Here is a 66796-nt window from a genome sequence, read left to right on the forward strand (position 1 = left end):
CAAGTGTTGCTTATCTGTAACAGGTGTTCTCACAGGACAGCAGGATGTTAGTCCTCACGAAACCCGCCCGCCGCCCCGCGGTGTTGGGTTCGTAACGTTTTGTTGTTTTATTTTTTCGGCACTACCTGTAGCTATCAAATAAGACTGAAGGGGACCCCTGCTGGCCGCAGGGTTAATGCCATGCTGGGCATGCCCATTAGGGGCCAGTCAAAGTTCTGGAAACTTTGATAGAAGTTTTCCGTGATTGGGCTCCATCCTAATGATGTCACCCATATGTGAGGACTAACATCCTGCTGTCCTGTGAGAACACCTGTTACAGGTAAGCAACACTTGCTATCCCAGCCATTGTGCTGTGTCAGAAGCACAGGTGTACTACAAAATATTTCTAACTTGCCAGAGTCATCTGAGGGAAAAGAATTGCATCAGGCAAAATTTTCCAGCAGCTGCAAAGTCTTCCTCTTTTTCCCCTGCACTCCCTGACCTGAGTAGCACTCACTTGCTGCTGCTGCTTCCACTTATTTATTTATTTATTTAAATTTCTTATATACCGGCATTCGCGATGGGAGTCGCATCATGCCGGTTTACAAATAACAAGGTGTGACAAAAGAATAAATACTTAATAACTTAAACATTAACATGTGATAGAAGAATAAGGTAGCAGTTACAATAAACAGGGATAAAATGCAACTTGGAATGTAGAGAAGGCAAAAGAGAGATTAACAATGAGATAACAAAAGAATAACCAAGGTAATAAAACCTGCCAAATTAAAAAGAAAGAACATTATTGAGTTGTCAAAGGTTGTTGATTACCCTGACGGGAGTTCTTAGTTGCTTGAGTTGAGAGTGGGTTCAGTTGGTATCTGGAAAGGCTTCACTTTCCACTTCACTTTCCACTCCACTTTCACTTTCCACTTTCCACTTTTCTCTTTTCACTTTTCCACTTTCCACTTTTCCACTTTCCACTTTTCCACTTTCCACTTTCCACTTTTTTCCACTTTCCACTTTTTTCCACTTTCCACTTTTCCACTTTCCACTTTTCCACTTTCCACTTTTCCACTTTCCACTTTCCACTTTTCCACTTTCCACTTTCACTTTCCACTCCACTTCTGGTGGAGCCACATGTTCTGACTGCAGAAAGAAGCCAACAGAAGAGGAAGCAGCAGCAGGTAAATGTGGCTTCTTTGATGTCCACTGCTGGTTGAAGGATATCATGAGGTGGGGAGCTGGAGGAAAGATGATTACTTGGGTGGGAAGGGGGGTGGGGCAGAAAAGGAAGGCAAAAGTGATTTTGCCAAGGGAATGGAGAGGAGCAGGAAAAAGTGATGGTTCTAAAAAGTGGGGAGAGAGGAAGGGAAAGCTAGTGTGTAACATGGTAAAGTGAACCCCAATACTAGGTATGCTATGACACAAAAATGTTTGGGAACCCCTATGATAGATCATGTATAAACTTATTAAAAACAGTGCTATTTGAAAGGAAGTGCCACTGTATTTTGTACCATTTGTTTAATGGTAAGGAATACTCTTTTACATATAACTTTGAGAATAGTTAACTGCTGCTGTTAGCACTTCAGTTGTCATGTTTTCCATATAGAGGTCCACATTCAGATGCTGTGCTAGTTAGCCGGTTATACATAACCGGCTAACTAGCAGGATTTATTCAGTGGTTACACTGCTGAATATACCTAGCTATCTTAAAGTTAGCTGTGTATGTATAACAGGCTAACTTTAGGGCAGCTCTATGGCCCGACCAGAGTTAGCCCATTAACTTATGCAGCTAACTCCGCTGCATAAGTCTGCTCCTTCCCAGAATGCCTCCTGCCCACCCCTTATCCAGCTAAATTCTAGATTGGTAGTTAACTCAGCTTGAATATAGCTGGGTTAGCTATTTAGATGAATAACTATTAAGTTATCAGTCTAAATGGCTTTTGAATATGAATCTCATCATTTATTTTTCTTCCAAATACATGAATTTTTAGCATTTTGAGGTTTCTTTATTTTTTTGTATTTTAGGCTGCAGGTTTGGGTCGAATGAGACCAAATACGCTTGTCATTGGTTTTAAGAAAAATTGGTTACAGTCTGATATGAAGGACGTGGAAAACTACATTAATGTATTACAGTGAGTATAACAAATGGAGCTTGACTACCTTATAGCATTTATACCTTTTATTGGTAATTAATTCTAATTTTTATTTTACCAATGTGCAGTATCCAAGCTCTCCTGCATCTTGTTGCTTCAATGCCTCAGTGCAGCAGTTTTAGTATAATATGACACAATGATTTGTGAAAAAAACGCAGATACAAAATATGAATTTCTTGGAGTACGTGAATACTGCTCAAACATTGCAATTTCTCAGTTTTCCAGAATTTAAATAGAAAATCAAAACACATGCTGTTCTTACAAACTATCGACAGGTTTTCTGTGGACAAGCAGGACAGTAATCAACTACTGAAATAGGTGACATCATCCAATGAATCAGACTGAAAAGCGATTTCTGATCTCAAAGACAGGTTTCTTTTTAATAATTTTTTCTTTATTTGATTTTCATTATATATAATATACAAATTCAAGAAAACAGTATATGCAGTAAGTAAATACAAATTCAAAGTAAAAATCAATGCAACAAATAGAACCCTGCATTACTGAACCCAATAATTTGGGGGAGAAAAGAAAGATTAAACATCCATGGAAAAAAAAACAAATCATAGTGAGGCAGAGAGGAGATTAAATACGTATTTGCCTTTTTAACCTAAGTTTAGCTAAGAAGGACCATCCCTCAAGTTTTTTATCTTCTAGAAATGTTTCTAAGTGAGAAGGGTCAGTAAAAATAAATCTCTTGGCCTGGTATGAAACAAAACACTTGCAAGGAAACTTTAAAAAAAAATTGCACCAATAGCTAAGATCCTATTTTTTAATGATAGGAAATGCCTCCGACAGCGGAGGTTTCTGATATACCTGCCATCACATGAATCTCCTCAGTGTCTTCTAATCTGGATAATGGATATGATTTTTGCTCTATCGCTAGTTTTATTATTTCTTTTTTATAGTTCTCTGTTTTTCTATTCCTTTTTCTTATGTGACTATCTCATATGAGGGGGTTATTTTCTTTATTTCATAAACTTACAAAAATGAGTTTGACTTGGCTTCAGTCTTCTTTGCTGTAGTGAATAAACAATCAGGCTTCCAGAGATGCCCCAAATTTCCATACTGGATCTTTGACCACTCCCTGCACTTTCTGAGGCCATCATATGATGTCCCTAGTTGTGCTTCCTGCATCTGAATGTCTCCAAGAACTCTAAGATTCAGAAGTTTCATGCTTAAAGAATATATATAAGCTCTCTTCAACCTTAAACAATACAAAAAAAAAAACCATCCAGTCGGGGAACCAGTGCCTAAATTAAAAAAAAATAAAGTCCTCTCATGCTAAGTACCTTGACTCTCAGAAGTCTCAATGCAGATATTATTCCTCCTTGACCAAGGAAAGAAAATATAACCCTCTGACCTGAAATAACTTAGGTGCCAAGACAGACCTGGTCTGAGCTGATGACGTCTTGGCACAGAGAATTAGGACACTTTGCTACTGGGCTCCGAAGCCTCCCTGGTTCCATCAACAAGTAAAGGTCCATGTTCTTGTCAGCATAGCTATTTCTTAGTGCAGACCAATCAGAAAGCCTTTTCCAGTTCTAAGAAATCTATGCCACCCTTTTGTAAGGAAGATGTGACTAGACAGATTAAAAAAAAAAAAAAATTTAGAATCATCATTGGCTCTCCTGCTCCTCAACTGTAATCTCCTATTTTGTAGTCGTTGATCCTACAGGCTGAATGTCTGTCTAATATTCCACCATATCTGGGAGGAGGAGGAATAGACTAGTGGTTAGAGCAGTGGGCTACAAACCAGGAGACCAGGGTTCAAGTCCCACTGTCACTCTTTGTGACCTTGGGCAAGTCATTTTACCCTCCATTGCCTCAGGTACAAAACTTAGATTGTAAGCCCTCTGGGGATAGGGAAATACCTACAGTACCTGAATGTAAACTGATGTGATATCTCAGATCGAATGTCGGTATATAAAAAAATAATAAATAAAATATCAAGCCAATATGGTATTCTGCAACTTGATCCTCCTACCAAGTCTCAAAGAATCCATTCTTCTAAAAATAGGAGCTATCAACAGTACTCTCAACTCCTAAGAAGAGTTGCAATTATCTTAAAATTCTTTGTTATACCAATGGCCTACCATCAAACTCTTCACTCATTCTGCCAGAATCATATCTTCACCTGAGGACATATCATATCCAGCTTTTCTGCAAAAAATGGCAAAAGCTATTCCATTTACAGTGCAGGAAAAAGCAGTGCCTAGAGAGGATATTTTTGGAGTACTAAAATATATCAGGTCCTTAAACAAGTACATGCTGTTCCAATACACATGGTATTACAGAACCTCCAGGCAAGAATGTGGCAGACACTACTGTGCACTTTGCTCGTAGCAAGAAAGTTAGACCTAAAGTACAAAGTGCAATCTTGTCCTGTGCTCCAGAAGGCGCAACTTCAGTGTGAATTGGTGGTGGTAGAAACAGCTCTGAAGAAAGTGATGAAGGCCATTCTGAAATCAGATGGTAAACTGAGTAATCATGTAGTAATTGAACAAATATGGAGAAAAAGGATCCATTTTCTTGTCTCCAGGGTCCACAGAAAGAACAGTTTGGTAGACAAAGCAAGTTTGAGAACCCTTGTAACTAAGACACTCAAAAAAATTCAGGGAAAAACCAAGGTTCTATGATCATCTTTTCCCTTATTAGCAGAGACCAATATAATTCCCTCTTGAGGGATTTGGACATAACTCATCAGGTTAAGAGCTTTTGCAGAACAGATCTTAGAACTGAGTCAGTTTTTCTCTGTGGACATGTATGACAGAATCATATACACAAGTGGGTAATGTTATCTGACTGCACTGGCCCTGAAAAGCTCTGAGTACAACGTAAGAACTTTGAGCATGTGCGGGAATTTTTGTGCATCAACCCTGCGCATGCATGAGTCTTTGTTCTTTCATGCGAGGTGTCATACAATTGAAGTCTTCCACCAAAGCTCCTATTGCATCATGTGACATTGGTTTGGTTCCTACTCTGACAGTGAAAGCCACTTTTGAGTTGTCCGATTCTGATTAGTCCCTTATCCTGACCTAAAATATTGTATTTTTGACAATGGTCACTTTATCCAACAGTCATTGAGCCCCAGGCCCTATTGACTATCTCACACCAACCCCATCCTTCCCCCCCCCCCCCCCCCCGCTCCCTTGCTTTTAAATTTCCTATGTGGCCCTTCCATTTTGGTTGCCCTCTGTATATTCTCCAGTACAGCTATATATATATTTATTTATTTTTTGAGAGATGGCGATCAGAATTGCACACTGTATTCAAGATGCAGCAGTCTCACCATGGAGCAGCACAGAGGCATTATGACATTATCCGTTTTATTAACTATTCCCTTCCTAATAAATCCTAATAATGTTTGCTTTTTTTTTTGACTGCTGCAGCACACTGAGCTGACGATTTTAATGTATTATCCACTATGATGCCTAGATCTTTTTCCTGGGTGGTAACTCATAACTTCTTTGTAATTAGGGATTCTCTGTGTTTATCGCATGCTTTCTTGGATTTCATTACTATGTTTGTCCCCACCACTTCCATTGGGAATATGTCCCATACACGCAACTTTAAAAGTCCTAGATGACATCACAATGTGCTCTGACCTCCATGAAATTAAATATGAAATGCTTTCCTACAGGGCACAAAGTTTTTAAAAACAAACAATTCTAAGTGTAGATTATGTAGGGAGCACATAAGTATTGTGAGCCGGGGCTCACTAGGTGCTCTATCTGTAGCAGGTATTTGAATGAAATTAGATGAATCATTCAGAAGTTATTTAGGGGAGGGTAGATGCGCACACAATTTTATAATGCCAGTTTTTTTTTATAGGAAACTAGGCTTAAAATAGTTTATATTTTAAAGTCAATATTCTATTCGGAGTATTTTGAATTCTTCTTTCAGGTTTATTAAAGAGGAAGACAAATATGCAATACATTTTAAACAGTTAAAATTATTTTGGAATAGTATTTAAATGTTTGATTTGGGTGGAAAGCAACAAATTATCTACCTCTAGTTTTTGGGCTTGCTTCATATCAAAGCGAAAGCAAATATTAGGGTTGCCCGGAAGGTCTGTAGCCATGTATCACGGGACCATATGGCTGAAATTAGTATTGGAAGACTCACAACTAGAGTTCAGATCTCATTGATTCGCCTTGTGACCTTGGGTAAGTTACTTCACCCACCATTGCCTCTGGTACAAATTTAGATTTTAAGCCCTTTGAGGACAGGGAATTACCTAGGCCACCTTGAATGTAAATTGTATTGAGCTACCAAAGAAAAGGTGTGAGCTAAAGCTTAAAACAAACAAAAAAAACCAGCAGGAATTTAATGAGGAACTTTTGCTAAATCCATTTCCCTATAGAAATACCACAAATTGCATCTACTTTATGGTACGCTGCAAGCATACATATTACCAACTTGTTTTGATTTATAGACGTTGTTGTCAGAATGATTGTTTAGTAATCTGTTTAATAGTAAATAGTATCTTATTTTCCCTTTGCAGTGATGCTTTTGACATCCAATATGGAATAGTTGTCCTCCGATTAAAAGAGGGTTTGGACATTTCTCATTTGCAAGGACAAGGTACATTTTTTTGCTTTCAAATGTTCTTTCATGTGTAAAAAGTAAAACAAAAATGCCAAATTGCTCAGAAAATTGTGAAAATTAAGAAACACAGCTATTTCCATTTCTAAATATTTGTGTGATTCAAAATAGATTTGTGACACATGTTTTTAACAGATAAAGATGATAGGAAAATAGTGAGAAAGATGGCTGACTCTGGGGAAAATGTTAATTGTTCATCAATTTCAGTATTATTTCACATACATAGCCTGTATGGGAAGGTGGTAATAAGGAATCCATTGCTGAAGATATAAGATACCTTGTTCCACAAAGCATTTGCAAAGGGACACTGCATACATGTGGAGTACGTTTTTGTAGTTTGATGAGATCAAAGTGGAAATTTCTGATCTCATTGTTAAATGATGTGTGGTATAAAATACAGCATATCACCCTGCTAACATCATCCCTAAAGAAAAGCATAGTGTTGGCAGCATTATGTTTGGGTATGTTTTGCAGCAGTGGGGATAGAAAGGATTGTTAAGATCACAAGAAAGATGGATAGTGCAAAGCACAGGCAGATCCTGGGGGGAAAACCTGTACCACTCTGCCATAGACCTGGGATAGGGGAGAAGATTCACCTTTTTGCAGGACTTTCATTCTAAGCATAAAGCAAAAGCAGAATAATTATTCTAATTACAAAGCAAAAGCAACAATGGAGTGGCTCAGCAAGAAAAAAGTGAATTTCCTTGAGTAGTGCCATTAAAGCCCAGACTTGCATCCAAAAGAGAATCTTTGGCAAGACTTGAAGATTGCAGTCCACAGTTGATCTCTAGCCAGCTTGAAAGCACTTGAGTTCTTCAGCCAAGAAGAATGGGCAAAAACTACACATACAAATTTACCACCAGCAGATGAAATTTCTATTTGTCAGTATTTCCTTAAGAGTTCTGATAGCAGAAACTTCATCTGCTGAGGTAAGTTTGGACTTGCTGGGAACAAGTGCTTAAATCTTGAGACAAAATTTTAAAAGATTAATTCTTATAGAATTTAACTGTTACTGGCTGTTTGCTAGATTTTAGGTTAGTATTTGTTTGCCAGTGCTAAAATTCTCTGTGAAGTGGGAAAATAGGCTTTTGATTCTCAGAGATAGTAAAAGATATTGTTTGCCAGGGTTAGAATTGTGAGTTTGCAAAGGTCAGTTACTTGATCTGAGAAAGTGAGATGACTGGTTCCTGGGCAACTAGTTACCAGATTGATTACCACCATCCTTGTCTCATATTTTGATATATATAAATTATCCCCACTAGGAAAGAAATCTTCAAAATAAGTCAGTTACATAAAGTAATATACGATTAGCCCTGATTTTAGTGATGGACTAATTTTAGTCCTGCTGATCATTCACTAACTTAAATTAATCACCTATTTATCAAATTTCAAATTGAAAGATTTTAAGAAAGCTAACAAAATTAAAAGCCCAAATCATTTAACAACCCTTAAATTGAGGTATACATACTCCTTAATCAGACTCCAAGACTTTATCAACTTAACAAATTGAGGCAGGCAAGCCCAGCAGCGAGATGGCGGGCTATTCAGTCTTTTCCACCAAATATCACATGTATGATTATCTACCTGTTGGCGAGAGATTGGATGTGTGCACCCAGTGCAAAGAGCTTGCTAGCTCTCTGAACAAGTCCAAGCTCTGGTAGAGCTGAGGCAGACAGGAGTCCTTGAGGGCCATAGAACAGTACCAACTCCAGTCTAGCAACCCTTGCGCTGCTTTGGAGGAGCAAGGCACCTGGCAGGAGGCGATTACCATGGTATAGCAGGTAGTGATCCTGTAGCTAGAACTTGTCTTTCAGGTGATGCTTTATCCTCTTGCACAGAGAATGTGGCCAGCAGTCCCTGACCAGGAGGGAAAGTCTAGAGCAGCTGTTCTCACAGGACAAGCAGAATGGTAGTCCTCACATATGGGTTACATCACAGGATGGAGCCCAATCATGGAACACTTTTGTCAAAGTTTCTAGAACTTTGACTGGCACCTACTAGGCATGCCCAGCATGGCATTAAACCTGCAGCCAGCAGGGGTCCCCATTCAGTTTTCTTTTTTCCACACAGCAGTAGCCAAGCGGCTTAAGGAGCTCCTCAGAGATTCCTGACAGAATTTTCCTCACGGAATTACTAAAAACTTTCATACCCCACAGGGGTCCCTCTTTCGACTGTCCGGCGGCGTCGACTTCTCGGCCTTCGACCACCTCTACTCCCCCTCAGGACAGAGGGGATCGTAGAGAGAAACATCGGCATCGACACCGGAAGTCTCGGACCATCGATGAAAGAAAATCATTGACCCCGCCATCGAAGAAACCCCGTCCAGAAAAGGCATCGACCCTTTCTGCGACCGGGTCACCGAGGCACCCCTCATCCGGACGGGTAGCGGGAGCCGCGACTCCGCCTTTAACGGTGGTCCCTCCGGCTATGTCTCTACCTCCTTCTTCCCTTCCGGAGCCGGGGCTGCTTGCTCCAGGTCTCCGTGAAGAACTGGATCACCAATCTGTGGTTGTAGAATTGCCCAAAAGAGGGCAAAACGCTCAAAACCCCATTCTTCCTTTCCCCCAGGTAAGGAGCAGAAATTCCTGGATGTCATTGGCCGGTGTGTCTTCCGGGGTTCAATGCTCATCTCTCGGATTGCCAGCTCTATATGAACCAATATAATAGGGTCTTATTCAAGCAGATACAGGACTTTGCAGAGTCCCTGCCTCAGCAATTCCAGGAACAGCTTCAAACCCTGGTACACAAGAGTTTTGAGGCAGGGAAGCATGAAATAAGATCCTCTTATGTTATCTTTGACACCACTTCCAGGGTATCTGCAGCTGCTATTTCTGCAAGAAGATGGGCCTGGGTTAAGTCTTCGGACTTGCGCCCTGAAGTACAAGACAGATTGTCTGATCTGCCCTGCATAGGAGACAATCTGTTTGGCGAACAGATTCAACGGACGGTGGCAGAACTCAAGGAGCTCTGATGTCTTCTGAGTATTCCTCCAAACAGCCATTCAGGAAGGATACTAAAAAGCCATTCTTCCGTCCAAAGAAGTCCTATCCATCACTGTCTAGAATTTGTTCCACGAGATCTTTCCAAAAGGCCCAGTCTCATCAATCTCTGAAACAAAAGCCACAAGCAGCTCCTCAGCCGGGCCTTGCTTCCTGTTTTTGACTCCTGCATAGAGAGCAGCAGCAGCCAGCTTCCACTGCCTCAGATACTAGTGGGAGGTTGATTGTGCCATTTCCACAACAGGTGGCACACAATCACCTCAGAACAGTGGGTCCTTGCCATAATCTCTCAGGGTTATTACCTGAACTTTCTCTCCATCCCACCGGACTCCCCACCTCTGCTGACGTGGGGACATCCGACAATTCACCACTCCTGGAACAGGAGGTCTCCCTCCTCCTCCAGTCTAGAGCAATAGAACCAGTGCCCTATTCCCAACAAGGCCTAGGATTCTATTCCGGTACTTTCTAATCCCCAAAGAATCAGGTGGCGTTCGTCCAATTCTGGACCTACGTGCCCTCAACCAGTACCTCCACCGAGAAAAGTTCAAGATGGTAACCTTGGGTTCCCTTCTTCCTCGTCTGCAAAGAGGAGACTGGCTCTGCTCTCTAGATCTCCAGGACGCGTACACACACACACATTGCGATAACTCCATCTCATCGCAAATTTCTGAGATTTCTGGTAGGCCCCAAGCACTATAGTACCGAGTGTTAGCATTCGGTCTGGCATCTGCACCACGAGTCTTCACCAAGTGCCTCATAGTAGTAGCAGCCTTCCTCAGGACTCAAGGTGTTCATGTCTACCCCTATCTGGACGATTGGTTGATCAGGGCTTCCACTCAGCAAACTGCTCTGTCGTCCCTACATCTTACCTTACACACTCTGATTTCGCTAGGATTTCTCGTCAACTACGAGAAATCCTGCTTAGTTCCATCTCAAACTTTGTCCTTCATAGGGGCAGACTTGGACACCCTTCAAGCAAAGGCATTGCTGCCTCGACAGCGAGCTCTCACTCTCATTTCTGTCGCACACCAGCTACAGTCTCACCACTGCTCGACTGCATGCCACTTCCTCATCTTGCTGGGACACATGGCGTCCTCAGTACAGGAGACCCCAATGGCCCACTTGGCCATGGGAGTCATGCAGTGGATGCTAATGTCACAATGGACTCAATCCGTCCAACCTCTATGGACCATTGTCCACATCACCGACCCACTTTATCAGTCTCTAGCCTGGTGGGAAAATCAGATCAATCTCCAAGGCCTACCCTTCCAGGCTCCAGACCCTCAAATAATTTTCATCACCAATGTTTCCAACCTCGACTGGGGAGCTCATGTCGCCAATTTGCAGACACAAGGAGCTTGGTCTCCAGAGGAAGCCAAACACCAAATCAATTTCCTGAAGCTGCGAGCAATCAGATATGCTCTCAGGGTATTTCAGGATCACCTTTCCAACCAGGTCATCCTGATTCAGACAGACAACCAGGTGGCCATGTGGTACATCAACAAACAGGAAGGGACAGGCTCCTACCTACTGTGTCAGGAGGTTGCGCAGATATGGGCGGAGGCCCTCTCCCATTCGATGTACCTCAGGACCACCTACTTGCTGGGAGTGGACAATGTGTTGGCAGACAAGCTGAGTCGCGCCTTTCAACCGCACGAGTGGTCCCTCAACCCCACAGTAGCAGACTCAATATTCCAACGTTGGGGTTATCCTCACATAGACCTCTTTGCGTCACCTCAAAACCGCAAAGTAGAGAACTTTTGCTCTCTCACTCGCAGCCAACACTCTCAGCCAAGAGATGCGTTCTCCCTCTCATGGGCAACCGGTCTCCTATATGTATTCCCTCCACTTCCACTTCTCTCGAAGACTCTCATGAAGTTACGTCAGGACAAGGGATGCATGATCCTGATAGCACCTCGCTGGCCTCGCCAAGTGTGGTTTCCAATACTTCAGGACCTCTCCATTCGCAGGCACATTCCCTTGGGAAAGGACCCGCTTCTGATCACTCAGAACGGGTGCCTAGGCCACTCCAATCTTCAGGCCTTGTCTCTGACGGCCTGGATGTTGAAAGGTTGATTCTTCAGCCACTTAACCTTTCGGAGCCAGTTTCCCATGTCCTGATTGCTTCATGGAAGCCTTCCACAAGACAATCTTATCTTTACAAATGGAACAGGTTTAAATCATGGTGTTCTTATCAATCCCTTGATCCCTTTACCTGTTCCACCACGAAGTATCTAGACTATCTCTGGCACTTGTCAGAATCAGGTCTAAAAACCTCTTCCATCAGAATGCATGTCAGTGCGGTAGCCGCCTTCCATAGAGGTGTTGGGGATGTTCCTATTTCAATACAACCCCTCGTAACACATTTTCTGAAGGGCTTGCTTCACCTCAAGCCTCCACAGTGCCCTCCGGCCTCTTCTTGGGACCTCAATCTGGTTTTGGGTCGGCTCATGAAACCACCATTCGAGCCTCTCCAATCCTGTGATCTTCGCTATCTCACATAGAAAGTGATTTTTCTTTTGGCAGTCAAATCTGCTTGCAGAGTTTAGTGAGTTACAAGCCCTAGTTACCTATCCGCCTTACACTAAACTTCTGCAGGACTGAGCAGTACTCCACACTCGCCCTAAGTTCTTACCTAAGGTAGTATCGGAGTTTCACATTAATCAATCCATTATACTACTTTCTTTCCCAGGCCCCACTCCAGTCCAGGAGAACAGGCTCTGCATGCCCTTGACTGTAAACGTGCTCTAGCATTCTGTCTAGACAGTACAGCTGCCCACAGGAAAAGCACTCAATTGCTTGTCTCTTTCCATTCCTTCAAATTGGGGCAGCCTGTGGGAAAGCAGACTCTCTCCTCCTGGTTAGCGGACTGCATATCCTTCTATCATCAGCAAGCAGGCATTCCACTTCAAGACCGTGTTAAAGCACACACTGTGAGGGCCATGGCGACTTCAGTAGCACACCTACACTCTGTGCCGCTTCCTGACATTTGCAGGGCTGCTACCTGGAGTTCTCTCCATACATTTACAGCCTATTATTGCTTAGACAAGGCCGGAAGACAAGATTTGATCTTCGGCCAGTCTGTCTTGCGCATCCTTTTTACAACTTGATGTACCAACACCCTTCTGCCTGCCCGTTAGGGTTCAGGATGCCCTCTACCAAATTCCACCCCAGTCCTTGTGCCTCTTGCACATCTTGGGTACATTTGGTGCATTTCTCGGACAACTTCAGCTCGGTACTCACCCATATGTGAGGACTAATTTCCTGCTTGTCCTGTGAGAAAGCAAATGTTGCTTACCTGTAACAGGTGTTTTCACAGGACAGCAGGATGTTAGTCCTCATGCAACCCGCCCGCCACCCAGCGGTGTTGGGTTCATTACGTTTTCTTATTTTAATTTTTCGGCACTTCCTGTAGCTTTAAACAAGACTGAAGGGGGACCCCTGCTGGCTGCAAGTTTAGTGCCATGCTGGGCATGCCCAGTAGGTGCCAGTCAGTTCTAGAAACTTTGATAAAAGTGTTCCGTGATTGGGCTCCATCCTATGATGTCACCCATATGTGAGGACTAACATCCTGCTGTCCTATTGAGAACACCTGTTACAGGTAAGCAACATTTGCTTTATAGTGGGTGACTTGATCATTATGAAGGTAGATATCTGGGTGGCTGGAGGGCGTCCAGATCTCATGATAACTTTCCTGCTTCATGCACCACTTAATAAGGTTTTAGAGCGTGCTAGGCAGAGAGAAGATTGTCGTGGGTGCCAATGACATAGGAAAGTGCAGGAAATTTAGGTTCTGGAAATTTAGGCTTTTGGGTAGATAATTGAAATCTAGAGCCTCCTGGGTTGCATTCTCAGAAATGCTCCCCATTCTATGCATAGGATGCCAGAAACAGGCAGAGCTCCAGAATCTCAATGTGTGGATGAAATGATGGTGCAGGGAAGAGGGTTGTAGATTTGTTAGGAGGTGTCTATTCTGATGGGATGGGCTCCTCCTTAACAAAAGTAGAACCAGGCTGCTGGTGCTAAGTTTTATAAAGAAGATAGAACAGCTTTTAAACTAGAATATGGGGAAAAACAGACAGTCGCTCAGCAGTGCATGTTTGAGGGAGGGTGACAAAACAAGTAAGTTAATGTCTCAATATGAAGATAATTGTAAAATGAAAAAACCCAGATGTATTTAAATGCAGAACATGTAGATAAAAATGACGCCAAACTGCCTGTATGATCAGATAATAAGCAGGTTGTGGATACACATAAAAATAGAAATAAAACTACTTTAAAATGTTTGTTTGCAAATGCCAGAAGTCTGAAAAATAAGACTGAAGAATTAGAATGTATGGTGCTGAAGGAAGGTATATGCATCTCGAAGACTTGGTAGAAGGAGGATGACCAATTGGACATTGTGTTACCAGGGTATAAAATTGGTGTAGGGGTGACACTCTATATGTTAAGGATGGCATAGAGCCAAGCAGGATAAGCTTTGCAGGAGACAAACTGCACTTTGGAATCCTTATGAATATAAATTCCAAGAATAAAAGGGAAGAGAACAGTAGTGGGGACATATTACCACCTGCCTGGCCAGGATGAGAAAACAGACTGCAAAATGCTAACAGAAATTAGATTGGCTACTAAAATAGCAACACAATAATCTTGGGGGACTTCAATTACCTGAATATTGATTGAGTAAATTTCATATTTATTTATTATTTTATTTATTTGAGGTTTTTTATATACCGACATTCGTTTAGTAACATCATGTCTGTTTCATATCAGGACATACAAGGGAGGTAAATTTCCTAGATGCCATCAATGACTGCTGAATGCAGCAGGTGATCATGGAGCCAACAAGAGGGGGAACTGTATGAAATCTAGTTCTCAGTGAAGTGTGGGACCTGGTACTAAAAAGATAAAGGTGGTGGATTCGCTCGGCAACAGTATCAATGTAATAAAATGTGATATAATTACTGGAGGGTGAATACAAAGTAAAACTACTGAATAGCATTTAATTCTCAAAAGGGAGACCATGATAAAATGAGGAAATTTGTTGGAAGAAAACTGAAAGAAGCAATTCAAAAATTTAAAATCTTGCAGGAGGCGTGAACGTTGTCTAAAATTATCATCCTTCAGGCCCATACAAAATAATTCCATTCATTTAAAAAAGGCTGAAGGAAAACCAAACGAATGTTGGATTGTTTAATAGTGAAGTAAAAGGCAATTAAAGCCAAAAGGGTATTTTTCACAAATGGAAAGCAGGTCAAAATGAGGAAAACATGGAAGAGTATAAGCACTGCAAGTTAGCCTGCTTCATTACTTTTTTAAATCTGAGAGAATTTGAAAACACTTGCCCTAAAGGAAAATAAAACGGAGGATGTCATAATGCCTCTGTATTGCTCCATGGTGAGACCGCACCTGGAATACTGTGTGCAGTTCTGGTCACCGCATCTTAAAAAGGATATAGCTGCACTGGGCAAAGTGCAGAGAAGGGCAACCAAAATAAGGGGCATGGAATGGCTGCCCTATGAGGAAAGGCTAAAGAAGTTAGGATTGTTCAGTTTGGAGAAGAGATGACTGAGGGGGGGCGGGGATATGATAGAAGTCTACAAAATCATGAAAGGACTTGAAAAAGGTTATTTACTCTCTCAGATAATAGAAGGACTAGGGGGCACTCCATGAAGTTAGTAAGTAGATCATTTAAAACAAATCGAAGAAAATATTTTTTCACTCAGTGCATAGTTAAGCTCTGGAATTCATTGCCAGAAGATGTGGTTACAGCAGTTACTGTAACTGGGTTTAGAAAAGGTTTGGATAAGTTCTTAGAGGATAAATCCATAAATTGCTATGATGGTAATTAATAAGCAATAGTAGCTTGTGATCTGTCTAATGTTTGGGTGCTTGTGCGTTTTTGTTGTGTGGATGCTCTGTTCGCCTTATTGCTCCTCTTTGATTCACTAGTTAAGTTTTTCAGTCGTGTTAGTTTTCTTACATTTTTCATAGACTGCTGTCTGCTTGGACAGCATTCGTCAGGTTTTGTTAAAATATCCCCATAGTGAGGAAATTAATGGAGGCTGCTAAAAGAAAGTATGAGCTATCTATAATCCAATAGGTAACAGGATCCAAGACAATCTGGTTTTACCAGAGGAAGGTCCAGTTAAACAAATCTGACTTTTTTGATTGGGTGACTACAGAATTGTATGAAGGAAGAGCGCTGAATATGGTTTACTTGGATTTCAGCAAGTGATATTTCACTTAGGTTCATAAATAAAATGTGAAGCCTGGGAGTGAGTTCCAAGGTGGTGGAATGGATTACAAATTGGCTTACTGACAGACATCAATGAGTAGAGAAGAAAGAAGAGTAATAAATGGAATCCCTCAAGGATTGATTCTGGGAACTGTTCTGTTCAATATCTTTGCAAGTGATATTGTGGAGTGATTAGAAGGTAAAATTTGTGTTTGTGCATGACACTAAGATCTGCAACAGAGAAGACTTACCTGAAGGAGTAGAGAGAATGAGAGGTGACCTAGAAAACCTCAAGAAGTAGTCTAATATTTGGCAGTTGGGATTCAGCGCCAAGAAGTGCAGAGTCATGCATTTTGGGAATGGCAATTCAAAGGAGTTGTATATGTTGAGGAGTGAAAAGCTGATAATCAAGAACTGGGAGAGAGACCTCAGCATAATAGTGTCTGAGGATCTGAAGGTGATAAAGCAATGTGACAACGTGATGGCTAAGGATGAAGGGATGCTGGGCTGCATCAAGAGGCATAACCAGCAGGAAAAAGGTGATAATGCCACTTACAGATCCTTGATGAGACCTTACCTGGAATACTGTGTCAATTCTAGAGAACTCATTTCAAAAAAAAGGTAAGGACAGAATGGAAGCAGTACAGAGAGAGGCAAACTAAAATGGTGTAGGGTCTGTGAAGAAAGCCATATGAGATGAGACTGAAGGACCTTAATATTTATACCCTGAAAGAGAGAGGGAAGATATGTTACAGACTTTTGAATACCTAAAAGGAATTTATGCTTAGAATTCAAATCTTTTTTGAAAAAAGGAAGCTGTAAAAATTAGGTGTCACGATATGAAACTCTTAACGGGGAAGACTCAGGAACAAAGTCAGGAAATATTTCTTCATGGAATGGGTTGTGGATGCATAGAATGCATTCCTGGAAGAGGTGGTGAAGACAAGAATGGTAATGGAATTCAAAAGGTCATCTTCCATTTTGGTTCTCACAAATCCCATACTTAATCCAACATTCATCTCCCTCCTCACAGGGATAAACAGAGGATCCCTGCTGACAAGACAATGGAAATAAAGAAATGGGGTAACTTTTCTATTACACCTAAAGTTTACATTTCTGCTTGGAGGTAGCCAGCATGGAGGGGCAGTTTCTACTACCCTTAACAGAAGGCTTGGGGGTAACCTGCATGGAGCAGCAGTTTCTACCCAAAAAAAACTTGCTGGGCAGACTAGATAGACCATTTTGGGCTTTATCTGCCATTTTTCAGTTATGACTTTTGCCTCCATTTTTCATCTTTTGTCCCAAATAGAGAAGAGGCACAATGACTTCAACAAGTGTTCTCAGTGCAGAGGGTGGTATGCCTTATCTTACAGATCCCCATGATAGATATGTGCACTGCCTGGAGGACAACCACAGTGTTTGGATTGTTCCATGTGTAAGAAAATGACCCTTGGAGGATGTCTTCCCTGCCTTGAGCTTGTGGAGAAGCTCTCCATAAAAAGTCTAGCCCATCGGCTTTGCAGGGCTCAGAAGCTGCACCAGATGCTGGTGGTGCATCAACATTGATGCCTCAATCTCCCTCAATACTATGCACACTAAGAGGCCAGGGAGATAGACCATTGTGTAGCTCCCCCCATTTAATGAAAAAGGATTCTGCTTTATTGTTCCAGCATTGAGTACAGATACTTTGGGGAGCGATGATCAGTATGATGCCAGGAGTGGGGGAGATTCTGGCTGTGGCCATTGATAAAGGGCAGTTCACCCTAGTATCAATCTCAGGAATTGCAGCAGCCTCCAAGGGTCCATATGCCAGCCACTGATCTTCAAGCATTGCATGAGATGTAATCACTCCTGCTTCCCATATAGTATTGGCATTGTCAGTTTTTTTTACAAGGAATTGGTGAAGTGTATCCATACAGCACTAGATTAGAGCTTCAAACATCAATGCATCAACCTCAGTATCTGTAGTATTTCAAACTGAGGTCCAGCCTCTGCTGAAAATTTTCATGGTATCTGGAAGAATGACCTCGATAGCAATTCCTGGAAAGGAACTGCTACCGAAGACAATTCTCAGTGCATCAGGGGAGGAAGCTTCCCCCAAGGCACAGAAATTGGTGGTTTAGATACCAGCAGAAAAAGGGGCCACTCACAGAGGCCTTATCTTCTAGCCGAATACACACTCACACCAAACTGCCTAACTCTGATACTGGTTCAGTCTAAGTATTCCTGGGGCCATGCTATGGCTCTGAGTACTACTCTGATCTCTGATCTTAACAAATTTCCTGTCTCATAAGAACATGGACCAAGGCTAATAGAGTACAGCATCCTTTTGGATTGTGGTCAGTCCATGTTACAAGTACCTGGCAGATCCCAAAATGTAGCTCTAGTTCTTACTAACTCCTAGGGATAGCAATGGTTTTCTCTAGTGTACTTGGCAAATGTTTTATGGACTTGTCCAAGCTTCTCTTAAACCTCACTATGATAGTTGCCTTGATTACCCTGTAAATAAATTAAATAAAAATTGTTTTTAATCTGCTAGTGGTTAGTTTTATGGTGTGTCCTCTTGTTTTAGTATTATATGGAAGGGTAAATAAGTCTCTTATTTACCTGTTCTCTCATAATTGTATAAACTTCTATCATGTATTCTCTCAGCCATCTCTTTTCCAGGTTGAAGAACCCTAACCTGTGTACCCTTGCTTCATAGGGGAACCGTTCGAACCTCTGTCATTTTTTTGCCCTTCCTTTTCTAGTTTTTCTGTATCTGTCTTGATTGTGTAACCAGAGCTGCATACAGTGCTTAAGCAGGCTGATCAATAAATCTGTGCGGAAACAGGCACTCAGTGTTGAGCACCCACTTTCTTAATGTGCGCTCAGCCACCTCTCCTGGGCACATGATCGAATATTTAAATGAGGTGATAGGGACAAATGTGCACCCCTAGTGTCTTCTTTGCAGCGAGTGCTCAGGAGAGGTGGCTGTCAATGGATTAGGAAAACAGGTGCTCAGTTTTACAAGCGTCCGTTTTCCTAACCTGTGCACAGCCACGGATTAGGAAAATGGACACTCATTAATTGAGATTCCCTTTCCCTAACCTGACCATAGCATACTTAAAAAAAATTATTTTTTTTTTACCTAATTTCTTTTTTCAGTTCCTTTCTGTAGTTCCTCCGACTTAATATCACCATGATATTAAGTCGGAGGAACTACAGAAAAGCAGTATTTTCTGCTTTTCTGTCAACTTTAGGGGCTTCTCAGAACTTAACGCCTGCTCTGGGGCAGGCATTAATTTCTGAGTGTAAAAATGTGCACATCTGGCAAGGTGGTTCTGCAATTTCTCATTCTCTGTTGCAGTTTTAACAACTGAATAATTGTCATCTCCACAGGAAAGGAGGAAATCTGTGGAAGATCTCTCCTTCCATTACTCTATAAATAGAATGGTGGAGACTATTTCATTTAATTTACAAAAGGAGGTGTCCAGGGTAAAAATGCTTGACATCCTCCATGAAAACCTGAAAGAGACAGATAATATGGGAGAACTCTCTCCCCTCCTCCTAATGTGTTCTCAGTAAGAAGACAGACACTATATCATATCTAGAAAGCACCTAGATTCAAGAAGCAACAACTGCCTCATTGGTCAGTTATAGTCAAAAAGACTCTCAAATGGACCCTTGGTCTGACCCAGCATGGCAATTTCTTATGTTCTTATGTTCTTAATGCCCCTGGGGAAGGATTCTCATACCCTTAATCTGATTGGGAGAAAAGTTTACCAGGGTGCTAAGGTCATTACCCACATAGCATCCTATTCATGTTTCATGGGCCAAAATATGCAAAACATACTGAAAGAGGTGAAGAGGGTGGCAGAGCATCTCCTCCAATCCTAGCTCCTCAATTACTTCTACCCCTTATATTCACACAACCACTCTAACCCCACCCCCTACAACTCCTAACCTCCCCCCCTCCCTCTCCCCTCACCTATTTTCCACCTCCTTTTCACCCCCTCCCTCTACTCTAAACTACCTCTTCCCCCTCACCCCCCATAAAGTGAATTTATCAGGACTACATATTGTATATAAAAAACTTATATATAAAAAATTTGTTCCCAATCACGTGTATATATACCTCCTTTAATTGTGGATACCCTCCTATATATCAGAATCTCCACCCCCCCACCCCCGTTTAGATAACCTCTTTCATGTATCACACTTTTATAATTTTACTTATATAATCTAATCTGTTATTTGTATGCTCTGAATGTTCCTTATTTAATTATCTAATTACGCAAAAATTGTAAAGCCTGTTGCTCAGTTCTGTTATATGTAAACCGACGAGATGTTCCCAACGTTCGTCGGTATATAAAAGTTACTAAATAAATAAAATAAATACCCTAGAGTAGGCGTGAATATACATGAGATTTGCATGTACACTGCTTAACTGTATGTAAATATATCATACATTCATTAGGAGTAACCTGAAAATCTGACTTGTTGGTGGCCTCAGATAACCGAAATTGCACACCTTGCCCTAGAATAACTAATGTACAGGGGTATGGCATGTGAAAAACACAGTCTGTTCAACCTACTTTGTTTTTATAATGCCATAAGGGTCTCAGCAATAGGTATTGTAGCCTGCAAACTCACATAGTTGTAGGCCTCAGACAAGATGTCCATGAATGACTGACTTGCCATTCAATAGATGAAATCTTTTAGATAATAAATTCTTGGGCGTGGTGACTCAAATTAAAAGTCACTGGGCTATACTTAGACCCTCTCTTCATGTAGGAGGTATTCAAGTGGAGTACTGAGGAAACATTTCTATCCTCCTAGGAGGTGTTACCCATTGCCCTCCTTGTCCCTTCTCAGCAGCAGGGAGTGCATTTATCCCAGACAGACCCCAAAAGCCACAACCAGTATCCCAGCCAAAACCTGGAACTGGGTGTTGACATCACTCAGGAGAGCATAGGCACAATCTCAGTATCCTTGCCCAAGAACCTTCCTGTTGGGGAAAGCTGAGGTCTAACATAAACCGCTGTCCCTGAATAATCTCGAACACTTGGGTTCTCAGCAGAATCAGAAATGAATACAGATTACTTCATTTGGAAACCCTGACAAATTGCCCTCAGCAAAGCACTTGGTCTGCTTCTCAGCATCAGTAACTGCTGCAAAGGGAACTCCTCGCTCTTGAAGATCAATGTGTTCAAACCCATTCTATTAGGGAAAGGAGGGTGGGGATTTTACTCTCAACTACTTCCTGATTACAAAGAAAACAGGGCGACTCAGTCACATCTCAGGACTTTGAAAACAATTTCTGTTAAAAGAAAAGTTCAAAATGATTTCCTTGGGCACCTTAATTCCCTTCATAGAAAAAGGGGACTGTCTGAACTCCCTTGATCCAAATTTATTTGGATTTGATTACTGCTTCAGTTGTACACTCAAAGCAGGTGCAGTTAATTGGCCCCATGCCATATCATTTTTGAGTTTTTTGTTGTTGTATAATTTTACCCATTCAATGTCTGACATGGGACAGCCCGCACATGCTTAGAGCATGGCAAAAGCATCTCACCTGTGAGGACTTATATCCTACTGTTCTCTGAGAACACCTGTTACAGGTAAGCAACTTTTTGTTTTAGTAAAACAGTATCTGAAAAGAAACATGTCATATGTCCAAGTCAGAAGACTTGAGTCTTATTGCAGTGAGTTTGTGTTTGCAGAAGAGGTGTCGTTACAAGAGAAATCTCCAAGCTCTAAAGATGTTGTAGTGAACGTTGACTACAGCAAGAAAGATGAAGACTCTTCAAAACCTTTTTCTTCATCCAGTGAAAAGAATCCTGTCATACAGAAAGGTAATTTTCCATTCAGCTTCCTTAATTCACATTGTCTCTACCTGTGAATACTTGGACGTTTTTAATTTTTAGTCTATTTGAAAATCTGACTTTCTCCACAATTAATTTTGATTCCTGAAGGTTCAAAGTAAAATAGTAAACTTATGGCCATGCTGAAGTTAGAAAAGGGAAGCATCTAATGCAAAGTGAGTTTAGAAAAGCACTGTTCTAATGCATACATTTTATTCTTTACTGTTTTTCAGAATAAAAATGTTTTGAATACATTTGTGCAAAATAGATTCAGATTTCATGTGACCTTAAATAGGAAGTCTAGGGCAGCAATTGATGAATTTATTTAGTAGATTACAGGTCTATATCTCAAGAGTTAAATTTTCTAACAAATTCAAAGGATGATAAATCAGACTAGAGTCCATAAATTACATCATGCTCATTCAAGTATGATATGTTATCCCTACAGTTCTATGGATCTTTATGGGGAGGGATTATTTCTTTTAAATGTAAAATAAAAAGCATTTTCAGTTTTAAAGTTAATTGTTACAGCAAACATTTCTGGATAATTATTTAAAAATTAAAAGTAGTGAATCAGAGGAGCAGTGTATTTGTGATTTATCTGGACTTCAATTAGATTTGTGAAACATTTCCATATAGACTGGTAAACTAATTAGACTAGAGGTAAGACAAAGCTGTTAACTGGGTAAGGAAATGGTTAAGCAGCAGAGCTCAGTCGTGGTTAATGGAGTGACTAGTAGAAGGCTTGGCAGTAGGGCTAGTTCTTTGTAATATCTTTACTAGTGGCATTGCAGAGGAACTTGAAGGAAAAAATATTCTGTCTGCAGATAAGACAAATCTTTAACAGTGAAAACACCAGAAAAGTGTAAAAAAAAAAAAAATGAAAGGGGATATGAAAGACAAGGGTTTAGAAGCTGTGCTTCAGTGCAATAAAAGTATACAATTTTGAATCTGAGCTGTGAAATTTCATATTAGCCACTTATCCAATGGGAGGACAAGAACCTGGTAACTATCAAGCAGAAAAGGGATCTAGGAGTAATCATCTATGAAGATTTTAAGGTTGCAAGTAAGTGTGGGAAAGCTAATAGTATGCACTAGTCCAAAAGGAAAGGTATTGTCAGCAGGGGAAAGGAGGTAATACTTTCCTTGTATAGCTCACTAGTGAGAGGCCCCACCTTGAGTACTGATGTATTCTAGAGGCCATATACTCGTAAGGACATTGAAATAAAGAATGCAGCTCAGAGAAGGGCCAACAAAATAGCATAGGACCTGTAATAAATCCTACACAAAAAGCTTATTGAACTTGAAATATGCTGATTGGAAGAGAGAAGGGAGGGGAGAAAAGAATGAGAGGAATATTCAAATATGTAGCTACCTTCAATAAAGCATAGAGATTTGGCGTATTTCCTTAGGGGGGGAAATTAAAAAAATACAAGAGGTCAAGATATAAGGCCGAAAGGAGGTAGACTAAGGAAAATGAAGAAATACTGCTTTATTTGATTTTTTTTTTAATTACACTTGGTATTCCACCTAAGCCAAAAACTCACTAAGCGGATTACAATTCCCCAAAAAAATCCCAAATCCCACTCTTCCTTCACAACCAACATCCAAACCTTTACCCCTGAAATTACATAATTCAAATTAATCCCTTCAACCCTTTCCATGGAAAGGGTGAGAGGTACCTGGAATAGTCTACCAGCAAATGTTAGTTACCAAAGCTATGACCAAATTTAAACATGCTTGGGACAGAGCAGTGGAAACAGTTGTAGTGGAGAAGAGAGGGTAAAAGAAATAGAGAGCCTAGGTGTCAGACTAGATTTAGAAATTTATATGCTCATCTACCCAAAATGATAGCGGGCCAAAATGGAGCAATGATAAAGCCAATTTCTACAGAATAACCATATAGTTCTTAGTCCTGGGGGAATTCTGCACTACTGTGGATCACAGAATTTTCTCAGAATTCCCCCCCCCCCCCCCGCGCAGAATTGTCACATTCTGCGCAGAAACTAGCCGAGGAGACCCTGGCATACCTCGAATGGAGTGCGTCTGTGTGTGCCGCGGAACATGCTCCGTTCGCGGCGAAGATGAAGGCCCGGCTCGCTGTTCGTGGCGAAAAGGGAAGGCTCCCGTGTGCCGCGAATGGAGTGTGCTCCGTTCGCGGTGAAGATAGAAGGCCCCTGTGTGCCACGGACGGCGCGCCCGAGCCTTAATCTTCGTGGCATGCCGGTGAGAGAGAATGTGTGTGTGAGAGAGGAAGGTGGTGAGAGAAAGCATGAGATCGAGAGTGACCCTGCTGATAGGTAGAGGGGTGAACTAAGACCATCCTAATAGAGAATATCCAAGAATAAAGTGCAATAGCTTGGTTTGAGGAGCAAGATTCAGTGGTAGATTGAAATCTCTCAGTATGATCATATTGTTTAAATTAGCTTTAACTGAGAGTAACTGTTCAAAAAAAGGGGATAAATTAGCCTAGCTATGAAGAAAGCAATTAAACTTGTATGGCTGATAGGTGGGAGATATCGTTCACTATGATGCTGTATACAGCTCTTAGCATTTCATTATAGTCATTATTATTATTTGGCGCATATCAGATGTGCCTGGCATTGTACAGATACACATTATGGACAGTCCTTATTCCTTGGAGATTACAACCTAATCAAGAAAGAGACAACAGACACCAAAAAAAAAAAACATTGGGGAGGTTTATTAATATTTAAGGAGAACTCTGCTTTTGTATGACAGAAATAAATATTAGTTGAGCAGTGTAGACAGGGTCAAAGCAACAAAACAGTATGTCTTGCAACCCTCCCTATATTAATACTGCACAAGAAGCCATATATATTTGAAGGTTATTTTTAGATCAGACAAATAGGTTTGCTTTATTTTCATTTACAGCATCCTATTTTAGACCCATTTGCAAGCTCCATTTTTTGTTTGATTTTTAAACCATTGTACATCTGTCTCCTTTTCATAATGTGAATATACTTTCTAAAAACCTTGTTTTTTGGAACCCTGATATACTGAGAAATATATAAAAGTTTTCAGCTGCAGAGTCTTAGAAGTGGTGATATGTTAGATTTTTTTTCATTTGCAAGTAGAACACCATAAGTGATTGTGGCTTGAGAAGATATAATCCTAAAAAGCAGTTAAAACTGATTTAGTTTGTTTTGGTGGTATAGAAGTGGAGAAAGTGAATAGTAAAGTTAACTCTTCCCATAAGCTTCCATTGTAGTTAGATTTTGTATGTTTGGAAATAATTATTTAGAAAACTTTACAATTCAGATAGAAAGTGGTACTGCTTTTTATACAGCTATCAGTATTGCACAGTGCTAATTGTAATGCTTGAGTTTTTGATTTTTCAAGAATTTCATCAGCTTGTATTTTATTTTGAAAGCTTCACCTTTAGCAGTCATTACTAAAGGGGGGAGTACTACACCACTGTACAATGCAGAATGGCACAGAATTTTCCTCCCATGCAAAATTGTTAAATTCTGTGCAGAATTTGGCATGGTTGATGGGAGGTAGAGCAGGGGTATCAGCTGCATCATAGACCCATATGGGCTGGAAGGAGCAGGAGGCAGAGGCATTTATTTATTTATTTATTTATTTATTTAGCATTTTTATATACCGACGTTCTCGATACAAATATCAAATCAGGTCGGTTTACATAAAACAAAACAATCGCGGTGAGGCGTTACAATAAACGGAGTTTCAGAACATGAGAATAAATATTAAATAAACAACAGTGACTCATCAAATGACGAGAATTTATATAGTAAATAACATGTAATAAAATAGATAATGGTGTAAATAACTAACTTGAAATAAAATAAATAGAATAGTATAAAATATATATGTAAAGACAACAGTAACTCGTTATGATACGTGAAACATGTAGAGAATAACTAAGAATAAATGATGTGTTAATTTGGGATATACAGGTATCAGGGACCAATGTTTATGGGCCTGGTTATGAGTAATGCATGGGCTAAAGAATTAATTTATTTATTTATTTATTTCGGATTTTTATATACCGACATTCTCAATACAAGTATCGAATCAGGTCGGTTTACATATAACAAAACTGTTTGATTGTTCCACAAGTGGAACAATCAAACAGGTGGGCTGTCAAATAACGTGGATTCATGTGGAGATAACTAAAAATAAATGATGAGCTGAACAGTGACCAATGTTTATGTGTTTAGATATCAGTAATGCATGAACTAAAGAATTAGTGCATCCACGCGGGAGGCTTTCCCTACAGGTGTGTTGTAAGTGGGTTGTCCAGATGAGGTGGCTTTCACTACAAGTGGATTGTAAGTGGGTTGTCCAGATGAGGTGTAATCGGGCCTTGAAGAGGTGTGGGCGGTCGTGGAACTTGAGGTGTGGTCATGGAACTTGTAGTGAACTAATTTTACTCTTTTGCATGATGATGCATGATGATTGGACAGATGCATGATGAGCATCTGTCCAATGCGGCCAGGAGGAGGCGGTGGCATTGGGGGGGTATCCAGCCCACGTGTGCCAGGAAGAGAGGAGGACAACTTCCCCCAGCAGCAGCAGATTAGAGATTATAGGCCGCTGGGGGTCAGGCCTGGTGAGTGGTGGAAGAGAGAACAGGCCTCAGCATGGTAGAGGAGATTTCTACTGCCTTGTGATATATTATAGTGCTCTTTGGGAAATTCTACACCCAAACACCTTTTGTATTTCAGTTAAATTATTATTCAAACAGTAATTTCATTGTTTTGATTACATTTATTTCGCCCAGAAGCAAAGCAATAATTGTCCTTTTTCAAAGATACTATATTCATCAAAATCTGAGCATGGAATGGGTATAAGCCATATAAACTGGCATACACATTCATAGCCAATTTGCTTATTGAACCTCACTTGGATTTCTGAGGATATGCTAGCCAAATTTGTTTTACCATTGAATCATCACATTTACAAAAGTGTATGAGGGAATAAACCAAGAATGTGCAGATGAAAACATACTTTGTTGGCTAAATCAAGGCAAACTGGCAAAAATTATAAAAACTCAGCACTTTGCACTTCAAAAATTATGGGTTACTGTACAGATAACTAATGTAGTTTTGGTGTAGTGGTTGTAACCCCAAGTGATATAACATACAAGGCCTATTCTGAATGTTTTTCCCTCATAGAGGTAGAATGGGGAAAAAAAGCCTTTTAATAAATCAAGCAGATAGTGTGTGCAGCTTGTGAAATATATTTTAAGTCATAAATTTGCAATAGCTTGTGTTAAGATAAAAGAAATCACTTTTATGAATGGTTGTAATGTTTTTGGGTTTTTTTACTTTATGTACTGTATGTTTTATTGTAAACCATCCTAATAAAAATGGGGAGACTATATATAAATATTTGGAAATATTACAGAATTAGTAACACTAGTTCATTAGTTTGTAGAAACACATGATTATATCTGATGATTTCAAGGTAGGGACAGAGTCAGAGGGATGCTAGAGTGCATAGGGGAGAACTATAACTAGTAGAAAAAAAGGAATGTGGTGATGCCATTACACAGATCTTTGGTGAGATATTTTCAATTTTGGAGGCCTTGTTTTCAGAAAAATATAAAAAGTGATCCAGAGAAGGGTTAGCAATGTTAAGGAGTATATATCATAAGCCTTATGAGAGGAGACTTTGAAAATCTACCCCTATATGTTTAGATTTCTAAGGGTTACGTGCATAGGCTCGGTGGCGCGCAAGCCCCGGGATGCACGTATGTCCCGGGGCTTTCAAAAATGGGCGGTCCGGGAGCGTGCTGGTGGTCCAGGATGGTCCAGGGACGTGGAGGCATCCGGGGCGGGGCCGGGGGCATTCCTGAGTCCTCCAGCACAGCTGCTGTGCCGGAGGTTCGCACGCCAGCAGCTGGCCGGTGCGCACAGGCGTAACTTTTGAAACAAAGGTAGGGGGGATATAGTTAGGGCTGGGGGGTGGGTTAGATAGGGGAAGGGAGGGGAAGGTGGGAGGCCGAAAAAAAAAAAAGTTCCCTCCAAGGCCGCGCCGATTTAGGAGCGGTCTTGGAGGGAACGGGGAAAGCCATCGGGGCTCCCCTCGGGCTTGGCGCACGCAAGGTGCACGTGTGCACCCCCTTGCGCGCGCCGACCCCGGATTTTATAACGGGTGCGGCAGCACGCACATGTTATAAAATCGGGTGTACATTTGTGCGCGCCGGGTAGCACGCACAAATGTACCCCGCGCACATAATATTTAAAATCGGCCCCATATTCCTTAATAGAAAGTAGCAACAGGTTAGATAACAATGTGCATTAATACCTTCCAAGTATGTATTTAATTATTTAGTTATTTTTTAGTTATTTATATTCCACTTTTCTACACTTCAAAGTGTACATCAAAGCGGATTACATTCAGGTACTATAGGTATTTCCCTATCCCCACAGGGCTTACAATCTAATTTTGTACCTGAGGCTGTATTTTCTGCTGTATTCACTTTCAGCCGAGTGGAATGTATTTAAGTGTTTATAACGCATACTCACCTAATTCAACAATGAGTGTTGGCGTTTGCCAGAATGAATGATAAAGTGGTTAATATAAATGGTTAAAATCCTAGAGGAAATAAGGCAACCCCAGGGTTTCTGTTGCAGGCAGCAATGGTAGAATCAGCTAGCAGGTTTCAATTCTGAAATAACTCAATCATCGATATTCAGCACCACTTAGCCAGATAATTAAGGACTTATCCATCTAATTGGCATGGCTGAATATCTGGCCGTTTTTAGTGGCTACCACTTATCTGGATAAGTACTTAGCTAGGTAAGTACTTGTCTGGATAAATGGGCATTTTGGAGAGGAGCTACTTATCCAGTTAACATAGCTGGGTAAGTCGTCATATTCAAACTTATCTGTCTGTTAACTGATTAAGTTAGACATGCTCAATAGCAAGTCTAAAGTTAGCCGGATAAGATTTATCCTGCTAACTAGCAAAATATTCAGGAATATTCAGTTGGATAACCATGCAGCTTAATATCCCATGTGAGTTAGCCGAATAAATCATATTTGGCTAACTCATTTAACAAGATATCTTTGAATATCAAGCTCTTGAAATCCTAGCTTAAATGCAGACACTTGCTTAGCCAGGTCTGTCTGGTAGGCTATGCAAGGGCCTTAAGAGGCTGGATGTTCAGGCAATGTCCATGCTAGTGCTGCTGGTTATTTATATCAGTGGTCCCCAACCGTGTCCTGGGGGCCCACTAGCCAGTCGGGTTTTCAGGATATCCACAGTGAATATGCATGAGAGAAAATTTGCATGCACTGCCTCCATAACATGCAAATTTCTCTCATGCCATATTCATTGTGGATATCCTGAAAACCTGACTGGCTGGTGGGCCTCCAGGACAGGGTTGGGGACCACTGATTTAGATTACAGAGTTTTGAGGTTGGGCATGGGAGGGGATGAGTGTTGAGGGGAAGTTGCTTTCTTTTCTGCCTATCATGGTAGAGTACAAAGGAGCAAGACAGACTGTTGTGAATAAGGAGTGATACTTTACAAGCAGTCACACTCTTTGGCTGGCAGCTGGTATATATCCTTAGCAGTATGGACTCAACTGAGCAAACTGTATGATGGATTTGTGTTGGTCTAGCAGGAAGTTGGAGCTTCCTAAATGCTTGTTTATTTTCTCATGGATTGCTCATCATAGTGTGTTTTGTTAATGTGCTGTTTTTTTCATTATTTACTTTTACAGTACAAAAGAGACTAACAATTATTTTGTATTTTTTAAACATAATCCAGATGAGGAAGAAGATGGCAAGACTCCAACACAACCTCTGTTGAAAGAAGGCAGGCATTTTCCATCTTTTTTATTTAATCTCATTTTGGGGGATGTTCTGTCTTTTTAAAAATTATTTTAGCCTATAATTTCTTTACATGTTCTAATGTAGTGGTGTGTTTGTGATGTGTTGAACTGAGATGAATACTTGCCATTTTAATTCTTCCTCTTATTTGTTTTAAAGTACATATTTTTAAAATGTATAGTAGTATAGGGAAGTCTGACCGCAGAGTTGTTGTTGTATCCATCCATCTTACCATCCATCTTCTGTGGCTCACTTACATTGTTAGATTTATTTTCATTCTCATACATATTTCAAAAATCAACCAAGTACTTGCTTGAAGCTCTTTCTCTGGTGTGATTAGTCATCTATACAATCACATAAATAACTATAAGGCAGTAATGTACATAATTCCTCTTTACTTTAGAATCTTGCTTTATACACACTAATGATTTCAGAAATTTAGATAACAAGCGAGAAAAAGCCTATGCATGTTAAGACATGGGTCTGGTGAAAATCTAGAATCTTAGGAGAAATTAATTAGGTCAAATACAAGTGGTGGTGCAGTCTGTAGTTAGTAAAACATAAAGGTCACAAGCAAATAGATATAGTGGGTAATTGTCAAACTGCCTGCAGTGATACAAAGTCCTCGCATCATCCTTTTTATCTGTGGGCTATGCCCTAATTTTCAAAGTGAAATTGCATGTGGACTTTTACTTTGAAAATTGCCGAGGGTACAAAGTGCGCACACATACTTGCATCTGCTTTTTGTGCGTGTAAAAATGTATGTAGCTTTGAAAACTTCCTTGACCTTAACACATCCCTAGAAATGTTGCCTTTCAATGCGAGTAAAAGTATGTGTATTGTGGAACAATGTGTGGTCATTTACCCATCTTGAGGGTTGGCAATTTTCAGACAGCTAATCTATGTGGGTAAATTATTTTAAACATTTTGAAAATTGTCCTCAATAAGAGCATTTCTATCTGTTGTTACCTCAATAACTTTGGCACTTGGGTCCTGCTCAGGCTGACAGCTACCATAGCATTCAAACGCTACTTGCTAAGAACAGTTTGAGTACTATGACAGCTGTCAGTCTTGAGTACAGAACTACCGTAGTACTGGGTTTGTTTTGACACATTCACTATTTAAGTATAATTGGTTTTCCTTTTCTGTACAGCACTCAGGTTAAAACACAGTATAATAGCAACATCCCTTTGTGGATATTATTCAGTACAATTGCTGTTCATATACACTTCACTTTTTTCTTTTTTTTTAATTCTGTCTTGGTAGCTGCAGATTCTGGGAAGGCTTATAGTAGCTTTCTAAATAATCACGAGTTATGTTTTTCAGATTAGAAAAACTTATAATTTCTCAAACTTTGTATGTCTTTCTGCTTTGTAGATTTTAAATCTAAACTCATCTATTTTATTTAAATTGTTTGTACAATAAGTACATTTGAAAACCTTAAGCTATAGCATCCTACAAATTTTTATAAAGGTTTACTAGGATTAAGTAAACATACAGTGCATTCAGAAAGTATTCAGACCCTTTCATTTTTTCCACATTTTGTTACATTACAGCCTTATTCTAAAATGGATAATACACATTTTTCCCTCCTCAGTCAACACACAATACCCCATAATGACAAAACGAAATCAGGTTTGTAGAAATTCAAACCTCAGTCAAAAAGCTGGCATGAATTAGCCATTAGTCCCAAGATGAAGGTTGCACAGCAGAAGTACTTAGATAGTCCAGCCCACCAAATAAGAGTGAACTACTGGGAGTACAGGCTGCACAGAACTGCTTGTCCAAAATTGCTGTCACTTAGAAATATGTCCAGACAGTAGAGGGACATAAAGTTGTACGTAGATGACCAGGTAGCAGCTTTGTAAATGCTTTTGATGGAAGTGGCCCTGAAGTGAGCCTCTGAAGTTGCCATGGCTCTCACTTGAGTCTTGACAGCTTTGGAATCTATAGGCCAGGCAGCATACTACAGTATGCAATGCAGTCAGCTAGCCAATTGGACAGTGTTTGGCCATTGCCATTTCCAGTCTGTTGGGATCAAAGGATACAAACAGTTGAGAAGTTTGACGATGAAATTGGCCAGGGCTCTCTCACAGGCTAAGCAATTTGTGCATATATGGTTTTGGAAGAAAGTAGATAGCTCAGTTAATGAGGAATGCAGACATGACTTTTCGAAGGAACTTAAGGGTGAGTACATAGAACCACCCTGTTGTAGAAAAAACTGCAAGTATGGTGAGTAGAAGACCAGAGCTTACAATTCACTCTTTGAGTTGAAGTGATGGCTACAAAAAAGACCACTTTCCAAGTGAGAAATGTCAAGTCCACCAACTCGAGAAGTTTGAAATGAGGTTTCATGAGTTGAGCTCTAAGACTCTGGAGGTTTACTGACCCAATGCCTGAAAAGCCGCAATCCATTCATGAATTTGGAAACCAACAGATGCAAGGGAGCCCCTCACTTACTGATGATATGCTGAGATAAGCTTTGACAAGATATTAAGGCTAGAGGATGAAAGGAAGACTATACTGAAATAAATCCCTCTGGCCACAGGAGGAGGGATCCAAACAGCTGGTCTCACATCATCTTGAAAAACTTTCCCACTTGAAAGTGTAGGACCCCCTGGTTTAAATCCTAGTTCTAGCCAAAATCAGTATATCCTCTGTTTCCTTCAAAAGAAACAGACTACTGTGTGTTCAGCATCCATGCTAAGAGGGCCGGTGATGTCAAATGCGGATGGCAGTCTGCCTTTCTCCTACATGGCGAGCATCTAAGATATCCCAAATGGGATTGGAGCCTGCACTGATTGACAGAAGAGAGATAGAAATCACGCTTACTGTTCGCCCGCTGCTGGCATAGGCCTCATGGATTTGCCCTCAAGGCTGCGTCAACTTCGCCACAGCACTTACGAGCTCACACACCCCAAATTTATTACATTTTGCAGTTGCATTTTGCAATGGTCACAGAAGCACTTAGCACAGTTCACTGCTGACTCAGCCACCATTAAGTGGTACAGGAGTTGGACTACCCCAAAATCAGGAGCGGCTTGATTTTTTTTTTTTTAGTAAATTTTCAGAACGGTTACATGCAGAAAGTTATCATATACATGTGTAAGTAGCTGTACTCGCATACATGCTACTTTATGAACATCAAAATTGCATGTGTATTTTTAGTTTTGCATATTCATTTACTGGTGCAATACAAGTGGTCTAAGGATATTCCTGGCAAGATCAAGAGGTATGCATGGAAATTATTTAAAAAAAAAAAAAAGTTTATCAATATACATTAGCCAACTTATTTGTGCATTTTTACACCTGCTAATTGACTAATACAAGTGAAATCAGACATGTCTGCTATTTTTTTGGATGGGAAGTCTAGATGAAGTATTAGAGGGTCTAGGTGAACTGGAGATGGACTGGGTGAACTGGGAAAAGTATTGGCAAATTGGTGATTTCAAGTACGCGCACATATTTTAAAATTATATCTGCCTATGCATATAAATCTGGGTTTTTACTTGTGCGTATGATATTTTTTTTTTGTGTGTATGCGTAAAATATATGCACGTATATTTCTAAAATAAAGTATGCACTTTCAATGTATTGCAAATATTCATGTATACTGAAACATACATGCATACTTTCAGAGCAGAAGTACATGGTATTTTATAAAACTGCAACTCTCACAGCACAATTCATAAAATACTCGGGTAAAACTCTGCACGTCCACTTACATGTATAACTGCTGTACTGCGAATAGGTTTGAAAATCATCCTCTAATATTTTTGTCCAGTTTCCAAGCCACTGGGAAACATGATATAGGTATCTGCTGCAACCTCATCTGGAGGTCCTGGCAAAACGTATGAACCAGGATAGCTACAAAATTTGCTGGAAATTGCAGAAACTGAAAAAAACATTAAGATGTCCATTCTTGGATCCTTTTTCTTTCCTAAAATTAATGTTTAGAGTCTTAGCCAATTTATCCAAGAATCTGGAGTAGCAAAGATCCTCTTGGGGGAAGGGGGTGGTCTCAGGGAAGGTATGCTCTGTTAAGTCTGGAAGGAGATTATATGGAATCCCCAAGGAAGCAGCCTCTACCTCCTGACCATGAGGGAACACAAATCCATGCCCCCAATAAAGAAAGCGACTGAGGTGGAGGGCTCATCTGGCCTCATCTGTAAGGAGCTCGGACCAGATAATCCACTTCTTCATCCTCTGATCTATGAAAGGACCTCCCTGATGACTTACACCCAGTGCCGACAACTCCTGCAGCGAATCATGCATCAGCATGGGACTTGAAGCAAGTACACTACGTAGGAATGTTTCCTCCATTTTGGACTGTAGAGGCTCTAATTTGCTCTCCTGTTTCTAGGTGTTAAGGAGGCAAAGACATTTTTCACTAGCTCTCATGATTGGGCTCCCCACTGATTGGGAGTCCCTCTGAGCCTGAGTTTCCTCAGAAACTTAGATGGGCTCGTCTTCAGTTAGAGTTGATGGTAAGGCTGAAGAAGAGCTCAGCATCAGAGTTGTGATGGCAGTTGGCTTTAAGGTGCTGCATGTACACTAGTTGTCAGTCATTTTTGAGGATTAGCACTCCACGCTGTAGATAGCGCTGGTAATTCTTTCCATACCATGATATCCACAAAGAGACTCTTGAACTTACATGTCTAAGTGCACTGCTCCAGCACCGCAGATTGCCACACCAAGAGTAGATAATGCCTTGGAATGTATGCTCCATGCTAATGGCGCACACAGAGCTCTTGTCTGCTCTGGGTCTGTGTAGAACAGGTGACTCAGTGCCATGGGAATCTTCTGTGTCAGAAATGAGAATGGCACCTGCACCCAAGAGGCTGCATCCCTTTTTGGCATTAAAGGGGGCCCACTTCTGCAGTGGTATCAATTCGCTTTATGGATCCAATGAGGATAGCCCCGAAGAGGGGCTCCCCTTGCTGCTTAGGTGCCAGGAGTTTTCACCATCTCACCTGGTATGAATCTGGAGTCTGATTCCAGGGGAAGGGGAGCAGTCCCATATAGGTGGGGAATCTAGAAGGGGGAAGTTTCGCCTGAACTCCTTGTGCCTGGAGCCTTCATGATGAAGAGTGGCTATTCTGCTTGGTCTAATGCCAATACTTTGGGCTCTTACCCATCAGCACCTTTTGAATGGACTTCATCTTACAGGCACTATACTGCTGCACCCTGGCAGACATGCGACCACAGATATAACAGTTTGAAGGCATTGTGGTCCAGGTCAAGCATCGATAATAGATGTATTTGTGATGGACATACAGCACCCACAGATGCAGCCCTTAAGCGTGCTTACTGTGGGCTTCCTGGCCTTGGGTTTCTCTGGCTTCATATATAATTTTTACCTAGAACTTAAAAATTCTGTTGGAGGGGTTTCACTGAGGCAGCGTGTAAAAATGCTAGCAACAAGACAAACAACAAGGAAGCACTAGGCCTCGAGGTAGAAAAGTTTGAAAGAGAGAATGGAAATCTGTGTGATAGTTTGGATAAATAGAGACTGAGGGACTCGCGAAGGAGCATGTGCACAATGGAGTTTCCACACATGCTCTATAAAGCATTACTGAGCTTAGGAGAAATGAGGCTGTGTTAGTGCCATCAATGACATCACCCACACATATTTGGCTTATTCATGCCTGCTTGTTGACAGGCAGTCATACTGGAGTGCCTTGTTACAAAGTATCTGTAAATGACTTAGAAATTGATATATAAACTGTATAACCAAAGCACTAAAACAAATTGAGATTTGTTTGTAAAAAAAAAAAAATGGAATGGCCAAAAAATGAAATTTATAAAAATGTATTAAGCACATAAAAATTGCTTTCCTTTTATTCTTAAAGCTATTTGCATAAGACCATTATTTTTGTTCTTAGGTTTTCTGTTGCCTGCTGTCATTTGAAATACTAATTTCCTACTCATGACTTAGTTCTGTAGGAACAGATGATTGGATCACAATTGAAACTTTATAAATGTTATAAGGGGGACCTGTAGAAGAAATTAATTAATTTCAAAGACAGTTTATAGTTCTAAGTTGTATGTAAATATTCATACAAATTAAGGGATTTAAAAGACATAAAGTTAACAAAACCTATTTTCTAAATATGTGATCCTTGGATATTTGCAGTGCTATGTATTTTAAGAGCCATTTTAGTTTAGTTTCTTGAAATTTTATAATCTGTCTTACCCTGATCAGGCCCAAAGCGAAGTACAGCAGTAAAACATTAACATTTTCAATATTCAGAGATGAGTTTACCATATGAAAACAAATTGTGTGAATACACACACATGAATAACAAAACATATATACTGTTTAGAAATTGAAACTGTGTAATAGTTTTTTGTTTTCTTTTTTTTGTCATTTCTATTGTTTTTGGCTTCTTTTTTAAACACCAGAATCCAAAGGTCCAGCTACTCCTTTAAACATAACTGACCAAAGACTACTTGATGCTAGCAAACTGTTTAAAAAGAAGCAAGGCAAAAGCACTATTGATGTATGGTGGCTTTTTGATGATGGAGGTAAGTTTGAACTATTATGAGAAAAGATACTTACTAATGAAATATTTTAAAACTCTTGACCAATGTGAACAGTTATAGATTTCAAGCAAAATGAAATTAGAGCAATATTTTTACCACAGATCACAATATCCTTCTGATTTCCTCAACTCATCTCTTGTTGCCGTTTTCTATTTCATGCATTTAGGAAAGCCTATAAATGTTTTATCAGTCAATAAACAAGCTGACTTAACCATGTTAACGTGACTTCATTTGGCATCACAGGGGTGGAGCTATCTCTCCAAAATTGCAGAGTTTTGCTTGTTTGCCTGTCCAGCTCTTCCCACGCATTCTCTGCCAGTCTCCTCTCTTTTTTTTTTTTTTTTTTTTTTTGCACCTCCTCATGGCTATGCAGACATTTCCATTTTTTTCTCTCCTTTTTTTCAACTCCTTCACAATAGTGAAGCCCAAAACAGCACTTTTCAATACTAATATGTCCTGCAAGTCACCAGGATTTAAATATTGCCAGTGCAGCAAGATTGTCCATCACTGATGGGCATAATTATTGTTTATGCCTCGGGCCTGAACAAGACCAGGCCTCCTGTCGGGACTACTGCCCGATGTTTCCTTGCTCACGAGGTAACTGACTGCGAAGATTGCCAGGCTGAAGGAGGGATCAACGATGATGGGAATTTATGCTCCCTTTGCTCCACACAACAATGACCGCTCCAAAAAATTCGTCCCCAGGCCCAAAATACTACCATCCGGATCCAGTAAGGAGGACATCGTCTTATAGGCCAGGTGGACACTCTGCACACACCGCTAAACTGGAGGGTTCCATTAAAATTCACCAAGTGAGAGCAACAGCCGTCTCCAGAACGCATCTCTATAACATTCCAATTCAGGATATCTGTAAAGCAACTACATGGTCATCGATCCATACGTTCGCATCCCCCTATTGTCTCGACCAACACTCAGCAGCTGACAGCTTGGTGGGATCAGCAGTCTTAATCCACATGACAAGAACTTGAAGACACTATCCACAAGGAGGACGGGTTGCAAAAAAAATAAAAGGAAAGAATGGTAAAATAAGAAATGTCTAACTCCTAAAAAGCATGAATGCAAGGTGTTTTCATACAAGTCAAGGCAACCCTAAACTTGTGACTCTGAGAGCATTGCTAAGTCAGTCTGCTTATTGATGGAAAAAAGTAACTTTGATTACCGTAACTGTGTTTTCCATAGATAGACTGATTTAGCCATGTGATCCCGCCTTCATCCCTGGGCAGCCATCTACATTACTGCATGGAATGAGCTTTATCATCAACTGAAGAGACCGGCAGACAGTGCGCAGGAAGAGTTGCGCAGGCGCACAACCAAAACTCTACAGTCTTGGAGAGAGAGCTCCACCTTCGTGACGTCGAATAATGTCACCCAGAGAGAACATGGCTAAATCATCCTGCTATCTATGGAAAACACCGTTTACAGTAAGCAAACTTGATTTTTTTTTGTTTTTATTTTTAGGGACTTTGCTAGCTATTCTAGACAAAATTTTGCTGCTGAAAAGTCTTAAATATAAACCAGTGGTCTCCAGATCTTTCTCCAAGACCTACTTTAAAACTCTAACAAAATCACTGGGCCTGCCACATATTAAAATTCAAATTAAAGTATTTTTTTTGCAATTTGAATGCCGTAAAGGTGATGGATGTTTTCAAACTGGTATCTTGGCCTGCTTTTATAGTTAATTTTCCTGGCTGAGTGACAACATTAGGGCTTTATTTTATGACCCTCTTGTAAATCTTTCTAGACTCACTAACATTCAGTTTCACGGTTTTTGGGAATGGCAGTCAAAAAGTCCAAATAAATAAAATAAAATAATGGTAATTGCTTAGATTTATAATCCATCTTTCCAATCTGGTCTCAAAGTGGAGAATAAAACATTCAACTGTAATTGCAATTTAGAAAACAAAAAGGGTCATACAACAATGATTACAGTCAGAAACATTAAAACAATTGACAGCTGCCTAACTAGCTAACAGTAAATAAACCAGAAATCTAAAAACACAAAATAGTAAGCAATAACATAAAATATCAACTTTATCTTGTTACTTTTTGTAATTTTTACTATAATGTATTATTCTAATACATAAAACCTAGCCCACGAATAGGAAAACCTAACTCATCCCAGAGTATGCATCTTTAATATTATATCATAAAACAAAGTAAAAAGCTAAAAGCGGAAAATAGACAAACAAATGTAATATCCATAATGTTCTAACCCACTCATGGACAGTCTACCCCTCCCCCCCCCCCCCCCCCAAACACAACTCTAAATAGTTTTGCAAATTTTCATAAGGTTAATACAATAACATACTAAAATCAATAAATAACTGTATTAAAAAGAAACAGTAATGTCCCAATTCCATGTAATGTCCATTCTTAAATTAACTCGTATTACTCCACTGAATATTAAATTAAAGAGCCAGGCTTTACTTATTTTCCCCACCTCTTAAAACCCAGATCTTCCAGAGAGTCTTGACTTCTTTGGATTTGTGTTGCACAAATTATGCCCTACTACGAAAAAGATTTCTTTCCATTTTTCGTCAGTTTAACCTCTTTCAGTAGAGAGGAGTGCATTGAAAAGTCTCTTCAGAGGAATGCAGTGATTTCATGGCAATAAAAACTTCTAAGGAATCTCTAAGGTATGGAAGTTAGTTAAATAAGGACTAAGGCTAGGGCTTTAAACTAAACTTAGCGGTACTCCTTGTCAGTCAGTGTTTTGGATAAGATGTAATCTATGCAACTGGATCTTTGAGTCCTGCATATGAGTTGGCAGTAATCTAAACAGGTATTGATCAATGTATATCAAAGATGGCAAATTGTCTCTGTAAATATGGGTGAAAGTTGCAAATAGCCCACAGCTGCAAAAATGAAAATCTCACTACATTTGTAATCTACAATTTGTCACCTTATTCATATTTGTAAATAATGAATGTATAACTTCCTCCCCCCCTTGTCTTCTCCCCCCTTTTCTTTCTAGCTTTAATTCCTCAGTTAAATGCCCTGTAACTTAAGCAATTTGCCCTATGTTATTCATTGTTTTATTCGTATTTGTAAATCATGAATGTATGACATCCTCCCCCTTATTTTCTCCCCCCTTTACTTTCTAGCTTTAATTCATAAGAACATAAGAAATTGCCATGCTGGGTCAGACCAAGGGTCCATCAAGCCCAGCATCCTGTTTCCAACAGAGGCCAAACCAGGCCACAAGAACCTGGCAATTATCCAAACACTAAGAAGATCCCATGCTACTGATGCAATTAATAGCCGTGGCTGTTCCCTAAGTAAACTTGATTAATAGCCGTTAATGGACTTCTCCAAGAACTTATCCAAACCTTTTTTGAACCCAGCTACACTAACTGCACTAACCACATCCTCTGGCAACAAATTCCAGAGCTTTATTGTGCGTTGAGTGAAAAAGAATTGTCTCCGATTAGTCTTAAATGTGCCACTTGCTAACTTCATGGAATGCCCCCTAGTCCTTGAACGAGTAGCATCTACTCGTTTAAGACCTCTCATGATCTTAAAGACCTCTATCATATCCCCCCTCAGCAGTCTCTTCTCCAAGCTGAACAGCCCTAACCTCTTCAGCCTTTCCTCATAGGGGAGCTGTTCCATCCCCTTTATCATTTTGGTTGCTCTTCTCTGCACCTTCTCCATTGCAACTATATCTTTTTTGAGATGCGGCGACCAGAATTGTACACAGTATTCAAGGTGTGGTCTCACCATGGAGCGATATAGAGGCATTATGACTTTTTCCGTTTTATTAAACATTCCCTTCCTAATAATTCCTAACATTCTGTTTGCTTTTTTGACTGCTGCAGCACACTGAGCTGACGATTTTAAAGTATTATCCACTATGATGCCTAGATCTTTTTCCTGGGTGGTAGCTCCTAATATGGAACCTAACATCGTGTAACTACAGCAAGGGTTATTTTTCCCTATATGCAACACCTTGCATTTGTCCACATTAAATTTCATCTGCCATTTGGATGACCAATCTTCTAGTCTTGCAAGGTCCTCCTGTAATGTATCACAGTCTGCTTGTGATTTAACTACTCTGAATAATTTTGTATCATCCGCAAATTTGATAACCTCACTCGTCCTATTCCTTTCCAGATCATTTATATATATATATATATATTGAAAAGCACCGGTCCAAGTACAGACCCCTGAGGTACTCCACTGTTTACCCTTTTCCACTGAGAAAATTGACCATTTAATCCTACTCTCTGTTTCCTGTCTTTTAACCAGTTTGTAATCCACGAAAGGACATTGCCTCCTATCCCATGACTTTTTAGTTTTCTTAGAAGCCTCTCATGAGGGATTTTGTCAAACGCCTTCTGAAAATCCAAATACACTACATCTACCGGTTCACCTTTATCCACATGTTTATTAACCCCTTCAAAAAAATGAAGCAGATTTGTTAGGCAAGACTTCCCTTGGGTAAATCCATGTTGACAGTGTTCCATTAAACCATATCTTTCTATATGCGCTACAATTTTGATCTTGAGAATAGTTTCCACTATTTTTCCCGGCACTGAAGTTCAATGCCCTGTAACCTAAGCAATCTGCTCAACGTTATTTATTGTTTTGCATTATTTTATATTGTTCGCAGTTCCTTGTATAGACCTTCGCTGCATATCCTGTTCTTTGTTAACCGATGTGATGTTCCCAACGAATGTCGGTCTAGAAAAAACTTTAAATAAAATAAATAAATAATCTGAGTTTGCATACTAAACTCTGAATCAATTGTTGTGTCCAAATATATAAATGTTGACAATAGCATACTAAAAGCATCATGCAAAGGTACATTTCTCTTTTTTGCTTAATATAATTTTCACCCAATAAATGTCTGTGGAGAACTCCACTGTTAATCAGAAAACATCCAAGCAGCCCCACGCGTTTGTACTCTTTTATTTCCTTGCTATTTATTTGTTCTTATGTGAGCCCTCCCCGATACCTGTTCATTGTAATCTCCACTCTGTAGTTCTGCTGTAAACCGATATGATGTCCCCACTAATATCAGTATAGAAAAGTCTTTAAATAAATAAATTGTTTACTAGGCATTACCTCCAGTCACCTCCACTCCAACCACTCTGCAGTTTCAGCCATTCCTCCCTCCAGAATTCCCATACACTTGTAGCCACTTACCTCCACTATCTCCCTAGCAGTCACTTTTTTCCCCCCACTTCATGTTGCTGACACCATTTCTCTAATCCACTGTCCCCAAGACTCACTTCATGCTGCTGCTGCTGCCACTTCTTTTGATCCTTGTTCCTTTGTCACCTCATTCTGTCCTCATCCCTCCTACCTGCTCTAGTGCATTCCTTGAGTCCCCCATTACTGCCATTGCTCCTTAATTTGTCCCTGTTTCTAGCTGTTGTTGATGCCACTTCTTATCCAGCAATTTCTTTCATGCCTTCTGTTACTCCATAAAATTGCCATATTACACTCAATCTTACTTTGCTGCTGCTATTGCTACTGAACCTTTTCCTTGCTGCCTGTACCACTCTGGTACTCAAAACCCAAACCTATCTTGGCTCCTGCTGTCGGCCTTATACTTAAGTCTCTGCTCCATCCAATACTTGCCTCCTGCCAACTCTGCAGGAGGCTTCCCCAGTGGAGCAACAGCAAACTACACAGATACAACTCCAGTTTTCTCCTGGACCAATAAAGCTGCTAGAACTGTCCTGTTTGTAGTTAAATGATTCTGAATTCTTTTGCTTCACTTTCTTCTTAGTGTGACTTTTACTTATGTGGCTGCAGAGTGAAAAATATATTTTAATCCATGCAGACAAGCTGAGTTCAGTAGTTTTGTACCCCTTTGATTTAGATATATTTCTGCTTTTTGTATTTACTAGTTATTCATTTTTATGTAAGCTTTAGAGTTTTCAGCATTGCATATAAGCAGTTTGATGTAAGCTGGTTTCCTTTCTAACACAGGCTTAACATTGCTGATCCCTTATCTGCTAACTACCAAGAAAAAGTGGAAAGAATGTAAAATCAGAGTGTTTATCGGTGGAAAAATCAACAGGATAGATCATGATAGAAGAGCGTAAGTTTATGGAAACATCTGTATGAGAAGTTTTAATTTCTAAATGGCTTTCTGGGTAGAAACATATTGTGCATATGTTGGATGCAGCACTTACAAAGGGGTTCAATTAGAACAAGTTAAAAACTTGTGAGCAAAGGAGTTAATCTTCAAGGCTTCAACCCTAGCTACTGTATTTGCATATCTTTTCTAAACATTTATGATTAAATTACCTTAAAGTGTAAAAAAAAAAAAAAAGTCAGACATAAGATCTTGCATTCATTCACCTCTTGCTTGGATCAAAAAGTGTTGAGCATACTAGCAGGGGCAGTGGAACGCCTTTTAGGTTTGGTGGGTGGGGAGAGGGAGAAACAAAGCTCCACCCCAGCTCCATCCACATTTCCACTGCCAATGTTTTACTGTTAATTATTCTATCTCACATACATTCTTTGCATAAATCAAAGTATAATTCATTCCCAAAACAATTAAATGCTTGATGCTAGAAACCCAGACATACTGGTAAAAAAGAAAACAACAAAAATAGCATTACTAATAGAAAAGTCAGTACTAAGTGACTATTTGTGATCACAGACCACCCCTGAACACATATACAGTCCTTTAACAATGGGGACAGAGTTGAATATTTTCCCCTACATCTCACCATACAAAATAATTCTGGTGTCATCTAAGTAACGGAAGCATACATTTCCTCCACTACAGGGCACATGCTGAAATAATACAAAATCCTGGGAAAATAAATGTAGCACATAATGTAGCAAACCTGCCATACTACAGCAGCACTAACTCATAAAAGCAACAACTCTACCTATGATTAGGCAATACTGCAAATATTACTCCGAACCCTAGATCTCCTGTTAGTAACGCATAATGAACAAGACTGCCACAGATCCCTACAAAGAAACTACATGCTAGCAGAATACCTCACCTTAGTCATATGCAAAATGACCCCCAACAAATACAAAATAGATCACAAATTAAAAACAAAAATATGCAAACAGCTATAATTATAACCTCAAGAAGCCAGACTTTGCATGCAATACAACCCTGGAGCACTAGAAACAGACATGCATTTCCTCCCAGACTAAGACAAGCCCAGTCTTTGTTTTGGGGCATGAAGGCTGTAATGTTACGTAACTCCCTTCACAAGAAAATGACAATCTTGACAGCATCCACATAATATGGTATTATGTTGGGGCCCCTGAGCCTTTGTTGCTTTTCTTGGGTTAGGTGGGTAGGGTTTTTAGGGCAAGAGGGAGAGAACCTGAAGAGTGGAGGGGAAGGGGTTGGGAGCAGGGAGATAGGGGGGATGGGACCAGGGTGGAGAGAGCAAGAGAGAGAGGAGATGGGGGGAGGAATGTGGGATGCTGAAGAGGGGAAGGGGCAGTAGTTCAGATAAATAAACTTCTTTGTCACCCCCATATATCATTTTAAAATTTAAACACACACAATATATTTGCAAGTAGATTTTTAATTACTACACTAAGTACAGTACTGTAATAGCCAAACTGGAAATAAGAAAAATGCAGGACATTAATAATTCAATGAACAGGTATTCCCTGTACGTACCAGGATCAGTCCAGACTCCTGGGTTTTGCCCCCTCTCTAGCAGATGGAGACAGAAGTTTACAAAACCAAACTCCGCCTATATCTAGGCTGGTGCCACCTACAGTATGGCAGTATTCTTCTGTCTCCTAGCAGGTGGAGAGGGTGCAAACCTACAGTCTGTGTTGAACCTAGGTTTTTAGGTGGTAGATTTAAAAAAAAAAAAAAAAAAAAAAAAAAAGTTAGCTAGAAGGTAGGTGTTTTCTGTTGTAAGGAGGGGAAGGACCGCAGAGGCTTGCCTGCTGGTCCCAGTCCCAGCCTCCCAGGGGAGGGTAAGGTCCTGAGGGGACTGTTCCCCCTGGTTGAGGCTGCCGAGGAGTGGGGGATCCCCATATACCGGCACTTGCAGTTCTGGGGGTGATACCGGGGATCCCGGCTCACTCCCCCCAGCTGGCTCCGGATCCAAGGTAAAGTTTAAAAAAAAAAAAAAAAGTGAGTGCCTGTTTTTTTCTTTTTGTGCTGTTCCCTGCCGTCTTTCTCTCTCTCGCTCCTCGCGGTCGGGTGACTGGTTTGCGCAGCGATCAGGGGAGGGCTCGGTGCAGTTTTTTCTTTGCGGGCTTTTCCTTCCCGCTCCGCGGCAGACCATGCCCCGGCAGGCGGCTTGCCGGGCCTGCGGCTCCCCTTACAGCAGGGGGAGAGCTCTCCGCTGGTGCTGGCTCCATCGCTCTCTAGCCTGGTGACTTGCTTGACAGGCTGTTGCCTGTTTTCTTTCTTTCTTTTCTCATTTTCCTCACTGAGGGCTCAGTTGGGGTAAGTGTATTTTTGTTTCATCTTCTTTTTCAGCAGAAGACTGCAATTTTTTGGACTCCGTTCGGCTTTCTGAGGTGAAAGTCGGTAGCGCCGGCTTCTCCCTCCTGACCCAGGTTTTCCCCCCTCCCTTTTGGGGAGCGACCGACGTCCCGACCTGCGGCCCCGCGAAGCACCATTCCCCGGGGCCGCCTGCTGTCGGGAGGTTAATTCCCCGTCAGTTCTTCTTCAGGTCGGTGGGGGTCCGCGGCAAGCGTCCGTTGCCGGGTCGGCGCTCATTTTAGGCACGAGCCACCTGTAGAGCCTCCCCCCCTCTCTCTCTCCCTACAGCGATGCAGTCCGCGGCGCCTTGAGGGCTCCAACAGGGCCAGATTATTTTCTGAAGAGAGTCTGTGCTCAGGCGGTTTCCCTGAGGGGGAATGTGCGCCAGCTACTAACAAGGACGTTCGAGCTGCAGACTGCGTGGGAAGGAAGCACCAGGCCCTGTTCCCTCTCAACGCGGGAACAGCGGCCATTTTGTTGCAAGATTCTGATGCCACGCTTTCTGAGGAGGACACGGATAATCCATTCCCCACTTCTAGGCCCGTTTTAGATCCTTAGTCTAATCCTGGTAGGCAGAGGGGGGATCCCCCGGGGGGTGACCCCTCAGGATGCCAGGCCTTTTCCCCTGAATTCATAGTCCTGATGCACAGGGCTTTTCTTCAGAGCAGAGACACGACCTTCGGGACCTGGGGACCCTCTCCCCCCAAGATACCATGTCCTACCCCCCTCCTGGGTGGGACCCTCCCTCAGACTCGCCCCTCTTTAGTAGGCGGGGGAGCGGGGACTTCTCGTGGCCCTACCAGGACACCATCGATAATACAGACTTCGCTGGGGGAAGGACAATCCCAGGACCCTGACGTGGACGACCCCACCTTGGCGGCCCAGGTGGAGGGCGACGACCCTAGGGTCCTCCGCATCTTCCAAGCAGCGGAGTTAGATGACCTCATTCCCTACATCCTCCAGGAAATGGATATTGATCCCCCTCCAGAACCGGTGGGGCCTGACCCGGCTCTCAAGAAGGGGGACCCACTCCTAACAGGACTGCGGCCTCTAGCCAAGTCTTTTCCCACTCATCACAGGATCTTGCAGTTGATCACTCAGGAATGGGATTCCCCGGAGGCCAACCTTAGGGTCGGTAGAGCCATGGAAAAATTGTATCCTCTGCCGGCCGATTTTTTGGAAATTCTCAAAGTTCCCGCCGTAGATTCTGCGGTATCAGTGGTCACAAAACATACCATTATTCCTGTCACTGGAGGGACGGCGTTGAAGGATATGCAGGATCGGAAGCTGGAGATTTACCTCAAGCATATCTTTGAGGTCTCAGCCTTAGGGATGCGGGCGGCTATCTGCAGTTCCCTCGCACAGCGAGTGGGTCTTCGGTGGGTGCAGCAGCTTCTCACCTCTCAGTCCTTACCAGACGCTGAGGCTCACCAGGCGGACAGACTGGAAGCCGTTGTTGCCTATGGAGCGGATGCCTTATATGATCTTTTAAGGTCCTAGCCCAAACCATGGTGGCGGCGGTCTCAGCGCGTCGGCTCCTTTGGCTTCGCACTTGGTCGGCTGATGCCTCTTCCAAGACATGTTTGGGGTCCCTTCCTTTTAAGGGTAGGTATCTTTTTGGTGAAGACTTGGATCAGATCATCAAGTCCCTTAATGAGAACGCGGTGCACAAGTTGCCCGAAGATCGACCCCGTTCGTCAAGATCAGGGGTCAGGAACCTTTTTGGCTGAGAGAGCCATAAACGCCACATATTTTAAAATGTAATTCCATGAGAGCCATACAATATGTTTAAAACTAAATACAAGTAAATGTGTGCATTTTATGTAAGATCACACTTTTAAAGTACAATAAGTCTCTGAAAATATTACACCAGGCCTTAAGACACCAATACATCTCCTATTAGGAAAACGGACCAAGTCAGGCTGCTATAGAGTCCTACACAGAAACTACACGCCAGCAGAAAACCTCACCTGAATCACGTGCTGTCCCTCACCTAACATAGAATAAAGAGACCAAAACGCATAACAAGAAGCATGCAGACAAAAACTGAATTGGAAACTGCAACAAGCCAGAGTCTCTGTATGCAGTGTAACAAAGGAAAAAAGAAACATCACACATCCTTATAAAACAAATCAAGAAATATAAAATCATCAGCAGTAAAACTGTACTAACAAAAAGAACATATTTCGAAACAGCTGATGAGTGGAATATCCAATAATTAAAAACTCATATAAAACATTTCCAGATACCAACAAAATATTTCAAAATAGCAGACACAAAGATCCAGTAATGAAAAATAATAAGGATACAAAAATTTTTTTGCTCTGCATACCTGGGAACGTTTGATATCCAGGTGTCCTGAGATTGTTCTGAATTAGCAGGAGGTGGGGTGGTTTGCTTGGAACTTTCTCCTCTCTCAGTCACATACCAGCGCTCTCTCTCACACTGGCTCTCAATGACACACCTATACACACATGCTCTCAGTCACTCACATATACAAATGTTTTTTCTCTCTCACTTATATAGGCTCTTAATTACACATTTACACACATGCTGTCTATCTTTTCACGCTTACACACACACAGGCTTTCAATCACATAAATACATGCTGTCTTTTCTCTCACACACAGACTCTCATTCACATGCTTACAAACATGTCCTCTCTCTCTCTCATTTAAACACAGGCTCTCAATCACATACTCACATGCTCCATCACCTAAACCAGCTGTCAATCAGACACAGACACACATGATCTCTCTCTTACTTATACACACAGGCTCTTAATCATACATACACATGATTTCTCTCACACACAAGGATCTCAATCATACACACATACTCTTTCAAACAAACAGGTTTTCAATTACAAACTTACACATACAGGTTCCCAATGGTAAACTTACATTCATTGCTCTCTCTCTCACAGGCAGGATCTCAATCACAGACATACTCTCTTTCACATATACAGGCTCTCAATCATTCACATACATGCAATCTCTCACTCACACACACAGGATCTCAAACACACATGCTTGCTCGCTCATTCACTCTCTCTCTCCCCCCCCCCCCCGGGAACTCGCGGCAGCAGCAGCCACCTCCCAACGCTACCTCCTTCATTTTCAGCCCTCGCGGAGGCGAAGGCGGAGTCCCATCGGCCGCGGTTGAAGATTTTCATTTTCCTCCGAGCCGCGCTGCAGTCTTCTTCCCGCGCAGGCACCCGATGCTCTCCACTTCCTCTTCCGGGCCGCGGGAAGAAGAGAGCACCGGCGTGCTCTCTTCTTCCCGCGGCCCGGAAGAGGAAGTGGAGAGCATCGGGTGCCTGCGCGGGAAGACCCGCGCAGGCACCCGATGACTCCAGCGCTGGCACCCGGCTGACACCCGATGACTCCCGCGCAGGCACCCGGATGACTCCAGTCGGCGTGCTCTCTTCTCCTCCCCCCAGCGGCCCGGAAGAGGAAGTGGTGAGCATCGAGTGCCTGCGCGGAAGAAGAGACCACGCTAGTGTGGTCTCTTCTTCCCGCGCAGGCACCCGATGCTCTCCACTTCCTCTTCCGGGCCGCGGGGGGGGGAGGAGAAGAGAGCACGCCGGTGCCGCTGACTCCAGCTGTCCTGCCGCGTTCCGCCCGGGCTGACAGCATTTTAAGCCCGGGCGGCGGAAGACCGGGGAGCAGCTGGGTCAGCGGGGAACCGCGAAGTATGGCGACACGTGTCTGCGAGCCAGATGCAGCCCTCAAAAGAGCCATATCTGGCTCGCGAGCCATGGGTTCCCGACCCCTGGTCAAGATCATATAATTACTCCAGAAACCGTTATCGTAACCAGCGGAGAGCGCGTCCTCAGAGGCAACAGCCACCTCGGGCTCCCTCTTCTCGTTCGCACTCCTGGAACTGGCCCTTTCGTGGGCGCCGCCAGGGTAAGGAAGCGCAGGGTGCTGGTGCATCCGCTAAATCTACCCAATGATGCCAGACGGACCCGCGAGGAGGTCCCTCGACTGGGGGGTCGCCTTGCTCTCTTCTATGAAGAGTGGGTCCAAATCACGTCGGATCAATGGGTTCTGGATATTCTAAGACGTGGCTACGCTTTGGATTTTGTTTGCGCTCCTCGGGACCGGTTCCTGTTTTCCCCTTGCGGGTCCTTAATCAAACAGGGAGCCATGCGGCAGACCCTTGATCGTCTTCTTCAATTGGGGGCCATAGTGCCGGTGCCAGCCGCCGAACTGGGCCGGGGGCATTATTCAATCTACTTTGTGGTTCCCAAGAAGGAAGGTACTTTTTGTCCTATCCTGGACCTCAAGCAGGTCAACCGGTCCCTCAGAGTTCCTCGTTTCCGCATGGAGACACTCCGTTCAGTGTTAGCGGCAGTTCATCCGGGAGAATTCTTGGCTTCGTTGGATCTCACGGAGGCGTATCTCCACATACCAATTTGTCAAGCTCATCAGCATTACCTACGCTTCAAAATTTTGGGTCGACACTTCCAATTTCGCGCTCTTCCCTTTGGCATGGCCACAGCTCCACGGGTTTTCATGAAGATCATGGTGGTAGTGGCAGCAACCTTGCGCAAGGAAGGCATCCTTGTGCATCCTTACCTAGACGATTGGCTCATCCATGCAAAGTCACGAGCGCAGTGTATCCTCGCAGTCGACAGATTGGTACAACTTCTGCAATCTCTGGGATGGATTGTCAACGTCACCAAGAGCAGCCTGGTCCCGTCCCAGTCGTTGGATTTTCTGGGAGCTCACTTCGACACCAAGAATGCCAGGGTTTTTCTGCATGCGGACAGAGCTCATTCTCTGCATCAGCAGATTCAAGGATTTGTGGCGCTTGAGACGCCCACTGCCTGGGACTACCTGCAGGTACTGGGGACCATGGCCTCGACCATCGATCTGGTTCCTTGGGCATTTGTGCATCTGAGGCCTCTGCAGATATCCCTACTCTCCCGGTGGCAGCCGGTGTCTAGAGATTTTCAGGCAATCCTTCCGATTCCGAGAGGAACCTTCATCAGTCTCCATTGGTGGCTGGAACCGCGGCACCTAGCTCAGGGGGGGTGTCGCTGGAGGACCCGGATTGGGTGATTATCACCACGGACGCCAGCCTCACAGGCTGGGGAGCAGTCTGTCGGGACAGCTCAATCCAGGGTCGATGGACGGAGGAACAGTTGAAGTGGCCCATCAACCGCTTGGAGACCAGGGCGGTCCATCTGGTGTTACAGGGTTTCTTCCCCATAGTATGCCATCAAGCAGTCAGGGTGCTATCGGACAATGCGACTACAGTGGCGTACATCAATCGCCAGGGAGGCACGAGAAGTCGGTTGGTCTCTCTGGAAACCGACAAATTGATGGAGTGGGCAGAGCTTCACCTCCAACGACTAGCGGCCTCGCATGTAGCGGGAGTGGACAACGTACAGGCGGACTTTCTCAGCCGACAAAACTTGGATCCCGGAGAGTGGGAGCTCTCGCAGCAGGCGATGCGGATAATAGTACGGCGATGGGGGACACCGCACGTAGACCTAATGGCAACCGCCGGAAATGCAAAGGCCGCCCGCTTCTTCAGCGGCAGGTGGGAGCGCGGCGCCGAGGGCGTGGGCGCGCTGGTCCTACCCTGGCCACGCCACTGTCTCCTATATGTTTTCCCACCTTGGCCCCTCGTGGGCAAGGTCATCCGCAGGATAGAGGCACACCAAGGGCCGGTGATCCTTGTGGCGCCAGAGTGGCCCCAACGACCGTGGTTCGCGGATCTGCACAATTTGACGGTGGAGGGTCCCCTTCGTCTCGGTCAGCTGCCACGTCTTCTACGCCAGGGACCAATATTTTTCAAGGAAGCAGATCGCTTCTGTCTTGCGGCCTGGCTTTTGAGAGGCTTCAGTTGAGAAGGCGCGGTTATCCGGAGCCGGTTATTTCAACGCTACTGAAAGCACGTAAGATGTCCACCTCTGTTACCTATGTTCGAGTCTGGAAGGTCTTTGAGGATTGGTGTGGAGCGAATTACATTCTTCCCATGCAGGCCTCAGTGCCACAAGTCCATTCCTTCTTGCAGGCAGGTTTGGATTTGGGTCTTGCTTACAATTCTCTTCGGGTTCAGGTGGCGGCCTTGGGGGCTTTTCTTCGCAGAGGAAATAAGGAGTTTCTGTCCTCGCATCCGGATGTCTCCTTAAAGGAGTTAAACACTTGAAGCCTCCGATTCGCCCACCTTGTCCGTCGTGGAATCTGAATCTGGTTCTCAGAGTCCTCTGTGGTTCGCCGTTCGAACCTCTATGCTTGGCTACCATCAAGGACGTCACTCTCAAGACCATTTTTCTCGTGGCAATCAGTTCAGCAAGACGTATTTCCGAGCTGCAGGCCCTATCCTGTCGTGAACCATACCTTTGTTTCATGCCTGAAGGAGTTTCGCTGAGGACGGTTCCTTCTTTTCTCCCTAAGGTGGTTTCGGCATTCCACCTCAACCAATCGGTGGAATTACCATCTTTTGCCTCTTCTGAGTCTGGAGACCTGCGTAGACTGGATGTACGGCGGTCTCTGATACGCTATCTGGAGGTGACTAATGATTTTCAGCTCTCCGATCATCTCTTTATCCTCTGGTCCGGACCCCGGAAGGGTTGCATGGCCTCCAAACAATCTATAGCGCTGTGGTTGAAGGGAGCAATCATAGCGGCGAACCTTGGCGTAGGTAAGTCCCCTCTGCTGGTTGTCAAGGCTCATTCTCTTCGAGCCCAGGTGACATCTTGGGCGGAGAGCTGCTCCGTCTCCACTCAGGAGATTTGTAGGGCGGCCACCTGGAAGTCGATCCATACTTTTGCGAGACATTATCGCCTGGATGTCGGTGCTCCGTCGGGCGGTCAGCTTGGAGACAAGGTAATACGAGCAGGGCTGTCTGCGGCCCACCCGTGATGGGAAAGCTTTGGTACATCCCACAGTCTGGAATGATCCTGGTATGTACAGGGAAAAGAAAATTATTCCTTACCTGCTAATTTTCGTTTCTGTAATACCATGGATCATTCCAGACACCCTCCCTTAGTTTGGGGGTTTTGCTGGTGGGACATCCCTGCCTACCTGACTTAACAATCTTTTACTCTGTATTTCGAATACTGCGCGTCTTTTTTGTTCACGCACTGCTGTTTGCAAGTTCACTGTTCAGAATTTAGTTGCTGTTTATTTGGACAGCGGTTATTTCAATTCCTTCTTTGATTACTTGATCCTTCTGTTTTTTAGTCTCTCTCTTTTGGGCTTTGTTAGTCTAGTTACTGAGAGCTGTTACAGGGGAGGCGTGGTTATATGGTTCCTCCCCTGGGAATTTTGTGTTCTGACTCCATCTGCTGGACATGGAACATAACCCACAGTCTGGAATGATCCATGGTATTACAGGAACGAAAATTAGCAGGTAAGGAATAATTTTCTTACTTATTTCTGTAAAATATCTGTTGTTCAAAACCATTATCACAGCTGGAATTAATATAGAATATTTCACTTTAAAAGATATCCTAGCAGAATAGGGTTAAGGGACACTCAATGCATGTGGTTAAGGATGATTACAGTGATGTTTTTTTTCTTGTCTAAATTTGGTTTTTGAAATCTCACTAAGTTTTTTTGCAAATAAGGTTTATGATGTCACAACAAATATTTAGTTACAGATTTTATTTTTTTTATGTCAATTTAGGATGGCTACATTGCTCAGCAAATTTCGGATAGATTTCTCAGATATTATGGTCCTGGGTGATATCAATACAAAACCAAAGAAGGCAAAGTAAGTGTTAAAGAAAATCTATTGGGAACAATATGCATATTGCTGTCAGTGCCTTTTAAGTATCCCAGTGTGAATGGATTCCATAATTTTCAACTGAAAACCATAAACTATACTTGTGTTGAGATATTTTGTAGGACTAAATAACTTATCTGCAAGTGCAAAGAAATCTACTCATTTAGATTTAATACATTCCTTTTCTTTGATAGCTCAAGATGAGTTTCATTCAGGTGCAATACGTATTTCCTTGTCCTCCAAAGGATTTATCATCTAAATTTGTGCTTGAGGGAATGGAGAGTGAATTGTAGGGATGTGCATTCGGATTGACCGCATATGGAAAACGCAACTCAATATTTTTTTTTAACTTAAAAAAAAGATGGGGCGTATACGAGCAGATTTCCGACATAAATGAACATAGATATGTCGGATACGGCGAATCGCCATGCGCGCGCTTTCTCGCCGCCATTACCTGCGACTCGAGCTCGGAGCCCCGGATTACCTGAAAATGGCGGCGCCCCTGCGGTAACCATGCCAACCTGTCTGACCCTGTCCTGTGAGTCTCAGTGACTCACAGGAAAGGGTGGGACAGGTCGGCATGGATACCGGAACGCAGCGAATCTGCGTTCACCTTTTCAGAGAAGCACTGAATGCAGCGAATCGCGCTGTCATTCCGTGCTTCTCTGAGGATTTCCTGACGAGCCAGCAGCACTATAAAAGCAGCAGCAGCACGAGGACTGACGGACATTGTCAGCGATTCAGTGGGGAGGTGGGATCGGGATCGTGCAGGGTGGGCTTAGGCAGGCTGAGGCAGAGAAGATAGCAGAACCCGATTTGATAGACAACACAGAACAGAACCAGATTTGATAGACAACACAGAACAGATTCTTTGTTAGGGAAAAAAAAAAAAAGAACATTCTTATTGAGTGAGTCTGTACATTTTAACCTGGGCAGTGCCAGGCAGGGCTGGCAGTACTCTGCCTCATATTTGCTATTTTTAAACAGACTTAAAAGCATTCTCCTTGAGTGGTTCAGTGCTGGCTGGGCAGCAGTTCCAGGGCTGGGAGTACTCTGCCTCATATCTACTTTAGTTCTATGTGCACTGCAGTGCACACAGACAGACACATTCTGTGCATTGCCAGGCAGACAGTGAGGCAGTGGGCATTGTAAACAGAGTGAACATTGCCCTTCAGCGAGTCTGTTACATTTGCTATTTTTAAACAGACTTAAAAGCATTCTCCTTGAGTGGTTCAGTGCTGGGTGGGCACTGGGCAGCAGTTCCAGGGCTGGGAATACCCTGCCTCATATATACTTTAGTTCTATGTGCACTGCAGTGCACACAGACAGACACATTCCGTGTATTGCCAGGCAGACAGTGAGGCAGTGGGCATTGTAAACAGAGTGAACATTGCCCTTCAGCGAGTCTGTTACATTTGCTATTTTTAAACAGACTTAAAAGCATTCTCCTTGAGTGGTTCAGTGCTGGGTGGGCACTGGGCAGCAGTTCCAGGGCTGGGAATACCCTGCCTCATATATACTTTAGTTCTATGTGCACTGCAGTGCACACAGACAGACACATTCCGTGCATTGCCAGGCAGGCAGTGAGGCAGTGGGCATTGTAAACAGAGTGAACATTGCCCTTCAGCGAGTCTGTTACATTTGCTATTTTTTTTTGTGTGTAATGCTTTTTATTCATATACAACCAAATATCTCAGAAAACAAGAATTATACAAGAATAACATCAAACTGTGTGCATAAGTGGTCATTTTCTATGCATGGTGGACGTATGCAACAAATGTCCCATCATTAATGCAACCATCAAAAAGATAGCTGAAGAACAACATACCAAATCTAGAATTCCCAAAGTAATGTTTCCACCCTTATCCCCTCCCTTTCCATCCCCCCACCCGTCCCCTCATCAGCACCTTAATCGTACAGGGTAAGTATAGCAATATACCGTGCATGAAGACAGAAACAGAACCATACAAAATCATACATAACCATACTAGGACAGTTTGCAAGAACTCTAGGAAGCCAAAACAGTGACCATGGTTATCCATATCCCCAAAGAAACAGAAATCATGGATTTCAGTCATTGCTACTTGGAGCAGCATGTTGGCGAAGATTCTGTGGCATTGATTTCAAGAACGGTTGCCATATAGTAGTAAACAACAACTGTTTTTTCTTGGAAAGTAATGGGAGAGATTTCTGCTCTAGGAGGTATAAATCCAACATGGCATCCAACCATTCCTTCAGTGACGGATCTGTAGATGATATCCAGTGTCGGAGAATAACCCGTAATGTGATTAATCGGCTTTTATGCAGCAGATGAGGATGGAGACCCGCGAGTCCGCCAGGCCTACTAGGAATCCCCAATATGCAGAAGGATGCTCCCAATGTCCCAGTAGTATATTGAGCTCCTCCAATCCACTGGAGAATGGAATTCCAAAACTTATGTATGTGAGCGCAACTCCACAAACAGTGTACAAGAGTAGCATTGGGTTGATTGCATTTATGGCAGGTGTGAGTGTTAGAAATTCCAGCCATAAAAGCTTTCCGCGGCCAAATAATAAGGCAATGAAAAATCCGAAACTGCAGATCACGCATATAAGTACTTCTTGCGATTGTCCTGAGGAAAGTCCAGCTCCGCTTTATATCCGAAGTTGTAATAGGTTGAGATAGACAGAGAGACCAATGTGCAGCTATTGTTGCATTTAGTCGATACGAGATGGTATCATGTAGAAAATGATAACAAGATGAAATGGAGATACTTTTCTTGGTACATAAATGAAGAAAACGTTGAAAAGGTCCATTAGTTAAACTGCTGGGTGATGAAGAAGATATTTTAGTAAGGTAACTGCGAATTTGTAAATAAGGCAAGTAATCAGCTGCTGTAAATTGTAAATATTGACAACAATAAGTAAAGGGATATATCACAGCAGTTTGCAAGTTCATAAAGGGAGTCAATGAAGTACAGGAAGAGCCAAACCAGGGTCGTTGGATTAGCCTACTACATGAACCCGCGGGGAAAGTCCGGGTTTCCAGTCAATGGAAGACAGTAAGATACTCGCCATGGTAAGTGCAAATGTTGTCTCAAAAAACGCCAACAGCTTCTCATTGACCGAAGTAAAATATTATTCCCCATATGAGCAGGTATCAAGTGGCCTGGTGCATGTATCAAAAATGCCAAATTTGTAGGTTGCAGCAACTCCATCTCCAGCGAGCTAAGAAGTGGATTGTGTCCATACCCTAGCCACTCTCTTAAGATAGGGAGCAGACAGGCCATATTATAAAAACGAAGGTTAGCCACTCCCATTCCTCCCTCCTGTTTAGGTACCATCAATTTAGTATAAAGCATCCTCGCCTTCTTCGCTCTCCAATAAAACATACTAAACATTTTTTGTAACATTTTTACATCTTTAGTTGTCAAAAATACCGGAAGCATTTGTAAAACATACAACAGTTTAGGAAGTAAAATCATTTGTACCAGGGCAATTCTTCCTGAAAGAGAAAGAGGGAATGTATTCCAACTGTCTACCTTAGACCTAAAAGTATGAAGGAGAGGAGTAATGTTACAGGAATACCAATGTCGGGGGTCTTGATGGATCCTAATCCCCAGATATTTTATAGTGTCTGAGGCCCAAAGCAGGGGGAAATCAGGCCACTGAGATTTGAGAGTTCCAGTAATATCTAATGCTTCAGATTTAGTGAGATTCAATTTTAAACCAGAAAATGACCCAAAGGTCTGGATAATGTGCAATAAAGCAGGTATAGAGGACTTAGCATTGGACACCAGCATTAACATGTCGTCTGCAAAAAGCATCATTTTCTGCTCTATTTTCCCAGTAGTCACACCTGGCACATCAACCGACCCTTTGATCGTATGAATAAGGGGCTCTAAAGAGAGAATATAAAGAAGGGGCGACAGGGGACAACCTTGTCGGGTGCCCCTGCCCAAAGAAAAAATGGATGAAGTAGAGTTATTAAGGCATATAAACGCCTTGGGGTCTTTATAAAGTATCATAATGGCGTTAAGAAAGGAGCCAGTAATCCCAAACTTCTGTAGGGCAGTGAATAAATATGACCACGCTACCCGGTCAAACGCTTTTTCAGCGTCAAAGCTGACCAACAAGGGATCCGGCGTGTCTTGATGTCGACAGCTATCCAAGGCCACTAACAGCCTTCTAATGTTAGAAAGCGGTCTCCGTCCCTGTACAAACCCGGTCTGTTCAGGTGAAATTAAATCAGGTAGTATAAACTTGAGTCTATTTGCTAGAATTTTTGCAAAAATTTTTACATCCTGATTCAGGAGCGAAATTGGTCTGTAAGAACCAGGGTCTGTAGGGTCCCGACCAGGTTTGGGTAGAATGGTAATAGCTGCCACCTTCATTGTGTCAGGGAGGACATTATGGGAAATCATATGATTAAATAAGTCAGTGAGAGAAGGGACAACATGAGTCACTATTGATTTATAAAACAATGAATTTATACCATCCGGTCCTGGAGACTTGTGTAATTTGAGGTCAGCTATTACCTTAGTGATTTCAATGGGGGTGATAGGTCTATTCAAGCTGTCCCGTTGTTGACTCGAAATTTGGGGTAAGGATAGGTTCTCCAAGAAACTAGTCTGGTTATCTATATGTGGCTCCTCAGCAGAGTATAGAGATCTGTAAAAATCATGGAATATCTGACCTATTTCAGGCGTGGAGACTGCCAGAGTGCCATCAGAGCGCTTAATTGAAGTTATATATTTAGATGTCTGTTTGGCTTTTGTTAAGCGGGCCAATAGTCGACCCGGTTTGTCGCCATGCTCAAACAATCGATGTTTAAAAGCAAACATACTGCCTGTCGCTTTTTTGTGGATTAAATCATTAAGAAGTTTCTGCGTTTGTCGGAACCTATCACGCCACAAGGTATTATTATGTGTATTCCACTGCTTTTTACAATAAGCGAGTTTGGATTCCAAATCTAAAATTTGTTTGTTTTGATTCCGTTTGTATTGGATGACATACTTTAAAATGTCTCCTCGAAGAACAGCTTTCGCCGCCTCCCAGAAGAGCTGTGGCTGATCTTTATGAATCTGATTAAATTCTTCATAATGTAGCCACCGTTTCTCCAAAAACTGCGCAAAGTCTTTATCTGTGGCCAACCACTCAGGCATTCTCCACTGAAAAAGAGAGGGTAAAGTGGAGGCAGAACCCATCACACAACTGACCGGACAATGATCCGATATCACTAATGGACAAATTTCAGAACTATCTAGCAACGAAAACAAAGATTCAGAGAGCAATATATAATCTATTCTGGTCTTTGTAGAATGTGCCCTAGCGTAATGGGTGTAATCCCGTTCCAGAGGGTGGAGGGCTCTCCAGCCATCCACTAAATGTAAATTAGAGCACAAAAAAGACAGACCTTTATCAGGGCCCATATCCGAAATTGGACTATTAGAGCTTCTGTCTAGTGCAGAGTCTAGGAGACAGTTAAAGTCGCCTGCTACTATCAAGGACTGTGGACCAAAATCAAGGAGTTTAGCAACTAAAGTGGTGAAAAAGGAATGTTGATATTTATTAGGGCCATAAATCGAGGCCAACGTGATTAATTTCCCAAAAAGATATCCCTGAATAATCACAATACGTCCCTCTTCGTCCTTCCATTGAGATGTCAGTTGGAAAGGAATAGACTTATGAATCAGAATGGCTACGCCATTACGCTTATGTGTGCCTGAAGAGAAATAAATTTGATTAAATCCTTTTTTATGGTTAAGCTTGAGATGTTCTTTGTCTAACATATGGGTTTCTTGTAAGAAAATAATATCTCCCTTAGACTTATGACAATGTGCTAACACTTTTTCCCGCTTGATAGGCGAGCCCATGCCTGCCACATTCCAAGTAAGAAATTTAGTTTTTGGAATCATGAGGTAAGGTCAGGTGGTAAAAATGACCTCCGTTCATATGCAATATAGTAAGACCAGGAATAAAGGGATCCCGCAAGAAAAATAAGCCCTGGTAACAGAAACAGGCAACAGAGCCCTTGTAATAGGAAAAACATAATGGAAATTAAACTCATGACATGCCTCAAACCATCCAGCATTAAAAATAACATAAAAAACAAGTAAATAACAATCCCCTCGATAAGGTGCTGACCCTCCCCCCCTGCCCTCCCCCCCCCCCTCCCCACCCCGCTTACATCCCCTACCCTCCCAGCAATATCCAAGTCATGCTCTTTAGACAGAGCAGGAGCCATTATTGTGTGTGTTCCGGTGGCAGGCCTAAATGGTAGTTAGAGTGCCACATTACATTGCTATCAAGTGCCTTCAAGTCCCAGCATATCAAACAAAACCGCTTGCATAGTCAGCAACAGTAAAAGAAAAATCACTAGGGCGGCATAAAATGAAACCTCCATCTGAAACAGCAAATCCTGTAGTCCATCACTCCGGATCATGTGGAAGGAGGCTTTGGACAAATTTTTGCGCTTCCGGCAGAGTCTCAAATACCTTAGCTTGCCCGTTGTTCCAGATACGGAGTTTTGCCGGGTATTGCAATGAAAACCGTATCTGCTTCTCAGCCAACCTTGTACAAATAGGGCTAAATTCTTTTCGCTTGGCGGCAACGCGGGCAGAGAAATCTTGGAAGATACGCACCTGCACATTTTGCATTTGCAAATTCGGGGTCTTACGAGAAAGTTGCCAAATTCGCTGTTTATCAGCATAATTAAAGATTCGGGCAATGACCACCCGGGGACGGCTATTTTGCGCCGAACGTGCACCGAGGCGGTGGGCCCTCTCAATTTGGAATGACGTCAGCTCCTGATCCTGTAAGGCCTCCGGAATCCATTTCGTCAAATATGCAGCCAAATCGCTATCAGCAACTGATTCAGGGACGCCAACAAACCGTAAGTTATTGCGACGCGAGCGGTTCTCAAGCTCGTCAAGCTTATCCTCATGAGAACGAATTAGCTGCTCCATCTTGTGAAGTTTACCTTCCGCCGCCAAGGCCCCGTCTTCAGTCGCAGACATTCGCAGTTCCAGGTTATCGACACGAGGAGGGAGTTCCAGAAGTGCTGCTTGCATAGTATTCAATTGGTCCGAAATCTTGTCAAGTTTAATCGCCAGAGCTTCATTTACTGCAGAGGTCACCGCTGCTGTTATCGCCGTCAAAGCCGAATCGTCAGTCAGTGCAGAGGGCCCTTTGTCAGGTCCGGCGGCCATCTTGTCTTCAGCAGGTTTCGTTTTTTCCTTATCTTTTTTGGCCAGTTTAGCAGGCATGGTTGCTGGCGATTTATGCATATATCGATCGATATTCATAAGCCCCGTCTCTGTAGCCGGTCGTAGGTCCAAAATGTGCGCGGATGAAGGTTGATATAGTCAGATTCAGCGGCCTGCCACCTGGAGCCGAGCTAGGTGCGACCAGCCCAGATCACCACATCACGTGACTCCCTTTGCTATTTTTAAACAGACTTAAAAGCATTCTCCTTGAGTGGTTCAGTGCTGGGTGGGCAGTGCCAGGGCTGGCACTGGCAGTACTCTGCCTCATATCTACTGAAAAGGAAGCTTGTTCTCTGTGCACTCACTGCACACACACAGACAGACACATTCCGTGCATTGCCAGGCAGGCAGTGAGGCAGTGGGCATTGTAAACAGAGTGAAGATTGGCCTTAAGCGAGTCTGTTCAATTTGTTATTTTTAAACAGACTTAACCGCATTGTCCTTGAGTGGTTCAGTGCTGGGTGGGCAGCAGTTCCAGGGCTGGGAGTACCCTGCCTCATATCTACTGAAAAGGAAGCTTGTTCTCTGTGCACTCACTGCACACACACAGACAGACACATTCCGTGCATTGCCAGGCAGGCAGTGAGGCAGTGGGCATTGTAAACAGAGTGAACATTGCCCTTCAGCGAGTCTGTTACATTTGCTATTTTTAAACAGACTTAAAAGCATTCTCCTTGAGTGGTTCAGTGCTGGGTGGGCAGTGCCAGGGCTGGCACTGGCAGTACTCTGCCTCATATCTACTGAAAAGGAAGCTTGTTCTCTGTGCACTCACTGCACACACACAGACAGACACATTCCGTGCATTGCCAGGCAGGCAGTGGGCATAAACAGAGTGAAGATTGGCCTTAAGCGAGTCCGTTCATTTTGTTATTTTAAACAGACTGAGCATTCTTCTTGAGTGGGTCTGTTAATTTAGTTATTTTAAACTGACCAAACATTATTATTGTGGGACAGTGGGCAGTGTTACCACTAGTACTCATTGACATTAAATCCATAATGTCAGGGAAAGGGAGATGCAAGCGACTTAGTGGGAATGGCAGCGGAGGCACCGCAAAAGACACCAGCGCAACACCACCAGTACAGGTAAAAAGGCAACTGTCGCAATCAAACGTCTTTGTAGGGGATGGCAGTTCCATGGCAAAAAAAAAGAAATCAGACCATGAAACTTTGCAATCGCCAGCACGTGTTTCTGGCACTGTAGTTTTGGAGGAGAGTGAAGAGGAGGCAGAGTCTAGCCAGACAAAAGTTACACACCCAAGAGCAGCCAGGGGACAGAAGTGTCCTGCAAAACTTTGCAGTGACAAGGTAGCGCTGGCACTGTTAGCTTCTGATTCAGAAGAAGAATCTTCTTGGATGGGATTCTCATCAGAAACGGAAGATGTAATACCTGAGCAATCTTCGGTAGAATTGTCAGTTAGTCCTGTTTTAGCCTCCACCTCCAGAAATCTGCGGCAGGGGAGACATTCCACTGATATCGAGGAGGAGGAAGAGCTGTCAGAAGGAAGACAGAGGGTGACTGTTGCCCCCGCTGGCATTGCTTCGCCGGGTGCAGTGGGTGCACCACCCACACCCAGTAGTACCTCAACTCCAGTGCCACCATCCACCCCCAGGGCGGGAAAGAGAGGAGGATCACAAAAGAAATCTGCGATCTGGGCACATTTTAAAGTGACAGAAGACCCGCGTTATGCTCGGTGTAATTACTGTGCCAGGGATATTAGCAGAGGCAAGCAACTGGGATATCTGTCAAATTTTGGCATGGAGTATCATATTAAGAGGCAACACCCAACAAGATTACTGCCATCTGGGGATGGTAGCATTTTCCGTCAGGGGACCCCTTCCCCTTCCAACCAGGGTGCAGTGGTAGGAAAGCAGCAGAGTCAGCCCACGCCCTCATACCCTTCTAGCAGTCAGGCGGCAGGCCAGAAACCCACTGACATGTGGGAGAAGCGACAATGCACCATGGAGGAAATGGGGTGGAGTGCGGTAACGCTATCCCGGGGTAGGAGGCAGGCAGCCGCAAAAGTAGTAACCAGGAGCATTGGGGAAATGATTGCCCTTGATGACCAGCCCCTGCAGTTAGTTGAGAATGTGGGTTTCAAACGTTTCTTGAAGGTCGTACTTCCAAATTACAAAGTCCCCTCCAGAACCACATTTAGTAGAAAGGTCATCCCCAGCCTGTACAAGCACTGTGTCAGTCGCGTGCAAGCACTGCTAGGTAAGGCAGACGGAAGAGTGCATTTCACCTGCGATATCTGGACCGCCATGAATGCTGCACACTCTTACCTCTCTCTGACAGCACACTGGTGGGACATGGCAGAGGCAGGGGCAGCCAGCAGCTCTATTACTGAACAAGCATCAGGGTGGAGGTGGGCTTTACTGAACACCCACCTGACGGACCATTCCCATACCGCTGCCAATATTCTAGCATGCATCAGAAAGATGCTGGCGAGCTGGAAAGTACACCAGCGAGACAGTAAAACGCGGGCAGGCTTTTTTGTCACAGACAACGGTGCAAACATGGTTAAGGCAATAAGCGATGGGCGGTTTAAGAACATCCGATGTTTTGCACACACTCTGCATCTGGTAGTGAAGTCAGGTTTGGGCTTGGAGTCCAAGGACAAGGAGACTGAATACCTGCGTCGGTTAATACACAAGTGCAGGAACATAGCAGCACACTTCCACAGAAGTGTCAGGGCGGGGCAGGTTCTCCGAGAAAAGCAGACTGATTTGGATATGCCTCAGAAGCGTCTCATTCAAGACGTTGCCACCCGGTGGAATTCAACCTTTATGATGCTGGAGAGGTTACTGGAGCTGCAGACACCCCTTCATGAACTTTCTGGTACAATAGACATAGGTGTGCAGAATCCCCTAGGGCATCACGATTGGTTAGTCATGAGTCAGCTGGTAAAAATCCTGCAGCCCTTCAAGGACGTCACGGAGGAGCTGAGTTCCAGAAGTTCCACCTTGGCTGACATCATCCCTATAGTGAAATTCCTGGATGACCATTTGGAAGGCATTAAACGGCAAGAGGGAATGACTGCTGAGGTGCTGCAGTGTGTGGACGTTTTGCAGCAGCAGGTGAAAGACAGATTAAGGCCTTTAACAGAGGACAGCACATACATGCTCGCCTCTGTCTGTGATCCCCGTGTGAAAGGTAAACTCGCCCTACAGACCAATTGTCTGTCATTTGTGAAGGAGCTGTTGTTAGCACAGGTCCGTGAACAGGAGCACCATAGGCGGAGACAGATTAGGCTTGAAGCACAGGTGGAAACAGCAGGCACGTCACAGAGTTGTGCTGCTGCTAGCCCTGGCAGGAGAAGGACTGTGTCAGTGACAGATACTATTATTAGTGCGTCCACCTCAACGTCAGAACACCCAAGGCATGTTGGCCATAAAGATACATCAGTTGTGCAACAGGCGAGAGAGAAAGTAACTGGATTGAGTGACTCTCAGCCCTCCCAAGCACAGGAGGAGACAGCAGCAGAGCTGTCAGTGACACGGTATCTCTCAGAGCCGATAGAGAACACGCAGACAGATCCGCCGGCATATTGGGCACACAAGTCCACTGTCTGGCCACACCTAGCCAAAGTGGCTGAAGGATATCTGTCATGTCCACCAACCAGTGTGCCCAGTGAACGTGTTTTTTCAATGACAGGGGATATCATGAGCTGTCACCGGTCTTGATGGAAATGCTAGTGTTTTTGAAAGTAAACCTGCCATTGCTTGGCTTTCCCGATTTTCCTTGTGAATGGCAAGATGAATAAAAGCTATTGAAAGGAGCCTTGCAGCAGTTCCAATTGCCTCCTATGCTCAAGATAATGTAAGCACTGCAGCACATGTTCTTGACATGAATCGCTGTGCCTGACCGGCATCTACTGTGCAGCCCTTGTGTTCCCACAAGTGTTTTAACTCTGTTGCTGTTCCTGCCTGTACCTCCAGGCATTGTGTTCCTACTGGTGTTTTAACTCCATTGCTGTGCTTGCCTGTCCCTCCAGGCCTTGTGTCCCTAGCCGGGATTGACCTCTGTCCTCCAATGATGTGCCTGTTCCTCCAGGCCTTGTGTCCCTAGCTGGGCAGTTCCGTTTTGTTATTTTAAACAGACTGAGCATGGTCCTTCAGAGTGGGTCCGTTCATTTTCTTATTTTAAACAGACTGAGCATTCTTCTTCAAGGCCGAAGTGGAGAAGGGTTCCATGTGAACAGCAGTTCAACATGGGTCAGTCGGTCCTAAGAGATAGGCGAGAGCCGTTCCGAAGGGACGGGCGAAGGCCTCCGTCGCCCTGGGCCAATCGAAAGGGAGTCGGGTTCAGATCCCCGAACCCGGAGTGGCGGAGATTCTGCGCTGGGCTCTTCCCTCTTCACTCGCCGTTACTGAGGGAATCCTGGTTAGTTTCTTTTCCTACGCGACTTGTGTCCCTAGCTGGGATTGACCTCTGTCCTCCAATGATGTGCCTGTACCTCCAGGCCTTGTGTCCCTATCTGGGATTGACCTCTGTCTTCGAATGATGTGCCTGTTCCTCCAGGCCTTGTGTTCCCACAAGTGTTTTGTTTTTTTTATTAACCCTTTTTATTAAGAACAAATATATACATAAACATGTCAATGCGTGAGTAGCTGTCGTGCGGGTGAGAGTAGAACGTATAGTTTCTTGAACATGGATATCTAGAGCGCCATACATCCACGAGGCCCAGGCTATTCATAAGGGTCCTCAGGGATTTCCTGGCCTGTTTAGAATCAGTTCTTCACCCAGCTGAGTTGTCCAGGTTGGGCTGAAGAGTAATATTGGAATCTCCCCCTATAATGCATAAGCCTTCCTGCACATTAGTTAAACGTGTGTTTAACGAGGAATAAAACTACTCTTTATGCAACTTGGGTCCATAAACTGATACAAGGGTGAGCAATTCCCCTCCCACCGAGATGAGCAGCATAAGATAACGCCCCTCCGGGTCTGGCACACACTGTTTAAGTTCAAAATGGAAATCTTTATGTATCAACATACCCACCCCGGAATATAACTAATAATAATGACTAAGCCGCGACGAGTAGGAGGGCTGCCGCGGTGGGCACGGAAGCCCGGGCCAAAGGCCCGGGTGGAGCTGCCGCAGGTGCGGATCTTGGTGGTAGTAGCAAATATTCAAACGAGAACTTTGAAGGCCGAAGTGGAGAAGGGTTACATGTGAACAGCAGTTCAACATGGGTCAGCCGGTCCTAAGAGATAGGCGAGCGCCGTTCGGAAGGGACGGGCGATGGCCTCCGTCGTCCTCGGCTGATCGAAAGGGAGTCGGGTTCAGATCCCCGAACCCGGAGTGGCGGAGATTCGGCGCTGGGCTCTTCCCTCTTCACTCACCGTTACTGAGGGAATCCTGGTTAGTTTCTTTTCCTACGCGGCTTGTGTCCCTAGCTGGGATTGACCTCTGTCCTCCAATGATGTGCCTGTTCATCCAGACCTTGTGTTCCCACGCGTATTCTTATTTCTGAGAGATTTTCCGATTCCTTTGTCATCAGCTAAAGTGCATAAGATGCGTTGATGAATAGTTTTGAAAATGACACATCTGGCTTTATAGATGATACGGAAGTGGACGGGTAGCCAATGTAACTCTTTCAGAATGGGAGATATGTGGTCTCTCTTTCTTGCGCCTGTTAGTAATCGGGCTGCTGAATTTTGAACCATCTGTAGTGGTTTGGAATAGGATGAGGGCAGACCTAGCAATAGGGAACTGCAGTAGTCTAATTTCGCAAAAATGACTGCTTCGATGATCGTTCTGAAGTCTTGAGCATGGAAAAGAGGTCTTATCCTCTTCCGAACCTGGAGTTTATAGAAGCAGTCTTGGTTGTTTTGTTGATATGTGCCTTGAAGTTTAGCCGGTTGTCTATTATCACTCCTAACTCTCTAACTTGTGTGGTAGGTAGGTTGGTGGGAAGAGTAGTGTTGGAGATATTGTTTTCAGGAGAGATGAGTAGGATTTCTGTCTTGGATGAGTTTAAGATGAGGTGTAGGTTGTTTTACTACTTGTTTGATTTTCTGGTGGCATGTTTCCCAGTACTCAAGAGTTTTACAGTATGTGTCTTTGATAGGGATGATGATTTCAATATCATCTGCGTAAAGGAAGTACTTTAGATTGAGGTCGGTAAGAAGTTGGCAGAGAGGAAGAAGATAGATATTAAATAGGGTCGGAGACAATGAAGAACCTTGAGGGACTCCTATGACAGAGTCAAATCTTGAGGATTCCTTGTTTTGGAGTTTAACTTTGTAACCTCTGTAATTGAGAAACGTTTTGAACCAGGATAGGACGGTGCCGCTGATTCCTATGGACGAAAGCTGGTTTAGGAGGATGGCGTGGTTGACCGTGTCGAACGCTGCGGAAAGGTCTAACAAGATCAATAGGAAAGAGTTTCCTTTGTCGAGGCCATTAAGATATAATATTATATCTTATAGTTGGGGTTTGGATCATATTCTTTATGTGAAGACGGTTGTCTATAATTACTCCAGGTCTCTCACATGGTTGTGGGTGAGAAGGTGTTTGTGATGGATCTGAGATGGGAGGTTTTTCTTGCTTGTAGGAAATGAAGAGGAGTTTAGTTTTAGAGGCATTGAGGACCAGGTTTACACTGTTGAGGAGATTAGTGGTGGCTTGTAAGCTGTTGTTCCAAAGTGCGATGGCTTTGTTAATAGATTCTGTTATGGGAATAAGAATCTGAACATTGTCTGCATAGATGTAGTGAATGAGGTTAAGACTACTTAACAGTTGGCAAAGGGGAAGGAGGAGGAAACGGCGGGGGAAACGGCAAAGCTGCTGCCAGGGGGGGGCTATAACACGCGCCGCCGGAGCGGCGGGCCACCTGCCCCCCCTGGGCCTTCCCAGCCGACACGGAGCCGGTTGCGGCTCTCCGCCGCGGAGGAAATGCGCCCTGCGGCCGTCCGGGAGGCGTTCCCCGCCCCCCCGCGAAGGGGGTGGGGGATCCGCCGAAACCCCCGGTCCCACGAAACCCGCCGGGTTCAATCTCCAGGTGGACTGCACGCCACCTCACCGTTTAACTCTTAACGGTTTCCCGCCCTTTTGAACTCGCTCTTGAAAGTTGTTTCAACTTCCCTTACGTACTATTGATTATTGATTTATTTATTTTTTTATTCCTGGACGGG

The 66796-nt window shown here is 43.0% G+C and overlaps 1 protein-coding gene across 1 annotated transcript; it reads left to right on the forward strand.

The window, feature by feature from the left end:
- The first annotated feature begins 2003 nt into the window (after positions 1 to 2003).
- Positions 2004 to 52414, forward strand: LOC115082682 (solute carrier family 12 member 2-like). Its single transcript, XM_029586874.1, has 7 exons — positions 2004 to 2117; positions 6646 to 6725; positions 21689 to 21820; positions 29598 to 29645; positions 36065 to 36187; positions 42167 to 42278; positions 52314 to 52414. The coding sequence occupies exons 1-7, from the start codon at positions 2029 to 2031 to the stop codon at positions 52402 to 52404; spliced, it is 675 nt and encodes a 224-aa protein (XP_029442734.1). The 5' UTR covers positions 2004 to 2028; the 3' UTR covers positions 52405 to 52414.
- The last annotated feature ends 14382 nt before the right edge of the window (positions 52415 to 66796 follow it).

The sequence above is a fragment of the Rhinatrema bivittatum genome, unplaced genomic scaffold (genome assembly GCF_901001135.1).
Source record: "Rhinatrema bivittatum unplaced genomic scaffold, aRhiBiv1.1, whole genome shotgun sequence".
In the NCBI taxonomy this organism is placed as follows: Eukaryota; Metazoa; Chordata; class Amphibia; order Gymnophiona; family Rhinatrematidae; genus Rhinatrema; species Rhinatrema bivittatum.

Excerpts from the sequence above, each read along its gene's own strand:
- LOC115082682 (XM_029586874.1), top strand. The coding sequence starts at position 2,029 with ATGAGACCAAATACGCTTGTCATTGGTTTTAAGAAAAATTGGTTACAG. Across the intron at positions 2,118-6,645 it reads AACTACATTAATGTATTACA|TGATGCTTTTGACATCCAAT; the intron begins GTGAGTATAACA and ends TTCCCTTTGCAG. Across the intron at positions 21,821-29,597 it reads GAATCCTGTCATACAGAAAG|ATGAGGAAGAAGATGGCAAG; the intron begins GTAATTTTCCAT and ends AACATAATCCAG.